Below are 72,089 nucleotides of genomic sequence, written 5' to 3' on the forward strand. Positions count from 1 at the left end.
TCCTCCCCCAGAATTCATGCAAGAAGCAAGACTGGGGCTTCTCCGTCGTCATGTAATGGCCTCAAATGAAAGCCTTGTCACTGGGGCGGGGGCTGGAAGGCACTGGAGCGCAGCAGCTCAGAGAGCATCCGAATTCCCTCCTCTATTGCTGACTGGTTGAAAACTGGGAGGCAACGACCGGCCTCCAGCGGCTCGACTCCCCATTGGCTGCGAAGAGGTGGCAATCAGGGCGGGCCTAGGCGGCTGCGCGGCTTCCAGCTCTATGCTGCCGCCGCGGTCCTGTTGCGCTGTCGCTGCTGCAGCCGCCACCCGGGTCCCTTCGGCCGTGCGTCTGCGTGGGAGCTGCCTCCTCGGCTCGGGTCGCAGACACCATGGTGAGTGTCTCCAGTCGGGTTAGGCTGGGAACCTCACGCTGTGCCCGGCCTGGTTGTCCTAAGGAACCGGCCGAGCCACCCGAGCTTGGCGCGGGGGCAGGAGGATCGCACCGCGGGTCGCGGGAGCAGTCTCGCGGTCTTGCCTGTGTTCTGAGAAGGGATTTGGGAACGCTGGGGGTCGCGACGGGGGCGGTCATTGCCTTTGCTCCTCAGCGGAGGGTCCACCGCTCGGCACCATGCCGCGACTTCCCAGGCTCGGGAAGGGGTCTTGCGGCTGAGGCGCGGGGCATTTTCGGCTCAGACGGACCCCACTGGTGTGTGTGGCTGAGAGCCAATGGCGGGGGGAGCGCCGGGTTCGCGTCCCCTTTGCCACACTTGCCCGGATACCCCCTCCCACCCCCAAACCCCCACCCTCCTGCCTCGGAGCGGTGACAGGTGAGCGGAGGGGTAAGAAGGTGGCACGGCGATGGGGCGGACGGTGGCGGAGAGGATCTGCCTTTTATTGGGGTGGAGGTGTGGCGTCTCTGATGCCTCTCTTCAGCACCGAGTACCCCGAACAGAGCGGAGCCAGGGGCCAGGGGACAAGGTTAAACCAGAGTTGTGGCGGCTGGTGCTGCTGCCTCGCCCCCGAACCCCTTCCCACCTACCGCTGGTCCCTGACACTCAGGTCTCTCCTGTCCCTGCAGTACGGATTTGTGAATCACGCGCTGGAGCTGCTGGTGATCCGCAATTACGGGCCGGAGGTGTGGGAAGACATCAAGTAAGTGACGGGCCCCTCTAGCTTGGGCCCCGCTCTGGCGACGCGCGCTGCGTGTGCGTGCGTGTGTGTGTGCGCGCGCGTGTGCGCGCGCGAGGTGGGGTGGGGTGGGGGGCATCCCGGGGCGGCCCCCGCGATGTCCCCAGCGCCTCACTGCATCCTCCACTTCCTGCCTGGGTCTCAGGCGCGCATCCTTGGAGATGCCTCCGCCTGCCGCTCGCGGCTGCAGCTGCGCTCCCACGCTCCGGAGCCGGGACCTGGGGAGGAGGGGGGGCCGGGGCGGGGCCCTGAGGGCGAACCCGGGGAAGGAGCCCCTGGGGTCACCGCGGCCTCCCGACCCGGCCTGAGCGTGGGAACGCTCTGCCAGCGCCCGGGCGGCGGCTCCGAGCTTCTGCAAGCCGGGAGACTCCCACGCGGAAAGGGGCCCCGGGGACCACTAAGGCCTCCGCGACGTGCAAAGAGCCCGAGGCCTTAGAAACAAACAGGAAACCTTGGGTCGTTTAGAATTTACACACCTCGCAGACACATAAAATAGTTAAGCCTTTTTAATGCGCTAAACGTCGCTTCTCTTGAGATGATTTCTTGAGCTACTGAATCAAGTGCATTTACTCACTTGAAATAAAGTAAAATTGGAATTTTTTTTCTTTCATTTTCTCAAAATCTACCCCTCCCCTTTTTTTGGCTTCTACAAGGCTTCTTTGCAGGAGAGCATCTTAGTTTTAGTCTAGCACTGGCAGGACTTTGGACGTGGACGGAAATACAACAGACATCTGAGACTTAAAGCCTGTTGGAATGATGGGTCCTCTCCGCGGGCAGGTTGAACATTTCGGTCTAAGGAAATTCTCTCTCTTTTTCTTCTCTTACTCTGGCGAAATTTGCATTGAACTTGTATAGATAGCACAACCAACTAGTTATACCAAAACCATATATATGGGTTTTCATAGGGGAACGACAATCTGTCACATTGAAATGGAGGGAGAGGAAGTGATTACCTGAGTGGACTGAGGAGAGCACGTTGTTATTCTTTACTTTCATTTCCTGACCTCACTGATTTCATTTGTTTTATCAAGTAGGTGGTGTTTCAGGCAATTTTTTTTTTTTTTTGCTAAATACATTGCAATTGTTGGCAATCAATTCTAAAAAGTCTTATTATGCAGTTACATGACAATGTTTTCTTTTAAATGTCTGTTTCCATGGAGATGGCCGGATTAAATATTAAGCACTAGAATGCGACTTTCCCTTCCTTGGGTCTGTATGGTTGAGCCTGGTTTCATGTTCCATGAGCCATTTATCTTACCCACAGGACATATCAACATATAATAAAAAGAAGTGGGGATTTGGAAATTATGGATTGAATCAAATGAGCATTCAGGCACTAAAGCTTACTTTGGGATTTGAATCTGTTTGCTTTATTAATACCTTCATAATTTTTATTTTGCTCGTTAGAGTTAAAGAGAAGGCAGATGTCAAAAGCAAGATTTTGGGCAGTGTAATTTAAGTATGGGATTATCTTTAAGCCACTTTGTGAATTTATGAAAACATTCTGTGTATCTCCCACATGTTTTCTCATCTGTAATGTAGAAATCCCCAAATTTCTGGATGAATATGCTATGACAATATATCTGAAATTTTGAGAGCACAATAAAAGATAGTTATTATGGCTAAATAGTTATTATGTGCTTTAACCAAATTTAGAGTGTATGTGCCACCCATTATCAACTTAAATCATGGTTAAATACTAAGATGAAAAATTATACTTTATAGAGAAATGTATCAGAAATTTTCAAAAATTAAATTATCAAATGGTTTGTTTGTATTGGCTAGATTTTCCCCAGAGAAGGTCAAAATACCAAAAAATACTCAAATACCAGTGGTGTGAGAACTTAACTCTGTCAGAGTAGGCTAAGAATGTTGTTACATTCTACTTTTTAAAAACCATATTAATTTTTAATTAAATATCAATCTGGTTTAACTTATTAATTTATCTCTAAGTATTTTTGAATAGTAGTCTTAATCTGTTCAAGTCTTAATAACTCGAATCATTAAAAATCTTTTTTTCTGGTAAAATGAAACAAATCATATGAGTCTTTTTTATTTATACCCCTGCAACAATTATGTACCCCAGCAAGGGGAATACTATTTTAGTTAAACCAGTGTTGGAATGCAGGTGTTAACTTTGATCCTTTTTTGCCTGAGTGTCCCTTCTGTTGGAGCCCTTATTTTCTTGGGTACCATGGACAATCTGGGATAGATCTGGGATAGAGAACATTGCTCAATTTTCTGTGTTGAGAGGGATTAAAGCAGCGCATTGGTTCCCAACCCCTCAGTACCCCTGACGGGTTACTTTGCACTCCTTGGAAAAGCATTCCCTTAGCACAGCAAAGAGATGTTCATTGCATAGGGGCAGGAGAGGAGAATTTGGAGGAGCTAATTTGAAAATGTTCCTTGGAAGATTCTGATGCCTCCTTTCAATTTCTTCCTCTGCTCCAGGAAGGAAGGATCATGACCTTTATGACCAATGGTTCAATATGCAGTATACTTTCTGTTTTAATCTTTTATGAAAAACTAAATGTGTAATATTTTTCTTTTCTTTTTGGTCTCGGTAAGCACCAAATGTCTCTATCTTCCTTTTTTGGTCTGTGAGAAACTATGTAAATTGATATTTATAAAACTTAATATAACACTTTTTTTTTTTTTTTGGTTTAGTAGGAAATGGCCATCCATTCTTCATGAGAAAGGATGCCAAACATTTAATGACAAATAAAATCCTAAGTAACAGATTCCAGGCAACAAATGCTAAGTGGTAGGAGCCAAAAATGCTTCATTGTAAACTCTGTATCCACTTACACTCTTACCAATAATATAACCATTTCACAAATTCCTCCTTTTAAGAAAAAAAAAAATGTCTAGACTAAGCATCAGCAAACATTCTCTTAAAAGTCCAGATAGTAAATAATCCAGGTGCTGCCGGTCAAAAGTCAATATGGAGGATATTATGTAGGTATGGACATAACTGTTAAAATGTGACCATCTAAAATGTAAAAATGATTCTTTGCTCTCAGATCAGACAATCTGGGCAATGGACTGGATTTAATCCATGGGCTGTAGTTTACTATCTCTGATCAAACCACCAATACATATGAAAAAGAAAGAGACCTCTGAATCTACTTAAAATCTTGTTTTGTTGGTTTCTTTTCAGTTTTCAGATGGTCCTTTTAGAAGCCATGGTCGAAAGATGATAAAAAAAATCAGTAATTTCAGAGAAGACATGAAGTCAGGTTATTGATATTAGAAAAACACCTAACTACTTGATTTAATCATGTCTGTCATTCTTCCACCATCCCTGATGAAATTAATCATTGTATCAAATTAATGGATTCAGTTTTAGATTGGTTTAGCTTCCCTGAAACATAAAAATAGATTAAAAAAATTGAAAAAAAAATCTAACATGAATAAAGTTTATAAAAAAAAAACACAGTACCTTCCTAAAAACTAATTATTTTGCCTTGAGTTGAGCAGGCCAAGGAACAAATTAAAAATAGATTTGAAACTCCATAGTTCTGTACAATATGTAGCTTAGCCCTTCTTTGTCTTACTAAAAAGTACGAGATAAATAATTGGATCAAAATTTTAGTATGAGATTTGAAAGTGATATAATCACACTATTAGTTGTGTTTGGAGCACACAACTGTGTGTGCTCCAAACTCTGTGTGTTGGAGCAAATTCCTCTAGAAGGTTGTCAATCATCCTTCTTGAATAAAGAATTCATATATGTTTAGTATGGTTTTATCTGATTTACCAACAACAGGCGGCGTACCTTTTCCTTCATTGATTTATTCCTTTTTTCATTCTCTAGTTAAGCTTATTTTTATTTTTTAAATTTTTTTTCAAAAGATGTTATTTATTAATTTGTCAAAGAGATAGAGAGAGCACAAGCAGGCAGAGTGGCAGGCAGAGGCAGAGAGAAGCAGGTTCCCCACTGAGCAAGGAGCCCGATGCTGGACTAGATCCCAGGACCCTGGGATCATGACCTGAGCTGAAGGCAATAGCTTAACCAACTGAGCTACCCAGGCATCCCTCTAGTTAAGTTTACTTTTAATGAGCATAGTGTAGTTTTAAACCCTGAGGGTAGAAAAGTAAGATATACTCCCTGCCTTTAAATAAAATCTTACCATATTACTAACTCTTTTAAGAGTTGTTAGGATATTTTTGTCTTATTTTTTCTTGTTTTGTTCTGCCTATAACACAGACGTGGAAAGATTACTGCTCATAACTCAAGCATAGAAACAAGCTGATCTTCAGTTTTGAAATTAATGTATCTGTTGAATATGCTAATCACAGATTGTTATGGTTCATATAGGCAAGTGCTTTGCTATAAGCTAGTAATGTGACTTTTCCAAATTCCCTAAATTTTCTGAGCCTCTGGGAGTAAGGAAAACATAATTCCTGTTGTATAGAGTTGTTGTAAAATATTGAAAAATGTCCAAAAATGCTTAACACGGTTTTTGAAAAGTAACTGCTTAATAAATGGTAGCTATTAATTTCACTCTAGAACCAAAATTTTTTGACTTTTTTCTTCCCCAGCTCCTTTGAAAGATTGGACATTCTCCTTTAAGCAATAGTAGCTCATGGAGGTGTAAGAGACTAAATGTTCCTTTATCACTCTAGGATAAGTAGTAACTTCCTGGTCATTTTCATTGATTTTTCTCTTTTGTCCATTCTGTACAACTGGTACCAGTTCTTTGAATTTGAAGTGCCCCTAGACTCTCCTCTTCTTTTATTCTGGCTCCTAGCACTTTCTTTTGTACTTCTCCAACAGCCTCATGACTGGGTTTCTGGGTCTGACTGTCCCACCCACCCTCTCCATTCTGCAGATTATGGGAAAATTGTTACTTTCGTGACGCTGGTTCCACTTTGGAATCAATCTGACATTATGTTTTTCTAGTCCCCTCTCCCCTAATCCCTATTTATTGTTTGAAAATGTAGCAAATGCTCCTCCTATACATTTTATTAAAAAATGAATTAAAACAAGCAAAATAAGGCACTGTGCTTTGCCTTATTTTATTTATTTTATTTTATTTTTAAAAGAGTTTATTGTCTTGTTTTACAGGGAGAGAGATAGCGAGAGAGAAAGAGAGAGAGAAAGAGAGAGCAGACGCACTAGCATGGAGAGCAGTAGGCAGAGGGAGAGCAGGCTCCTACTGAGCAAGGAGCCTGATGGGGGCTAGATCCCAGGACTCTGAAAGACTTTTCCAGGTCAACTTTTTTCCTGCTTTATTGCTATATAATTGACACACAACATTGTGTGGGTTTAAGGTGTAAGATGTGTTGATTAGATACATTTATTAAGTGTGAAGTGATTGCTACCATAGTATTAGCTACCACTTTCATCATGCAGTTACCATTTCCTTTTTGTGGTAAGAACATTTAAGATCTACTCTCTTGCAACATTTAAGTATATGATACAGTGTTATTAGTTATAATGAACTTGTTAATCTTATAACTGGGTATATTAGCCTTTGCACAACAGCTCCCCATTTCGCCTACCCCCATCCCCAGGTAGCTACCACTTCCGTTTCTCTGAGTTTGTCCTTTGTAGATTCCACATATAAGGGAGTGCAATATTGTTTCTTGTTTGTTTGTTTTTGATGATAAAGCTGAGTTTCCAAGAGGTTAAAGGACTGTCCTAGGGATTATATACAGGAAGCTAAAAGGTCAGGACTCCAACCCTGGTCTTCTGGTGCCAAAGGTTAGAAATGCTTCTTTTAAGATAGACATAGGAGCTATTGTAATACACATACAAAAATGAAATCATATTAACGGTCATACCCAGAAACATCCTCAGTCCAAATTAAAGGAATAATATACAGATAAAAATAGGTAGATTGATAAGCTCACTAGCATTTGAAGTTATTCTTAGAGGAAGAAGTAGATGTCTATGTGTAAACCCCTTCATGTATCTGCCAGTGAGCTCTTCACATAGGACTCTCCCTAAACCTGGACCATGCCTGGTGAGCAACATGATACGTAGGTGATAGCATAGGTCATAGCCTGATCTCAAGGTTTTTCTTTGATGATTCGAAGTATCCCCCTGAAATCAAGCTAGGTCTTTGTTTTGAGAATTGAAAAAAAAAATCATAGAAACATTATTTAATTAGGTATTTGAGAGAAGAAGCTTTGCTCATTAATATCAGAGCCAGAGGAAAAATTAGAACATCTGTATTCTTCTTCCTTTCGATCTGTTTGGACATAGCTGTGGGTAATGTTAACGAGACATTGCTACTGTTCACAAAGAACAACATCCTTTCCACTCTCTTGCCTCTCTGCAGGATAAGGGACTTGAGCACATGTTTCTCCTCAGTGTGTTGGAAAGCAATAGTTATGAGTCGATAGCATGTAGACATTAACAGGAAAACACGCCTTAAGAAATCAGTAGAACTGGCCCAATTCAGAGAGTGACAACTCAGAAGACATGAGTACTTGCAGCTTTTCCATCTGCTTCTTTGCCTCATTGTTCATTAAAGAGGAAACTGTGGGAAAATGTTTTTTTTTTTTTGTCCAGTAAAGTGGAGCACCTTTTTAAAAAATTTTCCTGTCAAAAAATACTGAGGTTAAAGAAGTCTCTATTCCAGGTAAAAGGCAAATATTTGGAAGTATTTTTTATACATCTTTGTTATTGTGGTTTTAGATCCATTGTGTATTCTGATCTCCTTGCCATTTTTTGTCAAATCAAGAAATACTAAATTGTTGCTTAATCAAAATGCTTTGTGATCAATTTTCAGATCACTCAAACATGGAGACCTTTCATTTCAGTCCACGTACCCTGCTTTCTCTCAGCACACCAGCCTCGTGGGCCAGTTTTCAGTCCTGAAGACTTTGAATTTTATGTATCAGGAGAACATCTGTGCTTAGCAGATTTTCCTTCTCTTCACCCTCCCCATCCCCCACCCAGAAATGGAAATGTGTCTCAGCTTTGAGATGGAAAAACAAATGTGACTTCCTAAGGGAAATTTTCTCTCACCTCCGAAACTGTAGTTTTTCTTCATAATACCTACCAGGGTTTATAATTACATATTTCTATATTCATTAATGTTTGTTTTGTCTTAGTAGATTCTAGCCTTTGTAACAGTTACCTAGAAAAGAGCCTGGTATATTGTTGCCTTTTTCTTCTTCTCGTTCACTCTCTTTTTCCCCCATGTGTATGTGTGTATATGTTTATATATTATGTGTGTGTGTGTCTATATATAAAATATATTTTAATATATAAAATATCATACATATATTAAAAAATCCTTCACTTTTTTAATTTCCAGGGAGTAGAACACATGCACATTCACAGATTTTTTTTCTGTAACCAGGATTTATTATGTCAGAGTGATGACATTTATAACCACTATTTAACAATATAAACTGTTGAAATGGACTCTTTTTTTTTTTTTTATAGCAAAAGCAGGAGATAGAGCAGTATATAATGGGATCTCCTCTGGAAGAGTCAGAGTTCTTTTGTGTCATTTCCCTATGTGTATGGATATAATAAAATATTGGAAACACTATTGTTGGGGGCACCTGGGTGGCTCAGTTGGTTAAGCAACTGCCTTCAGCTCAGGTTACGATCATGGAGTCTCAGGATCGAGTCCCACATCAGGCTCCCTGCTTGGTGGGCAGTCTGCTTCTCCTTCTGACTTTCTCCCCTCTCATGCTTGCTTTCTTTCTCTCATCTCTCTCTCTCTCTCTTTTTCTCTCTCTCAAATAAATAAATAATCTTAAAAAAAAAAAAGAAAGAAAGAAACACTACTGTTGAATGACCAATTTCATATACCAGAAACCAGCTATTGAACTGGATTCAGGACAAGACTGAATCCTTTAGCAGGTATCTAAAAGCTGGGTAGATAATGGTGCTGTTTGAAGTTAGTGTTATAAACTGTAGATAAGTGTTTGTAATATGTAATACTGAAATTAAATCTAAAAACCTGATGAGAATGATCATCATGTCACTCAGTTTTAAATGTAACAGCTCTTATATACCACACACTTACCATAGAGTTCCTCAGCCACAGTCCCCAGGATTGAAATGTGCTTTATACTCATTGTCTCACTTAATCCTCACAAACACCAGAGAAAATAGAATTGTTTCATTGTCCTCATTTTGTATGTAAGGGAGCTAAAGCTTCATGACTTTAAAACCCTGTTTCAAATCACTCAGCTGTTAATCTAATGATCACAGCAGGAACCTGAACCGAGGTAGGCTTGCAATGATCTTATTATGTGCTTTCCTCTAAAGAGAAGGACCTCTGACCCTTCCCAAGGCAGCCAGTTTACCATGGGCCTGGGCAATTGCATGTGTATTAGCACTACTCATTTTTGTTTTTGTTTCCCTGGGCTTTTCAAGCACACAGACAGGTGATTTTGGCTGTGACATTTTTAGAGGTGGTTTTTATCCACCACCAACTAGCACATATGCTAAAGAAAACCAGAGCCTCAGAAATTTTGAGCAACCTATTTATTTTTAGAAGAACTGTGACTCAGCGGGCACACAAGGTGAGTTCACGATGAAGTGCACACACACAGATCTAAGTGCATTCATTTGTCTGATGAAGCTACTGAAAATGGTTCGCAGGAGATGTTTATGGATGTGTCTCAGAACTCAGGCAGTTACTGATGAGACCCTTGTGGCTGGCCACCTGTATCAAGAAAAAAAAATGCAATTATGTATCTAGAGTGATGTCACTTTGCTTCAGTCTGTGTCACTCTTGACAGCATTTATTGTTACTATTTACCGTACTTGGATGAGTAGACACATTGGCTTAAGGAGGGACCTTTATTAACTGAAAGAGACTCCAAGCAGGAAGCTGGTGTCCCTGCATTTAAAGGGCCAGTCTCTCCCCCTTGCTTCTCCCCTCTGCAGCTGCCTCAATCCAGTTTCTCCTTTGCAGATTCAGACTTAGTGCAAACCCATTACTGAAAATTGAGGGGTCATTAATACTTCACAAGCACTCAGGAAAAAAAAAAAACGTGAATTTTTAACTTTTTAGGTATTATATATAGTTATCTCTGTTTTATAAGCAGGGGCTTTTAATTTTAGTACTGGTTGGAAACAACTCAGCATTTATGATGTCCTTCCAGTACACTGAAATAGACCATCTTGGGGTTTATTGTCAAGATGACATCTACGTTCTGACTTTGAATTAAACTTGTTCTGAGATAATGGTTTCTAAAGACAATTGGTCAGGTTGATTGTTTGATGTGTGCTGACCTTTTCCTCCTGAGATCAGACCCTGTTTTGGGACTTTATTTTTAAGATGCCTGTATTCAGGGTCTACTAACACATACTTTCATACTTCTACAGAAAACCTCTTTACTGAAAAGTCAGAACCTTCTAGTATACTGAACTTTTCTGAAAAGTATATAACAGCAGGAATTCAGTGTCAGAATATGAATTCCATTTTTTGTACATTCACATTTCACAGATAAGCATTATCTCAATTATTGAGTTATGAGAAATGCTAAATGGATATTTATGACGAATCATGTACCTAGTCTTTAAAAATTAAATAGTGGGTGCCTGGGTGGCTCAGTCTGTTAAGCCTTGGCCTTTGGTTCAGGTCATGATCCCAGCGTCCTGGGACTGAGCCCCGTGTCGGGCTCCCCTGTTCGGTGGAGCTTGCTTCTCCTTCTCCCTCTGCTTGCTGCTCCCTCTGTGTGTGACCACTCTCTGTGTCAAATAAATAAGATCTTTAAAATAAATAAAAAATAAAAATTAAATAGTAGTTTGAAAACAAACTGCTCACTTTTGCCAGTCATGTTTGATTGTTTGATTTTTAGTAGGCGGTTTAAGAAACATGTGAGGGAAATGGGTTTAATTAATGCATTCACGCCTTTTAAAACATTTGTCCATTAATTGAGCACGTGTTCTATTCTAGCACTTGGGCTTGGCATCAGTGATTAAGAAAGCAAAATTCAAAAGCCAAAACCACAGAACATCACCGTAAAAATACCTATTGCTCTTCTGGGGAATGGTAATTAGTGTAAATAAATGATGAGTTTAAATCCCAACAAATAGCCATCATTAAAAGTAAGTAGGAAATTGCTACTAGGAAAATTGTTCATGCACTCCTACCTAATTTTTAAACACTTATTGTGGCCACAAATACATGGAGTATGATGGTTTCTTATTCCATCTTTAGGTGAAAGCTTAGTCTTTATTTTTTAAAAGTGCTTAGGGAAGGGCACCTGGGTGGTTCAGTTGGTTAAATGGCTGCCTGCCTTCAGCTCAGGTCATGATCCCAGAGTCCCAGGATTGAGTTTGGCATTGGGCTCCCTGCTTGGCGGGGAGTCTGCTTCTCCCTCTGACCTTCCCTCTCATTCTCTCTCTCTCTCTCTCTCTCTTAAATAAATAAATAAAATCTTAAAAAAATAAAAGTTCTTAGGGGAGACAGGATTTGTTTGTTCTTGGCTACTTGAATTAAGAGAATTTACCATCAAATGAACAAATTAAGTGCACCTTTAGTTTGACTCTTTTGATGCTGAATACAAATTCCCAATATCTGATTGTCATTTCTTTCCTTCTCTTCCTCCTCTTGCCCCTCCTCCTTCCTCTTCTTCAACAACTAGACTATTGCAGGTTGGCTGTATTGGGCATTTAATGGGTGGGAAAACGATTCTAAGCCCGTTAGGTAGACTAAATCTGCCAACCAACAGGACTCCAGGTAAGTACTGCTGTTCCTCTATTTCACAGATGAAGAAACGGAAATATTGAGAGGTGAACTGGCCCAGGCTTAGTGCAACCGCGTATGGAAATAGCTCAGCTGCTGCTTTTGCGTGCTTTGTGAGAAAACACTATGACTTATGGTACAGATGAAACCAGATGGGTTTCTCTCCATCTAGGTTTACTTGTTAACCAAAGAAAGTGCCTTTTTCTTTTTCCCACTTCATCCAACCTCATTTAAGCCACTTTAAAAATAAATCTCTCAATATGTCTTCCCTTCTGCTGACTTCTTTTATCAAATAATGCACCAAGTGCAAGATGTAATGCTTAGCCTAAATACAGTTCTTGAGTATATAGGTAAAGGTAACACAAACTACTGCAAGCGATACTATTTGGAAAGAAGGAAAAGCTGTATTCTTTTGGGTAATCTAAGAGATACTTAACATAGTAAGAAGCAGCAGGATATAATAACACAAACTCGGATATAAGATGATAATAGTTCTCTTGGTTGCCATTTGATATATGAGCACTATTGAATATATTCCAATCCAGTTTACTTCTGGTTTCATATGATATTTGCTGTCATCTGAAAGTTACTGGCAAAAAAAAAAGCATGTCCCAAATTTTTCATTCTTGAGAAAATTTAAGATTGTTTCTCAGAGCAACCTGTGGGGTTTTTTTCACATGTAAACTAAGTATAATTTAAATAACAGGGAATTACATACTTGCTTTGTGTATGCAACAATTTAAACAAAGTTAGTTCTCAGAAGATGTATTCTGAAAATCTAGAAAATTTGGTTAATGTACTTTGGCTGAATTCGGGTAATTTAAGCAGCAAAGAAACTGTCAAGAAGATAAACCTTAAATATTGTTAGAAATGTTCTATCTATATATGTGACACATCCTTTACTTTTGCTTTTAAGAAAAAAAGCTAGAAACTTATGGAGAATGAGGTGAGCTAATGTTACTTGAATTATAGAAATTGTTTATGTAATCTGAATATTAGCTTACTTCCCAGCTTTTCTTTGCTGGTCACCCTCTGTGGTTTTAAGTAGCTAGTGAAAAACAAAACAACAAAAAAAACAAATACCTCCAAGAGGAGTGAAGGAAGAGTGTAATGTCAGAAGGGTGCCTGTTGAAGCTTCCCTCGAAAAATATCTATTTTCAAGATGTATCTGAGAGATGGTTATTACCATAATCTCCGCACCTTTCAGAGGCTAAACCATTTGATAGCATAAAGCCTGAGCAAATATAAATTTGCCCAGAAGCTAGAAGAACAGTAATATTGAGAATTGAGACACACTGAGAAAGCCTTTCTAGTAGCTTCATTGACCATATTGCCTGAAATTAAGTCTTTTGCATGCTACTCCTTTGCACTGTAAATTCTCCTTTCCCCGAAGATGGAAAAAGATGAATGATTTACAGAAGAAAGGAAAATGGGTCCAGAAAGATTAGGTCATGGAGATCAGTTTACCTCCTAAATTCTTGCTGGGAAATTAACTTCTCAAGGAAGACTCTCATCATCCCTATCTTTAATACTGCGTCCTTCCTCTTCTTCCTACATCCCTACTCTCACCCCTTTATCCTCATCGACTTTGTTTTATAGCACTCATCACCTAATGGTAGGTTATAAAATTTGAGTAGATATTCATTGCTCATTGTTTCTGCCAGTTAAAATGTAAGCTCTTTGAAGGCTGGGATCTTTATTTCCTTCACTGATATATTAAAAGTACTTAGTTAAGTGCCTGGGGGCATAATAAGCGCTCAAATATTTGTGGCAAATACCCTTTTTTCTGGGGTGATAGGGAGAGAGTAATTAAAGAGCCACCTAAAATTTTGAAAGATTTCTAAGATAAATGTAAATAAGGAATCGTAAGTATTTTAAATATTCATTAGAATTTAGTGTGACATTTTTCAAAGAAGACAGTTATTTCTTTCCATGTACTGCTGTTTAATTTATATTTCAGCCTTCCTCAAGAGAGCATGTTGGGCTGATCATTTCAGGAAGTAAAGCTTAAAAGATAAGGGAGCTTATTTTACTAAAACAAGAGAGAGGAAAGAAGGAATGCATTGACTCATGGTTAGGGGATTTCTAGGGAAATAGTCATTCTTCTATTTTATGCAGAGGGATGGCGTATTCTATTTGTACCTCGTTTATTTACCTGTTGTTATGGATTGGTGAGTGTTTCTGAGCAGTTGAGTTTATTATAGAAATTTATGTTATCTGATTTATCCCAATTGGAAGAGAGAGAATACCACAAAGTGAGAATATAAATTAATTTATATATACTTTATTATATATTTAATTAAAATGTATCTATATTTTATTAGAATGCCCTAAATTAAAGGCTTCAAAATGCTGATCTGTTGACCAATGCTATTTTGTAATAGAATGTTAGTGACAAAATGAGAAGAATTAGGCTATCCATATCCCGCAAATCATCAATCCCTAAGAATTAATTACATAATTATATAGAAATGCAATTATTAACTACAAAGTTACTCATCACATTGTTTATACTTCCAAAAAAAATTAAAAGCAATCTAAATAGCTACTGAAACTTCAATGTCTATACAATGCAATTTTATGCAAAGTACAGAAATGTATTTAATAAAATGAGATATCCATCAAGTACTAAGTCAAAAAAGGAGATTTTAAGGCAGTATAATTGTGTGTGTCATACTTACAAGTATATTCAAGTATGAACAACTCAAATATAACAGCAGTGGTTATCAGGATAGTGGAGGGTTCTTTAAAAGGTTTCCCTGCCTGTATTTTATATTTTATATTCATATCTTTATACAATTAGAAACTAGAATGTACAAGATACATAATAGCATTTATCAAAAGGTAAGTCAGTGTTTGTACTGTACCTTCATAATTTGGGGGTATTTCACTGAAATCTGGTGTTAAAACTTGAAGTTTGGAAGATGTGCTCTCTTCAATTTATAGCTATGTATGTTCAGCAAATTGAAGACTTCCACATCTTATATACAACTCTTTAATTTTTTGAATACCTGCACATGGGAAGCACTATGATCATTAGTACTAAACACACACACACACACACACACACACACATATACACACATATTCACTCCTCAACAGCTTAGAACATACTTTTGCACACTGTATCTTACAGCGAGGAAGCTGGGTTATATTATGGCTCTTGTTTTTAAAAAGTTCTATTTAAACGTTTTTATATTTAATATAAATTAAACTATAATTATAAATCCACAACTTATAAATTATAAATACAAATGCTAATTAATAGATAATCAATAAATATAATAATAAATACATAATTGGTAAAATACATAATTGATATATATAAATAATTTAACTATAGCAATTGATACATATATAATAAATATATAAGTATATAATCAATATATAAACATACAATTCAAAAATGATTAAAATATAATAATTATCAATTTAATTTGATTATAATAAAATACATTTAATAATTATATTATTAAATATTAATAACGATTTATAAATTAATAAACATATCAATTTATATTTATAAATATAAATTAAATTATAATTAACTTATATTTAAAGGTTATATTATGGCTCTTGTTTTTAAAAAGTGGAGGTTTAAAGCTCATGTGCTTTGTGTGAGTTGTCCAAGTTCATTCAGCTGGTAAATTCTGGCTTCTGAAATTCAGATCTCTGTGCCTACCAAAATCAGGCTTTTTAAAAAGTTTTTTATGGGGCGCCTGAGTGGCTTAGTGGGTTAAAGCCTCTGCCTTCAGCTCAGGTCATGATCTCAGGGTCCTGGGATTGAGCCCCGCATCAGGCGCTTTGCTCAGCAGGGAGCCTGCTTCCCTTCCTCTCTCTGCCTGCCTCTCTGCCTACTTGTGATCTCTCTCTGTCAAAAAAAAAAAAAAAAATTAAAAAAAAATTTTTTACATGCAAGGATATGCACAACTGCAAGCAACTAAATGGTATGCTCTTAAGAACACAGGGAACTTTTTAAGAATATCTCCATCCCCCCTGGACCTAATATATGCCATCATTTGGAATTTTCTCCTTGAGCAGATGTCGGTATTCCAGCTACAGACAGTAGCTGTGAAACACAGCTTCTGCTACAGAGAAAGAGAGAGAAAGAAAGGGATTGTGGCCTGCAGCATTTCATCAGTAGCTGTTCAAGCTACTACTATGTTGCAAGTTCACCTGATGATAGTGGCTGATTTGTCTTTCATTCTCCTGGCAGCCCACAGGGATTTAGATGAATTGGATTGAGAGTCAGATTGATTTCCAAGCTGCACCTGTTTTTGTGAATTTAACATTGGAAAAGACATCTGCCAACTTGTCAGTTCTCTTCTACGGCTGGCAATATTTTGAATAATAGATTTTTCCTTTGGACATTTGTTTGAGAAAAATAATCCGAAATCTTATCAAAATAAAAATATTTCTATGATCATGACAGCTATTAAAAATGCTAAGTATAATTTCCTTCCATGAATACTGTATATATTTTAAGCTACTGTGTTTAATAAGCTAAGGATATGTTAAGAGATGTTATCAGTCTATTTGGCACCTCAAACCTGATATGTTTATAACTTTTTTTTTTTTTTAAACTAGGCTCCATGCTGGCGTGGAGCCCAATGTGGGGTTTGAACTTAGACCCTGAGATCAAGACCTGAGCTGAAATCATGAGTTGGATGCTTACCCAATTGAGTCACCCAGGCGCCCCTAAACCATAAGCCTTAATCTAACCCACCCCTGCTCCAGTCCACTTCTAACAGCCTCTCCCAGTTCAGTCTTTGGTGACAATATCCTTCCAGTTGCTCAGGCTAAAACCTCAGTGTCATCCGTGTGTCCTAGCCTCTTCTCACAACCTGTATCCAATCCATTGACAAATCTTGTTGAATTCGCCTTCAGAACGTACTCAGCTTGGACTACTTTTCCCTCCTTGGGTTGCTTCCACTCTGAATCGAAAGTTACCGACCTGTCTCACCTGAGCGTTGGTGGTTGCCTCCTCACTGGTCTCCTTGCTCTGTCCTAACCCCTTCTGGGGCAGTCTCAGTGCAACAGCAGGATTGATGCCTTTAACCTAGGTCAGTTCCTCTCACTCTCTTGTCGCAAAGGCCCAAACCATCCATCACTTTCAAGTAAATTCCATAGTCATTCTCATGTCCTCCCAGGCCCCTTGTTACCACTCTGACCCCTTCCCTTACACCTACTCTGGCCCCAGCCCTGTCCAGCCATGCTGGCCTCTGCTGCTCCTCCAGTGCCCTGGGCTGCTCCTGCCTAGCCCTTTTCCCCACATGGCTCATGGCTCACTTCTAGAGCTTCCTTCAAGGCTCTACTCAATTGCCAGTATCCCAGTGAGACTTATTGGCTTTTGTACTCAAGCTCTCTACCCGAATACCTGTCTTTATTTTTCTTCAAACTACTTACCATTATATGTTACTTATTAGTTTTATGCCGGGTTTGTCTCCCCTCCTAGGAAGTGTATGTTGCAAGAGGTCAGGTATTTTTGTTTATTTTGCTAAAGGCTGGATCACTAATGCCTGGAACTGTGCCTGGCACATAAAGGAACTCAACAAATATTTGCTGACTATTTCTTTAACTAAAAGTTATTTCTTGGTTATAATACCAGGCATTGTATTGAGCATTAGAGTACTATATACCAGGCATTGTATTGAGCATTAGAGTACTATATAAATGTTAGTCTTGCTAAAATATGCTTAAATATATCATTTTAATTAGGGGAGTTTTAATTGGGAATGTGAAATTATTTCTTCTTAATCATTAGACTTTTAGGCACATGGCATTGATTTAAACAAATTTGCCAGAAATGTCCCATTTTAGGCAAAAAACCACTGCTTATACACAATTTATACAGTAGTTTTATCTACAATAGCTATTCTTTTATTTCAGCATATAAATTAAATTTATTATTTATAAACATATAAGTATATAAATAAGTTTATTATTTATTTCAGCATATAAATTAAGCTATCTCTTGTTTTTGTTTTCCAGAAAAGAGGCACAGTTAGATGAAGAAGGACAGTTTCTTGTCAGAATAATATATGATGATTCTAAAACTTATGATTTGGTTGCTGCTGCAAGCAAAGTTCTCAGTAAGTTGAATGTGTCTTTCCTTCTTTGGCTAAGTTACACAGAGAAGCCCAAAGGAGTACATGAACCGAGATCCCATTATATTGTTAGGTAGGTTGTACACTGCACAATGGTGGAGGGAAGGCTCAGGCTTTCCTGAGTCCTAGTTTTCCTTCATAAGCTCTTTAAAGAGTGGAGAAGCTCTCTGTAGCCCCTCACAGAAAACCATGTGTTGGGGTGGAAAAAAAATTATTGACACTTCATGTAATAATAACTTCAGTTATGGTATCAACAACACAGTAATTACAAAAGTGTAGTATGCAGAAAATACTGTCCCTGAATCTCTCTTGTAATCTTGCATTCCATTAACTATTGGTAAAAGAAGTAAGAAACTGAGATCTACATGAAAATTCCTGCAAAGTAGGCAAAGTTTAAACACAGCTTCATGGAAAAAAAAAAAGTTTTCCTCAGAGTTATTCTCACATGCTTAATTTACAATTAGGCTCCTATTTGGGTAGAATAGAAAGAAGTTTTTAGCTTTGCCAATAATAAGTAGAAGAGCAAATATCTATTACAGGACACAAGAATTACAAAGAAAGAATGGAAAATTGTTAATAATAAAAATATCCTGCATCATTAGTAATCAAAACTGAAACAAATATGAAATTTTATTCACAGAGTTGGTTATTTTTAAAATTAAGCATCTAGTGTATTCAACAGTAGAGTCAAAGAGGAAGTCATACACATTGTTAATCTGATGGTAAATTAAGACAACATTGTAGAGAATAATTTTGCATCATTAGTCAAGTCTCTTTAAAAAATGTGCAAACCCTCTAGGAATTTTTCCTCAAATAATTGTTAGATCTATTTGCATTAAGATTGATGTATGTTTTCATTTTGAGATAACTTACATTATCAAAAACTAGGAAAGTCTATATTTTTGATACAAGTGGATTGTTAAATTAATTGTTGTGTTAATGACATGGAAATTAAAATAAATGTTACAGAAAAAATATAAAGATTTTAGGAAATATTAATGATTGAACATTAAGAAACAAAGCAGGATATTGGGGTACATGTTATATGTAACCAACTTACTAAATATGCATATTTATGTGAAGAAAAGTGTTTTTCACCAAAATACTGTCATGTGCATTCTTGATGATTTTTTTCTGTGTTTTTCAGAAAAAATAAGTTAATACACTAAATATAAGTTTTTTAAAAGTTCAGAATTTGTTGTGATAGCCAAGAAACTGATTGTTTTGCATATAGGTACACATCTGTGCTCTTGACATGTAAATATTTTCTCCTCACAGATTTCATTGTATTGTTCAGGCCAGAAGTTTTTCTTGTGACCAATGACTACTTGCACAAAAATTGAAGATAGTTTAATTTTTAAATTTCGCACCTGTTTTCATTTTTCCCATTAACAATATTCTAGCTGTAATATATTTTATTGTTGTTGTTCTCCCAAACCTATAAACAGATCTCAATGCTGGGGAAATCCTCCAAATGTTCGGGAAGATGTTTTTTGTCTTTTGTCAAGAGTCTGGTTATGATACAATCTTGCGTGTCCTGGGATCTAATGTCAGAGAATTTCTACAGGTAAGCAATTTGAAATCCAATAGTTAAAAGCTCTGAGTTAGTGATTCTCAAACAGAGGCTCTAGAATACTTTTTGCTCTGCCAGCTGGATGACGGTGTCTTGCTGCTGAAATGGAATCACAGTGAATCCCATCAAGTAATTGGGTGGTCTTGAAAGCATTTTAGCATTTTTGTTTCATATTTTTTTCTTGAACTTTTAGTTGCTGACCTTGAATATTCAGGTTGTAAATTAACGTTCTTTGAAAATCTCAACATGGCCTATTGTGATCTGTTTAACTGCCCCCTTTTGCATGGTTTATATGTGCTAGTAGTTGTGTAGTTGTGGTTTTATGTTTTAGATATATAATCTGGTCTTATTTTCTCTTTCAAGGTATTCTTAGTTTGTATAGTGTAATTAAATACTATGGCAGTGTCCATGATGTTCTCTGTTGGGCTCATGTCTTTCAGGTGCTTGACCACCAAAACAAGTTTGAGAAGGATTGCTTCTAGTTACATACTAATTAAGCTACTGTAGCAAGTAGAATAGGAGAGCACTCTCTAAGTCAGTTTCAGGTGAAGTGAAAGAAATAATGTATCCAACTGCCTTTGTCTTCTGTGCTTATTTAAGTTACCTTAAAAGTTGGTACTAGTAAATTACCCATTAGATGAGAGACTATTTTTGGATTGCCTGCCCTATTTTAAGCACAGGCATTTATAAGCCCCTCTTCTTGAAATCTGTTAAGGTTGAAAATTATGTGGTTGTTTGTAAAGAATTATTTCTAAACCAGCCGCTGAAAGCGGCCAGATCTTGCTGGAAAATGATGTCAGTGCAATACTAGCTGAACTCAAGCCCAGTTTTGAGGGAATGTAAACTACTTTCAGTCCAGCTGCATTATTGATTTAACAGCCAAAATAAGAACTGTAGTGTTTAATCAAAATATCTGTTGTTTACATAGTGACATTTTTCTTATAAACTTAAGACAGCATTAAATCAAGATAGAAACTGGTTTGCAATGCCCTGCCATGGATTTATAGAACTACTGGTGTCAAAAGAAAAAAAAAAAAAAAAACTGCCAATTCCAAGAGAAGTCGCTGCCAGGAGATTTTTAAATTAAGCTTTAACAGGCTGTATTTAAATGAGTTATTTTAAATGGATCAAAGTTTGATATTTAAAGTTTATTGGGATTTTGGATTTTTGAATACATATTCTGTCTTTTAATACTTTGGTTGGCTGCTGTCACTTTATTGGGAAAGTTGCAATTTGCAGTTCCTCTGTCTTAACTTTGAGGTTTGTTCTCAGTGGCCACATCTCCATAGCAGAACAGCTATCCAAAGGAGTTTACAAAGATTCATTTTAACCTCTACTCACTGTGATCATCCAGCTCAATTTTTAAGGGCACAATAGGAGAGTAAGCAGCCTCTTGGTGGGTTTCCCTAGGTTCTAAAACTGCATCGTCCTGTAGGATAGCTATTAGCCACTAAGTATATGGTTACTAAGTATTTGAAAGGTGATGGACTGTGGGTAAAATACAGAACAGACTTGAAGGAAGTATAAAAAGGATACAAAATTGCTGATAAATATTTTATATAAATTCTGTTTTGAGATGATAATATTTTGGATGTGCTGAGTTTTATAAAAATATATCATGAACATTAATTTCACCTATTTCTTTTTTTTTTAAACCGTGGCCACTAGAAACTTGAACATTACTTATGTGGCTAATATCTATCTGTGCTTTGCTGTGCTTTGCTTTTATCACCTTCTGTTTCCACTGGATGGTGTTACTCTAAGTAGCCCTAAGTCCTTTTTCCTCCAAGTCAATATGCAACTTTAGTTAATATATCTTTAAATTACATATGATTTGGGGTTTCTTTCACTGTGAGTGTGAATGATCAAGAAACTAGAAAGTTTGAATACTGTGAAGTTTTTGCCAATAGTGGATATTTTTTAATTTCTTTTTTCCCCTGTTTTTCAAATTGCCTATCTTACCAGCAAATTGAATGAATTAAAATACTTAGGTATTTATCTTATGATTAGGCTATTTACATAGAAATTAAATGAATATTTTTTCTGTATAAGTGATGACAGAATAAAGTAACTGATTTTCATAAGTTGTCTTAAGATCCTCATTTCCATATACAAATTTACATTTTGCATTATATAAACTAATAAAATATTGTTTTTCATAGACTTTAATCCTTCACTAAAGAGTAAGATAAACTGGGTCTCATTTTAAAGAGTTTAAAAACCTTTCTTTTTCACCCCCTGATTTTAATAAATCATCAAAGCCTTAAAATCTATTTCCTAAATACTGTATTTTGAGAATTCTATCACTTTTTTTTTGTTTCTTCTACACTTTTGCGTGAACTATTATTCTTGAGAGAGTGGATGGTTTCCCAGCCTCTCTTCGAGCCTCTTCTAATCTCTTCTCCATTCTATAACTCTACTGTTTTTCCTGAAATGCAAATCTGTTTCATTACATCATTTTCTTGCTTAAATCCTTCAGTGATTCCCAATTATTCACTAGAAAAGGTAGAAAGTAATTAAAATGATTGAAACTGCTTACATCCCCTATCCATCCTTCCTCTTCCTCTCCTGCAGCCTGGCCAAACAGAACTTCCTTTAGAATCTTTGTTTTTATTTTGTTCTTCCCTTTGTCTGGAACACTGATACTTTCACCTAAGTAAATCCTGTTTATCCCATTGGTCAAGTGACTTCTTCCAGGAGGACACCACTCCTCTCCAATCGCTCCCCTTTCTGAGTCGGGTAATTAGCACTTCCCGTATTTTCACAGTACACATATTTCCCCAGCCCTCGTATTTCTCACACTCTATTATCATTTCCTGTTTCTTGGGATGGAATGTAAACTTCATGGAGCCAGAGACCATGTATAATCTTCTAATGATGGTATCTCCACAGATACAGTCTGTATCTGGGAATGAATAAATATCATTTTTGAAGATTGAAGAATGAAGATTTGTGGTTTGTATAAAAAGAGGAAGAAAATACATCAACAGCTCAAGATTAATTCTTTTACTAGAGATGACAGCTTATTTTTATTTTATTATTATTATTCTGTTAATGAGACTATATAGATTTTTAAGAAATGAATTATAGTTTGAAATGTATAATAATAGACACACAGTAGACCAATTTCCACCTCGTGTGGACGTGGCAAACTGCTATTTATTAATTAATTTATAAGTTACATTATTTTATCTAGAAACTTTTAAAATCATCATTCTAGTATCTCCACTTGCAGTTCCCAGGCAACAATAAAATAGTTACTGGAATTACAACGTGGAGAACCATTTGACTATGCTTTACGCTGGGCAGCTGTGAGCACTCATCATGATTCCAAGGAGGAATTCCTTGGAAGTTGTCTTTTCTCAGCCTCTCAGTTGGATATGTTATTAAGAATGGTTCTTAGGGCATGTGGATGGCTAAGTAGGTTAAGCATCCGACTCTTGATTTTGGCTCAGGTCATGATCTCACTGTCCCGAGATCAAGCCTTGTGTCAGCTCTGCCCTGGATGTAGGGACTGCTTAAGATTCTCTCTTTCCCTCTCCCTCTGTCCCTTCCCACTCCCCTCTCTCTTGCTCTCTTAAAAAAAAAAAAAAAAAAAAAAGGTAGATAAACCTTCAAATTTATTATCATCCTTTAGTTGATTTAGCAAATGGAAATATGATTTATCAAAGAGATAAAGAAAAACAGGACATTCTGATTTTTAAATTTTGTACATTTTACTTGGATATATTGTCTTACAGATAAGACCACGTTTCTGCAAGAATTTTTCTCCTATTCTGCCATTTTCTTAATTGTAAATAGGAATAAAATGTCCAGTTTTGTGCTATTCTTTTTTTTTTTAGATTTTATTTATTTATTTGACAGCGATCACAGGTAGGCAGGAAGGTAGGGAGAGAGAGAGGGAGAAGCAGGCTCCCTGCTGAGCAGAGAGCCTGATGTGGGGCTCTACCCCAGTACCCTGGGCTCATGACCTGAGCCGAAGGCAGAAGCTTAACCCACTGAGCCACCCAGGCGCCCCTCATGCTTATTGTAGTAGATTTCTATTTGAAGGTTCTAGCATATTGAATAAAATAGTGCAAAAACTATGTAGGGTTTGAAACCTTCATTTAAAAAAAGAAAAGGGCACTTGTGTGGCTCAGTGGGTTAAACTTCTGCCTCTGGCTCGGGTCATGATCTCAGAGTCCTGGGATGGAGCCCTACATCAGTCTGTCTGCTCAGTGGGGAGCCTACTTCCCCTTCTCCTGCCTCTGCCTACTTGTGCTTTCTCTCTCTGTCAAATAAATAAATAAAATCTTTAAAAAAAATAAGAAAGAAAAAAAAAGAGAAAGGAATGTCCGATTTGACAGTATTTCTACCTTAATCCACACTCATCTTACTTCCACTGTCCTAGTTGCATTATTGCTGATTGAGTTTTCCAAAAATCACTGCATTAATATGTCCCATTTCACGTGCTCCGCTGAAATATGATTTTGCCCCTCCCATCACAAAGCAGAATTTGCCTTCCCTTGAATCTTGGTTGACTTTGGTGATTATTTGACCATAGAACATGACAGAAGTAACATTTTGATACTACCTAGGCTTGTTTATAAGAAGTCTTAAAGTTTCCACCTGAGTATCTTGGAATAGTTACTCTTGGGATGCTCACTCCAGGAACCCAGTATCTCGAAGTGAGAAGCTCAAGACACGTGCAGAGGTCATGTGTGGGCTCTCAGACAGTGGTGCTTGCTGAACTCCCAGCAAAGGGCTGACAACTACCACCAGCCCTTTGAGTGACCTGTCCTGGGGAAACAGCCTGGTAGAACATTATGATGACACCAACCCCAGCTTCATGAACAGCAACCCAAGAATTTCCTGAGTCCAGAAAGTTCACAGAATCACTAGGGATAATGATATCTTACTGTTTTAAGCCAATAAGTTTGGGGTGCTTTGACACACAGTAATGCATAATTGGAACAGCAGCCTGAGTATTATTCTTTTCTTCATTTTTTATGTCTGTGTTAGTGTGAACTTGTACACTTATACAAACATGTACAGATGAGTCAAGAGTTTTGAGCCACCATGTCTGCTCAGATTAGAATGATATACAGCGTCAGGGAATGAAACCCAAGTCAATCCACGCAGGACCACCCATTCATTCTCACGGGTGTTATATTACTGTTACATTATATATTCTTTACATCCCAATACTTTTACAGAGGTAAAATGAAATTCAAATGAGCATGGAAAGCTGCCAGAGTGCCTAATGAAAACTAGATGAGCACTGAGCAATCTTAGGGATTAGTAAGGATTTAAATTATGAGTCTGCTTATATACGCATTGGAATCTCAGTTGAATAGCAAGCAAATATTCTGTTACCATTTGTTGGAAACGCTGGTTCCCTTGTACTAATTTTTTGGTGTAGCAGCAGCTTCACTCATTCAGTCATGATGTTCCTCTACTAGCACCTCTGTGCAGCCTGCCGTGAAATTTCCTTCAAATTTAGGCTGACTCAAGGTTATGGCTTTTAATACATGGCGGTGATTTAGCCAGCCCATCAGGAGAGTCTGGGATTGATGACGGATCTAAAATTCTTAAATGTTTGTGTGAAGTGTTATTTTGGGAAATACGAGGATTTTCCTGAACAGCTGTGAAATTCTAATACTTCCCTAAATTATTTATAATATTTCTTGGGCAAAAATGCACTATTCATTTTATTTTTAACTTTTGAATTTCAAAAGGACCTGTTTCTCTCAACATCCAAAATGGTAGTTTCTATAACCTGCAGTTTTAAAATGGACAAGTATGGACTTATGAGGGAAGATGAGTATTTTAAAATTGTAAGACTGTTTTTTCTCTTGAAATAACTGACATATGTTTTCACAGTTTTATAATATATTGCCGATTGCAGTATGTCAATGGGATATTTTTTTAAACATGAATTTAAAAGCTATATAATAAGTAAAATATTTTACACAGGTAATTCTATGACTATTTGCTTTTTTTTTTTTTCTTTAATTAATGTATTTTTCTTGAGAGGATGGTAATGATAATTATATGTAGTTTTTAAACAGTATTACCAGTGAAATAATTTTAGTGATTTTGATACAGTTTCTTTTTAAATAGAGCTTTGCATTATTTCTTCTTAAAAAGATTCTCTGTATCTTTTCAGAGATACTATTTCCCATGGTAGTTCCAAGAGGAAAAGGCAGAAGGAGTGTCATGAAAACTTCCTTCTTGTTCTGATCTTCCATTACTTACTTCTAACTTCTTACTTGTTCTGATCTCATGCTATTCATACCCCAGCCTTGGTGCTTCCTGTTACATGGGTTGGATTTTCCATCTTTATTTAGGTTCTGTTTGTTTCATTCTTGATGTTCAAATTCTAAAATGACTTACTTATTTCTTATGAAACTTGACAAAATATGTTTCAAATATCATGCTGTTTATACACAAATATTGGTGTTCGTCATGTTTTTCCACAAGTATAAGAAGTGAAAAGATAAGAAATGCTTCATCTCATCTTCCCTCCTTAAAAAAGAGAGGTTGGAGGGGCGCCTGGGTGGCTCAGTGGGTTAAGGCCTCTGCCTTCAGCTCAGGTCATGACCCTGGGGTCCTGGGATCCAGCCCTACATCTGGCTCTCTGCTCTGCAGGGAGCCTGCTTCCCCCTCACTCTCTCTGCTTGCCTCTCTGCCTACTCGTGATCTCTGTCAAATAAATAAATAAAATCTTAAAAAAAAAAAAGAGACGTCGGAAATGACTGGTTTTTAAGGATTTCTTCCCATTTGAAATCTCCGTTATGTTCTCCAGTAACACAGGCAACTCCCTTCTTGTTCACTAGGATAAGGCTACTTGGCAACTGAAAAAAATCTCTCTTAAAACGTTCAAGATGAGGACTTACTCCACCCACTTAACATGTGGATCATTTAGAGATTTTTCATTAGATGCCGAGGAAGCAGGGAAATGAGGTAGTTAATTCCTGGAAACTCTGCTTCTGTAATTTATGTATGAACTTATTTTTACTGTGCATATTACGGCGACAACTTTGATTTATTTCGAACCATTCCAAGATCTTTGAAAATATGGAACTTCAAAGTATTTCTCAAAGGAATAATAAATTCTCGTTTGTTTCCTAAATCTGTGGATTGCGCTAAATCCAGAACCCCAGCACAATTTCCCAGGATGCCAGCACTCCTTTTTCTTCTGTAACTAATAAATGCTAGGTTACAAGATGAATTGGACTTATGGATTAGCAGAATTCCCGAGGAGAAAAGTATATTTGTTTTGCTTATAGAAAATGCCGTAAAATGATACCAGAACACAAGAGGCGACATGAAAATCTGACTACCCTTTTTGGCATCTTGAGAGAAAATAGATAAATGGAACTGCTCTCTTATCCCTTTCTTGTTCTCTGACTTCTAAAGCTCAGAAGAATGAAGTCAGAGCAGACTTAAGCTTTGCTTTATTGTTTGCTGGGAATCTGCTGTGCTGAAATACATGTGTTTACTTTTTTTTATGTTTCTTTTATGTACATATACTTCTTTGTAACTGGTCATTCAGGTCTTTTTTTGTATACCTATTCCCATGGTATATTTAGAAATAAGATAGAATAGTAATTTTAAAATGAAATTCTTGTTCCCCATAATACATTGTTACCATCATGTAGATGAAGAATTAACTGTATAGAGATCATATTATAAGAGGTAGACAGTGTTGTCCCTTGGGTTTTTTGAGAATCTTTTTTGCGGTCTTTCTGGTTGCTGCAAACACGTGCAACCTAACTATGAAGAAGGCTCATTTTTTTAGCAACAGAAATGTACTCAAATGAAGTCAACTTAATTTTTAATCATGAAGTCCATTTTTAATAGTAGACAAGCTGTGGTCATCACTTGAATTTTGAAAGAATAAAACCAAGTAAGGAAAGCTGTAACTAAAGAAATCCCGAGAGAATTTTGTATGTTAGATACTATCTAAAGAAAATCAATCTTAGATTAAGTGGTGTTTAAATCTTTTAGGCTCCAGGAAAGCACTTTACTTGTCCATTTAATTAATAGCAAATTCAATAAAGAGGTTTATGTAAAGCTCTGGAGAGTTGGTTACTGCAAAAACTTAAAAGATGTGCCTTGTGACCTGGTACGTTTTGTATTCCATTGCTTTAAAGTGATAAATATAAGCAATATTTAATTATCAATTTTAATGCCTTAGTATTATCAGTATTTTTATTTAAATTAAAATGGGTCCACATTTAAGGGGCAGTGTTTACCTTTGTGTGACTTGTGTGACTCGTGGAAAGTGGTCTTGGGAGATCCTGGCCAATTTCTGGCCTTCATGGGCATCAGCGGGTGCTGCTAATATAAATGGTACCCAGTTGTTACTGTCTCATGCCATCTGTGTAGTTGCATATAGAAATGTGCTAATGATACAATATGACATGAGAGGAAAATATGTGAGTACAGAAGTGAGGTTGGCATATTGATTTATGATATATTTGAACATTTTGCAGAGGAAAAATGTAAAGAAATTAAGATACATATGTCAAGTTCTCATTAGACTCCCTTTTTCTTTGAAATCAGTCACAGCATAGTTCTTGGGCCTGACTACATTAGGACGTTTCCTAAATGCAGCAATAAGCTCAGTTTTTACTTTGTGAGAAATGGAAATAAGTATCACACTTTGTTGGTGATATTTCTTCTCACCAGATTTTCTCTCACATTTTCCTGCAATACTGGTTGTGGTAGAAGGGATCTGGAAGAGTTAGAAAGGAACAGTCTTCACTTCTTCCCTTTCCAGGGAAGAATTTTCATGAGGAAAACTTACAGGAAGAACTAACTTCCTATGACTCAACCACGTAAAATAGTTTTAGGCCTTTCAGTGGTTTGCAGTTTCTAGGAACTGGCTAATACTTAGTGTCCGCCATATTGGATTTTTTTATATGGTAATAGCAACCTCTAGAGGCAATCAGGATGAACTGAAATTTTTAAGAGCAGACCTGATTTAATTGTAACAAGTGTAATTTTCAGGAAGAAAACAAAAGTCTCTAGGCATGAAGGCAATTGAAGAAGAAACCAGACTGTTGAAACATTTTTCTGAATCAGAATGTCAGCCTTTCATGACCTAGCTCAGGCCTTCTCTTCACGTTGAAGTCTTTGGACCCCATTCTTTCAATCTGAGCTATTGGCTCTGATATTTATAACTCAAAAGCCACTCTGCACTTTGGTTTGTGATATGAACCATGAGGGGCTTAACATCAAGGTCCATGTCATGCAGGTTTGTATCTGACTCTCTACCCTGCCCCTAGCTTGCCCCTCATACGGTTCATAATACATAATGCATATGGAATAGCTATAGAATGACTGAATCTTTGAATGGAAGGGACAGAAAACTATAAACCACAGTGCCATTGGTGTCCTGGTGGAGTATTTCTCAGATTTGAGCACCCATGGAGCCATCTTATACTCACATCCTAATATCTTACTGGATTCTTCTGTTTCCCTAAATTGGCTTCTTTGAGGCATTTGGAACCTGAACCATAGTTCAATTTTGGCCTATCTCCAGCACCTCCTTTTTTATGCATTCTTTTATGCTCATGGGATTCGGAATCTAATTTATTTTACCCATTTGTTTTTAGTGATAATGACCAGTTATTGAAAGATTACTATTTGCTTGGTGTATTCGTTTTTATTGCTGCCATGCCAAATTACCACAAATGTAAGTGCCCTAGACAAAACAAATGTATTCTATTTTCTAAATTTATTAATTATTTTTATTAACATGTAATGTATTATTTGCCCCAGGGGTACAGGTCTGTGAATTGTCAGGCATATTGCATTTTTTTAAGGTCAGAGTCCATTCAGGTCTCACTAGACTATAATGGAGGTGACAGCAGGACCATGTTCCTTTATGTAGTCTCTAGGGCATAATTGTTTCCTTGTTCATTCAGATGTTGGCAGTTCAATTCCCTGCTGTTATTGGGCTGAGGACAATGTCATGTTTTCAATCAAAGTATCCTTAATTCTAAAGCTACCTCACTCTTAATTCTTATAACCTGCTGTGCTGTGCATATCCTACTACATTTATGTAACACACACACGCTAACGCATTATGAGTTGTTTATTTGAAAAACCATGTTGGACCAAACGAAACATACAGTTTGCACCATTTCTCCTGGTGATCTTTATATAAATAACTTTTGTGTATTGGTGAGTAATACAGGATGCTGGGGAATTTGTTAGGTTCTATGCTAATGGCAAAGCTGTAAGCACAGAAAATATTTATTGGTAAATGTATTGTTTTCCAAGATTCTGTTCCAAAAGATAATTATTTCGCAGGTCAGCTGTGAGCCTCTATCTTGATTGGGGGCTACTGATGAATATGAAACAATCCTGCTATTTAAATTTATAAAATGCTTTTAATTCTAAAATATTACTTCACAAAATAATATGCTTGTTTCATATGCTTATCACTGATACAGGTTTTTGCATTAATACTTTTTAGGATTGTGGTGTAAACAGAGGGTAATATGTGATCACTTTGGGCATCCATATTGTTTATTATAACATGCATATACAACTTTCCCAAGCTCCTATAAATCTGTATATCTTTGTTTTAGCCCATAATTATGTTTTTCTTGTTTTGGGCATTCTGTTTACATACAACTTATTTGTCCTTCTTTCAAGTGTATTAACTGTTAATAGCCATAGATGTTTGTCTTAATCATACCACTTTAGTTTTAAGTTCTCTGTGGCTCTTACTTTACAGTTGTTTCGTTGCACAGGGGAAGGTTGTGCTATGTGAATGTTCAAACAGTCATTCTGCCAACCAACCTCAGACTCAAGCCCTGTTTCCTTATCTTGTTTTCTCAATGTCGGCTGCCATTGTGGAGGCATCATTTATTCATTGTATTTCCTCTTTATTGCAGAACCTTGATGCTCTGCATGACCACCTCGCTACTATCTACCCAGGTATGCGTGCCCCTTCCTTTAGGTGCACCGATGCAGAAAAGGGCAAAGGACTCATTCTGCACTACTACTCAGAGAGAGAAGGTCTTCAGGATATTGTCATCGGAATCATCAAAACAGTAGCTCAGCAGATACATGGCACCGAAATAGACATGAAGGTAATGGTCAGTGAGGGAGACTCTTCTGAACACATCTGACATGGGATAGTGAACATGATAGTCCATGAATTTACCTTTAGTTATCACTGCTGATGGAATTCATCAGGGTATATTTTAGCCCTACCAGTGCCGTACCAGCAATATAGAAATATTTGGTCTTAGAAGTCATTCTACAGGATATTTTTTTTTCTTGTGGTGGCAGATAGCTCTTCCCAATTATACATTGCTTAAGGCAAAATGAAACCTAGTTTGCATCTCCTGTGAGCACGTACCAGCTGGGCAGCAGAAGGCTATGTGACTGGCTAAGCTGTAGTCTTTAGCATACAAAAAAAAAAAAAAACAAAAAACCATAATGTGGACGGTCAGATTCTTTGTAGATTTTTTTTTTTTTTTTGGTCTGTTCCCCAAATAGAGTTGGAATCTCTCATTTGATCTAAAAAATTTGCTTTTTTTTTTTTTTTAATTAGATTACAGGGTGAAAGAAGCCAGGTCTTCTACTTTGAAAATTGTGTTGCTATGGATAATATATGCTCTTAGCTCCGTACAATAGAGAACCATTGTTTGACTCTTTGTAACCCACAGTCTCTCCTAGTCTTTTTTTTGTGTGTGCTTTTTGTGTGCTCAGCACCTTCAGCCTTGAAAGCCATCTTTCAGTTGCCCCAGGTTTGAGAAAATTCGGGAGGGGGATATCCTATTTCTGCTCTTTTTCTTTATGGATATTTCCTAGATGCCAGAGTTATGTTCTAGCACAGATGTGAAGCTCAAACTTTAAGTAGCATATTAGGCCAAATAAAAATTGTAGCATTTAAATTGATGATTTTGGAAAGGCATCCCAGGCCATTCATCTAGTGATGTCATGGTAGGCTTTGTGCTTTTCTTTCTTTAGGAGTTGGTATCGATGGGGCACTTGTTGGTGATTCCGAGGTCCAGTCTTAGTTTTTCTATAACTAGAGACTGGGACTCTATATAATGTGACATTATCAAATCCAGAGACATTTAAAAGTGAAATTAAAACTTTGGGCAAAGAATCAAAATTTATCCATGATTAGGAGTCTCACTGGAATTTAGTCAAAATACTAGAATATGCCTTTCATTTCTAATCCTGGCACCAAGCTAACATTGCATCTCTACTAAGTGAGCCTTCATCAGGGGCTTTATTCCCACTGTGTCTAACTACTCTTGTTTTTGTTTTTGTTTTGTTTTGTTTTGTTTTATTTAGGCAAGTTGAGCAAGAGACAAACACATAGAAACTTCAGGAAAGAAACACAAAACATACTTGGATACTGCCGTTGCTATGGTTAGCATATCTGTTATGGAAGGTGGACAGCCATTAGCATACTCTATATAAAATTCAAGTTTTTACTTAGTTACATGGTTTAATTACATAGCTTTATACGTTATTTAGGTTGCCTTATGGCCTTTATTGATTCAAGTACTCCACCACAGAATTCTGAAATGTTTTCATTTTTAGTTATGTTTTGTATATTTAATTTTTGTCAAAGGCACTGTTTTAATTTCCCAAAGTATTCTTATGTCAATTCTGTAAGCTTAACAGGTCTGGAGCTACCAGACAATTTAACTACTTAAGGAATATTATACCATGTCAAGAAGTAATATACCAAGGACACGTTAAAAACATGATCGGAGAGCAACTCATTTTGACAATTTAATCAAAGCAAAAGAGCAGAAATGAGGAATTAATTAGTAAATTTAGGTTGTATATAATTCAGTTTCTGTATCTAAAATGGAATCAGAGCAGAACACCAAAGTTAGGCTTGAATTTTTAGACTGACTCTTACTTCATTTATGGAACTTTAGAGAAATCAACCTTAGAGGGGCAGAATGTTGAAATCATAAATAAGACTAATATTTAGCCAGTGTAGTTGATTAGTATGACACTGAGAGTAGGAATGTTCTGATTCCAGCAGGAAACTGCATTTGAGAGAATATATACAATGGCGTCCATGTTAACTGTGATTCGTTCTGTAGTCTCAGAGTGTGCTGCGTTGAACTCCTGAACAGAAAGTGAAAAGGAGCAACATTCTGCTTTCAGTTAGCTATAAATGAAAAACCGTTGCCCCAGCTACTTCCCATTTGGATCTGGCCACAGTTGAGATATAGTATTTCCCCTTATAAGGGGATGCATTTTTTGTAGTTTCTTAAGCTCAAAACAAAAACAAAACCCAAAAACCCTCTATACCTTAATAATGTATTTGCCTATGAATAATATCTTTATTTATTTATTTATTTATTTTAAGATTTTACTTATCCATTTGTCAGAGAGGGAGAGAGAGAGAGGGTGCACAAGCGGGGGAGCAGCAGAAGGAGAAGCTGAGCACGGAGCCCAATATGGGATCATGACCTGAGCTGAAGGCAGATATTTAACCGACTGAGCCACCCAGAGATCCCCAATATTTTAGGAATGTAGTTATTTTTTTTAAACTATAGAACTTTACTCATTCTTATGGTTACTTCCTTAGAATGACTTCCTAGGTTTGAAATTAAATCAGAGAATGTATAATTTTGGGGGGATTACTTATATATTATCAATCTACCCTTCAGAAAGTTTAATCAAGATCCCCTCCCACTAGTGGTATTTGAGATGATTCTTTTTCTGGTCTTACCCAATTTGGTATTTTGTATAATTGCCAACTGATGGATGAAAATGACATTGCATGCAATTTTTTTTTTTTGTGATTTTTTTTTATTTTTTATTTTCAGCATTAACAGTATTCATTATTTTTGCACCACACCCAGTGCTCCATGCAATCCGTGCCCTCTCTAATACCCACCACCTGGTACCCCAACCTCCCACCCCCTGCACCACTTCAAACCCCTCAGATTGTTTTTCAGAGTCCATAGTCTCTCCTGGTTCACCTCCCCTTCCAATTTCCCCCAACTCCCTTCTCCTCTCTAACTCCCCATGTCCTCCATGCTATTTGTTATGCTCCACAAATAAGTGAAACCATATGATAATTGACTCTCTCTGCTTGACTGATTTCACTCAGCATAATCTCTTCCAGTCCTGTCCATGTTGCTACAAAAGTTGGGGATTCATCCTTTCTGTTGGAGGCATAATACTCCATAGTGTATATGGACCACATCTTCCTTATCCATTTGTACGTTGAAGGGCATCTTGGTTCTTTCCACAGTTTGGCAATGTCCTCTCAATTGATGCAGAAAAAGCATTTGACAAAATCCAGCATCCGTTCCTGATTAAAACGCTTCAAAGTATAGGGATAGAAGGAACATTCCTGAACTTCATAAAATCTATCTATGAAAGTCTTTCTTTCTTTTTTTAAAAGACTTTATGTTATTTACTTATTTGAGAGAGAGAAAAAAAGAGAGCGACAACAAAGCACAAAAGAGTATGAGCATGGGGATCAGTGGAGGGAGAGAGAGAAGCAGACTCCCTACCAAGCAGGGAGCCCAATGTGGGACTCAATGTCAGGGCTCCAGGATCATGACCTGAGCCAAAGGCAGATGCCCAGCTGAACCACCCAGGCACCCCTGATTTTCTTTTTCAACATTCTTTGGCTATTCGGGTCTTCTCTGGTTCCATACAAATTTTAGGATTTTTTTTCCAGTTCTGTGAAAAAAGTTGGTGGTATTTTGATAGGGATTTCATTGAATGTGTAGATTTCTCTGGGTAGCATAAACATTTTAACAATATTCATCCTTTCAATTCATGAGCATGGAATGTTTTCCCATATTTTTGTGTCTTCCTTGATTTCTCTCATAAGAGATCTACAGTTTCCAGAGTACAGATCATTTACCTCTTTGAATAGATTTATTCCCAGGTATCTTATGTATTTTACGGATTTTGGTGCAATTGTAAATGGAACTGATTCCTTCATTTCTCTTTCTTTGTTCTCACTGTCAGAGTATAGAAATGCAAGCTGCTTTTGTACATTGATTTTATATCCTGACACATTGTTGAATTTTCTGTATGTGTTCTAGCAATTTTGGGGTGGAGTCTTTTGAATTTTCTACAGAGTATCACTTCATCTGTGAAGAGTAAAAGTTAAATTTCTTCTTTGCCTACTTAGATGCCTTTTTATTTCTTTTTGTTTTTTTTTTTTTAATTTTTTATTTTTTATAAACATATATTTTTATCCCCAGGGGTACAGGTCTGTGAATCACCAGGTTTACACACTTCACAGCACTCACCAAATCAAATACCCTCCCCAAAGTCCATAATCCCACCCCCTTCTCCCAAACCCCCTCCCCCCGGCAACCCTCAGTTTGTTTTGTGAGATTAAGAGTCACTTATGGTTTGTCTCCCTCCCAATCCCATCTTGTTTCATTTCTTCTTCTTCTACCCACTTAAGCCTCCATGTTGCATCACCACTTCCTCATATCAGGGAGATCATATGATAGTTGTCTTTCTCTGCTTGGCTTATTTCGCTAAGCATGATACGCTCTAGTTCCATCCATGTTGTTGCAAATGGCAAGATTTCATTTCTTTTGATGGCTGCATAGTATTCCATTGTGTATATATACCACATCTTCTTGATCCATTCATCTGTTGATGGACATCTAGGTTCTTTCCATAGTTTGGCTATTGTGGACATTGCTGCTATAAACATTCGGGTGCATGTGTCCCTTTGGATCACTACATTTGTATCTTTAGGGTAAATACCCAATAGTGCAATTGCTGGGTCATAGGGCAGTTCTATTTTCAACATTTTGAGGAACCTCCATGCTGTTTTCCAGAGTGGCTGCACCAGCTTGCATTCCCACCAACAGTGTAGGACGGTTCCCCTTTCTCCGCATCCTCGCCAGCATCTGTCATTTCCTGACTTGTTGATTTTAGCCATTCTGACTGGTGTGAGGTGATATCTCATTGTGGTTAGATTTTATTGTTTATTTATTTAGTGGGAGCAGGGGGAGGGGCAGAAGGAGACGGAATCTCAAGCAGACTCCTCGCTGAGTTCAGAGCCCACCATGGGGCTTGATTTCATGATCCAGAGATCATGACCTGAGCCAAAAGCAAGTCAGGTGCTTAACCAGCTGAACCACCCAGGCGCCCTGATATTGCATATATTTTATTTATTTATTTTTTTTTTTTTTAAAGATTTTATTTATTTATTTGACAGAGAGAGATCACAAGTAGGCAGAGAGGCAGGCAGAGAGAGAGAGAGAGGAGGAAGCAGGCTCCCTGCCGAGCAGAGAGCCCGATGCGGGACTCGATCCCAGGACCCTGAGATCATGACCTGAGCCGAAGGCAGCGGCTTAACCCACTGAGCCACCCAGGCGCCCTATTGCATATATTTTAAAATATGTATCTCCATTGTTTCATTTCCCTCTGTGAATATCATTTTTTATCATATTAAATAGAGCCACTTTGTATGGTTGGTAGTTCATTTACTGAACCAAGTGTACTGGCTGAGTGGGCTGAGCCTATAAGACAAAGGTGGTACTTTTCTCCTCATTCTATCCAGGAGGCTGTCTGGGTTACTTAAAGGACCTATACCAGATTTTCAGTTTCATTACAAATAATCATTCAGTCTTTAATTCACATTGAACAAGACAATGTCCATAAATAGTGTCCTATTTAAGACATACATAGCATTTCCGTATATTCATATTTTCTAATTAACCATTCTTATAGCCAGTGTCTTGAGTGTTCAGATATTTTCACCAAACTGAAATTCAGATAATCAACACCATCTCTCCCCTTTGGAATCCAGGTTATTCAGCAAAGAAATGAAGAATGTGATCATACTCAGTTTTTAATTGAAGAAAAAGAGTCAAAAGAAGAAGACTTCTATGAAGATCTTGATAGATTTGAAGAAAATGGTACCCAGGAATCACGCATCAGTCCCTATACCTTCTGCAAAGCTTTTCCTTTTCACATAATATTTGACCGGGACCTAGTGGTTACTCAGTGCGGCAATGCCATCTACAGAGTGCTTCCCCAGGTAAAAGGACCTCAAACTGCCTTAAGGCCTGAGACAAAAGGCTGTGAAGGCGCCGTTGTTCCACACGGCCATTTATTCATTCAACGCACTGAGTGTGTTGCATGTAATGTGCAGGACATCATACATCATAAATTTGTCACCTGTGAGCTAAGTATATTTCAGCATATGCAACTTTCCCTAGGAACTACTTACTTATTTTTCTGTTTCAGTCACTTACAGGGACAGTGGGAAAATTATATGGGAATGCTTTTTTTTTTTTTAAATGAGAAAATGGGTGATTTTCTGGTAACAAGCATCTTTCACTTATTTATTCATTGAATGACTATATGCTGACTGAAAATACCTTTCAAAGTCAGTCTTTGACATTTGCAGGGAAGAGAGAGGAATTGTACAAACACTAAAGAGGGAAGTGATAGATTCTCCTGGGGTTGAGCAGAGCCTCGAAGGAAAACAGTTGGGGTGCATTTAACTTGGGTTATTCAGACCATTTGAAAAATCCTTTCTATTTTTCCCTCTCACCTAACTAACTCTGAAGTTGTATCCAACACATTGGAGATACTTCCCACTTGTAGTTAAAGAGCCTTACTAATGGTGGATTAGCCCAGACGGGCTCTGTTGTAGACTTACCCATCCAGAAGTAGGGTAGTATGCAGCATGGGCTCCTGTGCCGGGCCTGCCTCCCTTTCACTGTATGAATGTGAGCCCGTTTACCTCGCCTTTCTCTGCCTATTTCCCCTTCATTACGGTGTGAGGAGACAGAGTGCATAAAGAACTTTTGGTCCAGTGTCTAAGCAATTATTAACTGTTACCCATTACTATTATTAGCTGTCTCTTAATAAAGGATGAGTGTTTTCTGGTGGTTTTTCTACTTAAATTTCATCATAACCCACAGGCATTTGATACCTCACACTACCTTTTAAGAAGTCACATTTCTATTATTTCTTCTTCCAAAATGCTTCTCTTACTTATAGAAGCCTGTATTGGGATATGAGTACTCTGAAGCCATATTCGGTTTTGTGTTCATGCAACGATATGATGCCCGTTTGATTGCTGAGTGACATAGGTCAAGACAGGAGCCCATGGTTGAGGCAATTCCTATACCATATGATTATGGTTTTCTATTTTTAAGTCTTATTGAGCTGGCTTAATCTAATCTCAAATTGTAAGAATTATTTCAGCTAATCCTGTGTTCTTTCCCTTTCATCTACATCTTAGCTCCAGCCTGGGAACTGCAGCCTGTTGTCTGTCTTCTCTCTCGTTCGTCCTCATATTGACATTAGTTTTCATGGGATCCTTTCACACATCAATACGGTTTTCGTCCTGAGAAGTAAGGTAATCAAGATACTTCTTTCAGTGTGAGTGAGTAAGGGATGTTTCAAATTAGACATGGCCCCGAGGGAAAGTTAGCTACTTTACCATTCTGTGATATGGAGGAACTATAGACAGATCCCCAAGAAACGTCAGAGGGAGTACTATTTCTTTTTTGTTTGTTTGTTTTGTTTTTTAAGATTTTATTTATTTATTTGACAGACAGAGATCACAAGTAGGCAGAGAGGCAGGCAGAGAGAGAGGAGGAAGCAGGCTCCCCGCAGAGCAGAGAGCCTGATGTGGGGCTCGATCCCAGGACCCTGGGATCATGACCTGAGCCGAAGGCAGAGGCTTTAACCCACTGAGCCACCCAAGTGCCCCCAGAGAGAGTACTATTTCAAAGGCAATGTTACTGATTCTTGGTTTGCCTGAGGGGCAGTGGGACTCTTATCAACGGATCAGAATTAACAAAAATAAGTTTTGAGACTGTCTCATTGGGACAACTCAGTTTCACGTAATAAAACAAATATCTTTTACTTCCTTAAACTACCATGTGCTATTTTAGAAATCAAAACTGATAAAGAATGTTCTTTTAAACTTCAACCAAAGTCCTGATTTAATTCTTCCTTAAATTGTCCATTATTCTTCATGCCATTTTTGTGGGAAAATAAAAGTGATAACATATTCATCCAGTTGATTATTTAGGTAGCACCCAGATCTCATAGTTTCTGTTCTTCAGACTGGTGCAGCCAAAGTGTCTTGGAGTAAACATCCTGTCCTTCCTGTGGCCCTCGCAAAGGCCTTACCCACACATGTTTGACGTATTTGGAACTATTCCCTGTTACTCTGTGAATGAAGGCATAGGGAATGGAGGCTCTTGGGTTGTTCTTTGCTGGAACTTAATATTATATGTTGTAGCCATCCTGGAGAATCAGAAGTATGACTCATGGAAGCTTTCAACAAGTATGCCAACAGTAGTACAGCTGTTGTCTTTTTGGGTTCAAATGAGCCAGTCAACTCGCTTTTCTGCCCTGTTTGCCAGGTAGCCAACTTTGCTTAATACCTGGTACCATTTTGGTGAAATGTCCTTCCTCATCTACATGGTGCATTTACTCTCCTTTATGGTTTGGTAGGAAGTGAAGCATGCCTGTCCTTATTTTTTTACTGAACTGTAAGGAAAAAAGGTACTAGTTAATGGTTATGTCTTGCCTTTTCAAGGAAGGATTGTTGGATGTCGAGAAATTAGAATGTGAGGATGAGCTGACTGGGACTGAGATCAGCTGCTTACGTCTGAAGGGTCAAATGATCTACTTACCTGAAGCAGATAGCATACTTTTTCTGTGTTCACCAAGGTAATCATTTTTTTTTTGATTAATTATAATGGATATAAATACCTATCTTTAGCTAACAAAAATTCGGTAACATTTTATTTAATCATTTTATTTAATCATTTACACTACGTGATCGAAGTGTAATTAGATTTTACAATCCTTGTTTATATACCTCTCTATAACAAGGATAATTTCATTTAACACTTGTAATAAGCTTGGAAGAAATCATGTATTCTTTTTTATTTGCCCTGTCTTAATCAGCTTGCTGAGCGTTTATGCCATTGGATCATGGAAAAATCCAATCTGCAGGTTGCTAATTCTATAGCTTTATACCTTCCAAAGGAGTGTCACATAGAAAAACAATTCTGTAGAGCATCTGATATGATGGTGTGAATACATGGATGTATTTGGCACCGAGAAATTACTTTTTAAAAATATTTCTGGATTTGAACAATTTTATATAAAAAATATATAGCAACTTTAATCAGGATTCACTATTCAAAATATATTACACTGAAACTTATGTAAATTATGTTATTTATAATAACCATCAGAGGAAAATAAAACTGTAGGATGCTGTGTTTCCAGTTTGACAAAACATTTTACTAAAAGATGCATGGGAACTCACAATAAGAAAACTATATCTACATTTACTTAGAAAAATAGAAAAAGGTAACAGACTTGTTAGGTGATATTTTATGTATTTGTAGCTCTGCATAACTGAAAGCTATGCACGTTATTTAGTTAATACATTCAGTTAAGTATGTTTTGGTGAGCTATTGGCTAAAAATTTAAAGTTCATCATGGTCACTTTTCATTTAAATATACTGCCTTAAAATCTCTGAAAAACATAAGGAACTTTGTAGAACTTCAATAAGCTATTAAAGACTATGTAAGACTAAGGACTTTTTTCCTGAGAATATGCATCATGAAAATAAAAGAGGCAAAAATTAGAGAACATAAATTTTTTATATTTTTTAGTCACCCACATTGATTTACTATATTTCATTGGCTGTCCCTAAGTTTTTTTCTTCTGTCTCTTTTCCAGTTGAACTTTAATAGAATGACAACTTTTCAGTAGGGACAGTTTCTATTCATGGAGATAAAGTTCTCTCGGGGAACAGAAGCAGACAATTTGGAGTCTTTTTGTTAATTGCCATATGCAGAAATACGCATAGTGACACATTCACGGTTTGTCATGTGGTACCTGTCCATGTGTATAGAAAGGTTTGTTTTCACATTAAGTGAGATCACCTAAAAGCAGTTTTACTTGTAAAGTAAATAATTTCAAGACAATTAGTTTAACTTTAGAAAAAATATGTTAATAGTTCATTAAAATAATAAGTAAATTTATAGAAAAGTGAGACATAATTTGATTGTTTTCTATCTCAATATGTACATTTTCAGCCATTTTCATTTTAAGCTTATAATCTTTTTATTTTCTCTGCTCATGGTCTTGTCTACCATTTGTCAGATGATCTGGCCTCTTTTCAGATGGGTCTATTCTGAAAGTGAGCTTTAACATACATATGCATTTTAACACAATCGAAAGAGACCATGTGCTTCATTAGTAAACTTTTCGATCATTTTATTTCTCTATATTAACATGCTAATTTTTGCTTTCATTTGTGGACATTTCTGCTGAGAATATGTAAGAAGAAGACATTTTATCAGTCCAAAATTCTTCAGTAAAGTCAATACTTTTTATATCATTTTAGAGAAATTCTTATTGGGAATGCCCAGAAGTAATTACTTTATATTTAAATAATTGAAACCAATAATGTAAACTTAAGACATTTTAACCAAAAAATAAGGTTTTACAAAGCAGTTGCTTACCAGATCATAGCTGAATCAGTAAATATTAGTATGCTATTCTAAAAATAACAGGTAAAAAAATAAATTAGATTAGAGAGATGCATAAAATCTAGCAGGATTAAATAATGTTTCAAAAATGAGAAATATTTTCAAAGGAAACAAGAGTAGTAGAAATTAGAACCAGAAGGGAGAGTAGCACAAATAATACATGTCAAAGAGTTATAAATACATAATATACATGTGGAAGATAGGTCATAAATTTGATTGTAAACTTTTAATCATTGCGTCTAAGACGGAAAATTAACCAGTTACATAAGGCCAAAATGAACTGGTTTCTCAAGAGAGGCATTATTATCCCTGTAGCAGAGGGTAAAAGGACATTTTTCTTCATCTTTTTATAATGAGAGGGAAATGCGATAGCAGTGAATAACAGTCTCGTGTTAAATACCCGATCAGGTCACACCGGACAGGTTTCTACCTTATCTTGCCGTTTACGCCGATGGCACCAAACGTGTGATTTGGCAAAATGTATATCAAGTTCATCACTGCTTTTTGATAGATTTTTAATATATAAAAGAATGAAGTCATAACCTTCATGTGACTCCCCCAATTTTCTTGTCTGTAGCCTCACCTGTTGAATGGGTAGGAGGAACTGAATGGTAGAAGGTGACAGGATTATACTCCTTGACAGTTACCAGGCTCGGGATTATCATGTAGACAAGTTGGCACTGATTTTGCCTCCTTTCCCTCTATAACAGTGTGATGAATCTGGACGATCTGACACGGAGAGGTCTGTATCTGAGTGACATCCCTCTGCACGATGCCACACGCGACCTCGTTCTTTTGGGAGAACAATTCAGGGAGGAATACAAACTGACCCAGGAACTGGAAATCCTCACAGACAGGCTGCAGCTCACATTAAGAGCCTTGGAAGATGAAAAGAAAAAGACAGATACGTAAGAATGAAGCCTCGTGGTGAAGGAAGGGCTTTATATAGTGTGACTCCACTACAGTTAAGTCTGATCAGCACACCAGAGAGGCATGGAACCCGCGGTAGCTCCCAAGTAGTAAATAAAACCTTCTGTGTCACTTAAAAAAGAAATTATGCACACAGAAATAAGTCAGTCTTAATGGTAGTGGGAATATGTCTTCAGTTTTTACGTTGAAAGAACAGATGCCAAAATATCTCTCTTGGAAAATCAGTACAATAATTCAAACGCATCTTTAAATTGGATCTCTCCATTCATTCATTCCTTCACATGAGAACTATGTACTGAGCAACCTCTGTGTGCCGGGGGCTGGGTGGGTTCTGAGGGTTATGAGAAACACTGTCCTTAGAATAGGCCTTTGTCTTTTAAAGGACTCTCAGAGTCTAGGTTATTTTAGGGCTTGGCAGATAGGAATTTGACAGATTATGATGTCATCTGTAATCACAACCATTATATCTGTAATGAGATATGTTAACAAAAATAACAAAATCTGGGGTGCCTGGATGGTTCAGTCAGTTTAGCGTCAGACTCTTGGTTTTGGCTCAGGCCATGATGTCAGGGTTGTGAGATTGAGTCCCGTTTCAGGCTCTGTGGTCAGTGGGGAGTCTGCTTGTAAGATTCTCTTTCTTTTTGCTCCTCACCCGCCACATGTTCTCTCTCTCTCTCAAATAAATAAATCTTAAAAAAAAAAAAAAAGACAAAATCGAAAACTCCTATTTTTCTGTGAATGGTGTATTAAGTTGTGAAATACTGGACAAATAGCATTAAAGGTAATACTTCCTTAAGTATCAATAACTTCAAAAAATATATGATATAATTAAAAGTTAAGGAATATAATTGTGCCTTTTGTGTGTGCTTCTGAATAAGATAAATAGAATTTTAATAAATTAAAATGCTATACTGGGGGTGCCTGGGTGGCTCAGTGGGTTAAAGCCTCTGCCTTAGGCTCAGGTCATGATCCCAGGGTCCTGGGATCGAGCCCCACATCGGGCTCTCTGCTCCGCGGGGAGCCTGCTTCCTCCTCTCTCTCTGCCTACTTGTGATCTCTGTCAAATAAATAAATAAGATCTTTAAAGGAAATAAAAATAAAATAAAATGCTATATTGGCATCTTTATAGGAACTTTTAGACTCAAAATGGATACATAAAAGCCCATGAATTTTGTGATCTGATCATTTCATGCCAATAGTTTTCCATGTCATGGGAGAAAAGAAAAAACTTAAAAAAAAAGGTAAATATTTTTCAGGGGCGCCTTTTCAGTGGGAAAGCCTCTGCCTTCAGCTCAGGTTTGAAGGGTCGTGGGCAGCCCCGTGTGCATACTACGGGGGTCTCATTTGCTACTTGTGATTTTATCTGTCAAAAGGCAATAAAATCACTGGAGTTTCATAAGAGAGTGTTTACTACTTGGTCTCATTTGTGTGTTCATTTTTAATGTTCATTTATAATGTGGCAACTGTCTTGGAAAGTTGGACTGATCTGTCTTACTTCCTATAAGAGCTATTTCATTCTCGAGCACCCATATATATAGATAACAGCATCAGTTTCTGTACTTTTCTTTCCATTAATACATGTGTAGCTGCCCTTGGATGAATGCTGTGCCCACATACAAACACACCAGTTAACTATTTATTGATAGTATGGATGACATAGAGAATGCCATTCAAAGTCCATCTTTATCCTTAGCTGCTTAATTCACTTGTCTTGACCCTTGTATGAGGAAACTGAAAGCTATGTGTAGTTTCTTTGAGACCTCTTCACTTCCCTTGTGACCCTAAGTGAACTCCTTAGTCTACCAGGTATTTTGCAAATTTCAGGAAGTCCCTAGGGCAGGTAGCTCAATTTCCTCCTGCTGCTTGAAAACCAATTCAAACTGTATCCTTTACTGGTGAGTGGTACAACTTCATCCCTGAAAATAACATATTTTATGAAGCCTGTACGATTAAATTTAGCATGGTATGCCCTCTGGCTCTAGGGAAGAAAAAGGCAGAGAAGGCTCATTTGTTCTGCTGGGTCCTCATGCCAAGCGACATCGATCACCCTAGTTTCTGCTTCTCTCCTGTCATCCATCAGCCCTCATCCCCTTCCTCTGTGTTTACCACACTTGCCTCTCAGCGTAATCCCTAAAGTCATCAAAGTAATCTCCATATTGCCTGTAGAAATACAATCCGTTTCTTGCCTAGTTCAGTCTTCATCTGTTTTATCAGAGTCTTATGGAAGAGTGAGTCATGAATGAGACTGAGGAGAAATCTACTGTTTATTTATTTTTAAGATTTTTATTTATTTATTTGACACAGAGAGAGAGTAAGGGAGAGAGAGAGAGAGCACAAGCAGGGGTAGGGGCAGAGGGAGAGGGAGAAGCAGACTCCCCACTGAGCAGGGATCCCAAAGTGAGACTCCATCCCAGGACCCTGGAATCATGACCTGAGTGGAAGGCAGGTGCTTAACAGACTGAGCCACTGAGGTGCCCAGAAATCTACTTCTTTTAATATTATTTACACAATTTCAGGTAGATTTCTTATTCCTAAGAGATAAATGTGCCCCTGGTATTTTGCTACTCAGACAGTGTTTTAAGTGCTAGTGATAACAGCTTTCAAACTGTGAACCATAATGGTGGGTCAGAATTCAGTACCACAGATGAAAACTTTGTCCTATTACCAGTCTTCCACTTTGCCTGTTTATTTGTTTGACTTATTTTCATTTGGCATGAACTGGTTTGGATTTGCAGTTGTTGTATGTGATGAAAACAAATAAATTACAGTATCTTCGATACCTCCCTTACATATATGGCCAGTAATGGGTGTCCTATTACCACTCCAGAATTTTACTGTACATACGATATCAAAGCTCTAGGAGGTGGACAGTAGAAGCACTAAGGCTCTTCCCATCATTTCTTACTGTGGCTTTTTCCCCACGCCGCTGAACTGAACAGGTTGCTATATTCTGTCCTCCCTCCGTCTGTTGCCAATGAGCTGAGACACAAGCGTCCGGTGCCTGCCAAAAGATACGACAACGTGACCATCCTCTTCAGCGGCATCGTGGGCTTCAATGCTTTCTGTAGCAAGCACGCATCTGGAGAAGGGGCCATGAAGATTGTTAACCTCCTTAATGACCTCTACACCAGATTTGACACATTGACTGACTCTCGGAAAAATCCATTTGTTTATAAGGCAAGTCCAGGTCATATCCTAATGTGGGACTCTTTGGAGTCTGAATTCCAAGGCCCTACACTCAGAGACATCACAAGCACCTTCTCTGATTCTAGCCATATAGCCATGCAGCAGCCAGCCTCCGTGTATTTACTGTTTACAATTTTCTTAAATAATTACCTCTTGTTATAAAACTTTCTCTTCCTAGTAAACAAAAGGAAGAGTGCTGATGATCCCCTAGTGAAAATGAAATGTTCAGCAGCTCATTGGCACTTACGTTAATGAATCTGTGCAGGTTGTTTATGACACATAACATAAATTTAACATTTGTTGTATGCTCTGCAGGAGACATTTTTACTGAAATATATAAATGCTTAGCATGGGAAAGAAGTTGGAGACCAGGAGAAGGGTACTGGGGACTCAGATCTGCTTTTAGATAACACGGACTTGAAGATAAACATTTATAAGATATTTCTGCTCTTTGTTTCAATTGAAAACAAATATAATTTTGAAAAAATGAAGTCAGGACATTATTGCTTCATAAAAGTAAGGATGTTAGCCAAACCATCTCCAGGCATCTGGAGTAATAGGAGTGCCACAAAGACTATGGATTTTATAGTGGTTTTCTGAGGTACAATGTAACGCTTTGTGAGCACATTAAACATAAATGGTTAATGAACATGATAAATCACTGGGCTTTGGGTAGTGGCCCTTGTGCCATAAACCATCATTATTTTAGGGAGTTAATGGCAATTAATTGTCCATTGAATTGTAAGGGTATTTGGGGTGAGAAACCCGGAATTACTAGGGAGAGAATAATGCTGTGTCTGGACCTGCCTGTAATCAAAGACCTCAAGTGCCATGTGTGTAAATCTGAAATAATTATAAGGTTTCATCTTGTTGGAGTCGAATGCATTAGAATTTTAAAAGAATACAGAGAAGGAGAGTTTAAAGTTAGCAGTAGCCTTGAAAAAACATTGTTTATATATAAGGGTAGCAAATGAAATGGTAATGTTTATTCTAACCAAGGAACATGTGAATTATATGTGCTGTGCTAGGTGGAAACAGTTGGTGACAAGTATATGACTGTGAGTGGTTTACCAGAGCCATGCATCCACCATGCACGGTCCATCTGCCACCTGGCCTTGGACATGATGGAAATTGCTGGTCAGGTTCAAGTGGATGGCGAATCTGTTCAGGTTAGTGAATATAACGCATATAATAGTAGGAGGAGAACTTTGTGGACAACTGACCTATTCTTTACCAGGCAGTCACTAATTATACATAGATTATAATCTTTTCTTATATCCCATATTTTCATAAAGATGGGAAATCTGTCCACCTATTTGAAAATACCTAGTCTATTACATGTAGTAAAATCATGAGGGTGAGATAAAACTTCCTGTCCTTTCTGGCTTATTTTTAAATACCTCTTTCCTGTGTCTCATCTGAGTTGCCAGAATCATATCTTTGAAATCTTCAGACTTTAGAAAATGAATGTTCCTCCTGGAAGACAGATATCTGTGAAGGTTTTTTGTTTTTATAAATACACTTGGAGTTCTTTTATTTTATAAATATGCTATAATACACGTGGGGTTCTTCTAGAGAATTCTCAAGATTTTTATATGATGGTTCTACATTCTGTAATGTAAAGAAATAAAAAGTTAGTGTTTTGGTGATTGAACTTATGGAAACAAAGTTTGGATTTCTGCAGATAACAATAGGGATACACACTGGAGAGGTCGTTACCGGTGTGATAGGACAGAGGATGCCGCGGTACTGCCTTTTTGGAAACACCGTTAACCTAACAAGCAGAACAGAAACCACTGGCGAAAAAGGAAAAATAAATGTGTCTGAATATACCTATAGGTAAGAAAACATGTCTTAGTTTTGACTGACTTGCAAGAAAAAAGTCTCTTAACGTGTGGCTTAACTCTCAGTGGTTTTATTCTTTTTAAACAGTCATCACTTGTGCTCTTAGGACTGTTTATTTCTTATTTGAGAAAATTGGGTCATTACTCCCACTTCTAATGGTTCCACACCACCTTGGGAATTCCCTTGTATGATCGTTGTCACTAAGACCTTGTGTTACCTTTAAGTATACAACTGTAGTGTGGGTCACTACACTACACTACACTACACTTTTAATTTCGGTTCATACCACTTTCTCTATACAACCATACTCCATACGACTCTCTCTTCCCTGTCCCCTGTCTTTTAGATGTCTTATGACACCGGAAAACTCAGATCCACAGTTCCATTTGGAGCACCGAGGCCCCGTGTCCATGAAGGGCAAAAAAGAGCCAATGCAAGTTTGGTTTCTTTCCAGAAAAAATACAGGAACAGAGGTATGACTAATCAGCATGCAATTCCTTTTTTAAAGACAGAATATAAATACAGAGCGCTAAAAATAAGTGAATAAGTAAATAAACAAAATAGAGAGAGAGCTAGATTATAATCACTGGGAATAGGTCTCATTTGAAAAGAACTCTTGCTAACAAAAATGAACTCCCCAGTGAAGCAGCGGAAATACCGAAACATTAATGAGCCAGTTAGAACAATAATAACTTCCCTAAGTTTACTTTACTTTATACTTTATGCAACGTTGCCAGCTTTTGTCTTCTAATGAAATGAAAACCAAAAGCACCAAAAGGGGAAGACCTGTTTTTGTTTGCTTATTTTTATTCTTCTGCCATAATCTGATTTAAACACGGCTGAGATGAGCGGGCTGTGGGGGGGTTCCCATCCTCTTCCCATAGCTCCCTGTACCATTCTGAGATCACCAGACGGGCAGAGTCAGGACCACAATGTGTAGGTGGTTCCTACATCACGAAGCTTCGGATCCTTCTGAGGGCCAAGCTGTCTCCCCGTGGAATGTCTGGCAATCTTTAGACGTTCTAGTCCCATGGCATTTTTCCTAGAAAGAAGAGCGATTTGTAACCTTCTCGAACCTGAATGACTGCGTAGGGCAGCCTCAGGTTGGTGCTCCTGCTAGGGTCGCATTCTAGCTCGAAGGCCCGCTAAGCCGTCCTCAGACAATGGCCCTCCGCCCCGACTCCCACTGGGCTGCGCACACCAAGGTCGTGCCCACTCTGTTGCCAAGCAGAGCGCTTTGTTAGAAGCGAGTTGGATACTTTGTTACCCTGTTGATGTACTGGTTCTTTAGAGGGGGAGAGGGAGACTCACTGAGTATATTTCCTTTTTCCCGTAGGCATGCATCCCCCTAAAAATGCTGGTAGAGTGTAAGTCCTAAAAGGAATGGAATGCCAAACTTTAAAATATTTATCTTCATCTTCTTTCTGGTCTTTTTACCTTAAATAGTTTACTTGCGGTGTTGGCATGTTTACAGATATTCTTCTGATAAATTAAATTCTACCTCAAGTGTTTCTCATTTGAGGTGGGTGGCCCTGTTTCCCCCAGAATGAGGGCGGGAGGCAGCAAACAGATCTGAATGCAGATCACATTTTCATATGACGAAAAAAAGAATATTTGGGGGGATACTACCTGCTTTATTATCACCGAAAATGAATCCCTATTTATTCCACTCTTGAAAGGAAACAACTCGGGATGACGACTGAATGTTGGACCATGGGATGAAGAGGACCGCAGAAGGGCTCCCGTGGTCCCCAGTCACATGCCTCGCCTAGGAGCCATTATTCCTGTGGATACATATTTCGCTTTGTCCTTTGCAGTTATCCCAAGCCTTTCTCCTTGGTATAGCTTTCATGATTCACTACTCAACGTTAGCTCTGCTTTTGATTATTTTCAAGGTTTAGTATATTACCTGAAGTTTGGCTTTAGATGTGAATGATGTGAGCTTCCTGTGTCTTAAGATCTACCACTGAACATGGTAATTTGCAAGTGGTAGGCACCCAATAAATATTTGTTGATTTAATTAAATGACACTGAACAGTATTTGGTCATGTGTATATATCATATCATGGCTTACCAAATCTGTTTAGTGTTCCATGTATATGTCTATGTATGTTTTAATGACTATAACAACATAAAACAAAGTTTATATTGTGCCAGTGTACATCATTATAGAAATCATTTTCTAAAGGAGTGAGTTCTAAGTTTTAGGGAAAAAAATGCCATTTATTTTCAGATTCCCAAAATAAGAATTAATATACCACACTAAGAAAATAGTGACTATTTTGAATTGTACTCATTTTCCTTCAAAAATAGAGGGCGCACATTCCTGTTCCAAAATATTTGGTTGTTTACTCAAATCATATATAATGTGGGCATTGTAATTCCTCTAAAACTCTATGTTTGTAGTATATCCCTTATATTAAATCTCATTAACCACTTGCAGCTGTTACAAAAAGCTGTACTATTTCACACTGAACAATTACCTTAACTTGGGATAAATGTTAGGCTCTCTAACCACATCCAAGAATAAAATTGGAGACACCACTGGGATACTCCTGAAAGAGCCATTTCTGGCCTTTTATTTCCAGAAATGAGCTTCCTTTTCTTAGCTTGGAAGAATGTGATTATATCCAAGCCATCATGTTCAGAAATGTTACTTTAATTTTGGCATCAAATGCATTCCTGTTGGAATAATTGGCCTATTGTTCTTAAGTATCTCTGATAATTTATTAATATCTACCTTTATAAAATATAGTGCAACTACTTTTGTGTAAAAATGTTTGTTTTGAAATTTAGCATTTCATATCAGCACATCTATATATGTATAAATGTTCCATGTTCATGTGTAAGAGAATCTGCAATAAATTATTTTTTCCACTTGTCTCTAGACAGTTTGTATTTCAACAAAACTGTTATTGATGTTATTGTTGGCCATATTATTACTGCCATTTTTATAAGTACATTTATAATTTTCCCAATTCTGCTTTTTATTATTTTTTACAAAGATTTTATTTATTTATTTGACAGAGAGAGAGAGATCACAAGCAGGCAGAGAGGCAGGCAGAGAGAGAAGGGAAAGCAGGCTCCCCGCTGAGCAGAAAGCCAGATGCAGGGCTCCACCCCAGGACCCTGGAATGATGACCTGAGCTGAAGGCAGAGGATTAACCAATGAGCCAACCCAGTGCCCCGATTCTGCACTTTAAATTAATTTTGATTCACTGTGGTTATACAGTTGAATGGCTCCTCTTAGCTTTATCCTCAAACACTGCTTATCTTTAGTACCAACAAGGTGGGAGAAGCAAGACTAAACCTGGAGGGGCAGATCCACAGATCAATAGGAAATGACAGCAGCCCTTGAGTATCTCTGTCTTTTAGGAGTGAAAAACACATATACCAATAATTAAAATATGTGACATTTGCAGTGATAAAACACAGTTAAGAACTAGCAAGGCTCTAGGCCAAGTCTAGCAGCCTACCTCAGGATCTCCAGCCTCTCCCCGCCAGTCTTCAGTGGCAGCATGAATTCTGTGCGCTGAGTTGGCTTTGCAAGTTCTCTTCCTAATTTCTAAATTCCTTGAAGTCTCCTTGTTGCACTGACCCTGATGACCATTTTGTATTTATTTGCTTTCACTTTTTAAAAAAATTATTGTTTCTGGTCAATTACTTCACACACATTTTTTGGTAAGAATTTTAAACATAAAGAAAAGGTCAAAGAACTTGTACAGGGTACCACCATTCACTTGCCACCTGGATTCTAGAGTTATTAAAAATTTCCTAAATTTTTGTCAATTCCCTTTAATCCATTTTCTAGATCTTTTATTTATTTTGTAGAGCTATAAACCACATACTATAAAACTCACTTTTTAGAAGTGTACAATTTAGTGGTTTTGGTATATTCACCCAGTTGTATAACCATCTAATTCCAGAATACTATCATTATGCCCAAAAGACGAACTGTAACCATTAGCAGTCCATACCAAATTGATCTCTTCCCCCAAAACCCTGGCAAGACTAATCTATTTTCTGTCTCTATTGGCTCACTTTGGGCATTTCATATAAACAGAATCATACAGATGTGGTCTTTGTATCTGGCTTCTTTCACTGAGTATGTTTTTAAGGTTTGTCTATGTTGAACCATAAATCAGTATGTCGTTACTTGTTATGTTTGAATAATATTCTGTTGTATAGACATACCATGTTTTGTTTACCCATTCGTAAACTGGTGGGCATTTGAGTTGTTTCCACTTTTGGTTAATATGAATAATGATCTTGTGATCATCTGTGTACAAGCTTTTGTGTGCCTATGTGTTTTCAGTTCTCTTATATATATATCTAAGAGTTTAATTTCTGGGTCATACAGAACTCTAGGTTTAACTTTGTGAGGAACTGCTCAACAGTTTTCCAAGGTGGCTGCACCAATTTTCTTACCCACCAGCAGTGTAGGAAGCCTGTAACTTCTCTACATCTTCCACAACACTTGCCATATTGTCCATCTTTTTTATCTAAGCCATTCTGGTGGGTGTGAAGGGCCATCCATTGTGGTTTTGATTGGTATCTTCCTAAGAACTAATCATGTTGAACATCTTTTCATGTGCCATTGGGTGGTGGGTGGTCCTGCTAGGCCACCCATGGGGTCCGCAATGACCACCTGACCTTCGCCCTTTCCTTGAAGATCCAGAGCTGGAGGGGGAGCATCCAGCTGTCTGCTGGAATGCCCAGGATCCACACCCCCAACTCCATCCATCTCCAGGCTCCGACCACTACTAAGCTCTTCTCTGATGCTGGTTCCCACCGTGGACCTCCCATAGCTCCAAAGGGACCCAGCAGCTCTCGTGGTGCCTGGGACTGGAGACTGATGCATGAGGGGTCCAGAGAGGTGCAGGAGCAATGGTGACGGTGTGGGAAGTAGAGCTGAAGTGCACTGTGCTTTGGTGAGGTGTGATAGTTTATCACGACTATGGTCAGGGGGGAAAGCATGGATGATTACTATGATACCACATGGGTGAGAAACTTGGCAGTGGTCGAAGTCAGAAGACCTGTGAACCTCTTTGAACCACGGTACCATCATCTGTATACAGGAATGATCTCCCCATGAATTTTTTCAGAGTAAATGAATGGGTGAGAGGGTGTTGGCATTTTGTTTTCTCTCACCACTTTATGGACATTTTTCCTCTTCTCGTGTCTATTCTGCAAAATATAAGCTGAATAACATTACCAATGAAAGATATTTGGCTGTTGAAAAAAAACCAAATTATTTGCCCCTTTATAAATTGGGTTATTTGTTTTTTAATTGTGGAGTTGTAGTTTTTATATTGTGTACACTAAACTTAATCAGATCACAATTTACAAATATTTTCACCAAATATGTGGGTTTTTTCACTTTCTTGGTAGTGAACTTTGAAGCTCAAATTTTTTAATTTTGATGTAGTTAAATTTCTCTGTTTTTCTTTGGTTGCTTATTCTTTAGATGTCTCTAAGAAACCATTGTCTGATCCAATATCACAGAAATTTACAACTGTGCTTTCTACTAAGAGCTTTATAGTTTAACTCTTACATTTAGGTATTTGGTACCTCCTGAGTCAGTTTTTGCATGTAGTGGCTAGAGGGGGTCCAATGTCCTTTTCTGCTGGTGGAGGTTCACTTACCCAGCATCATTTGTTGAAAAGACCATTCTTCTCTCATTGAATTGTCTTGGCACCCTTCTTGAAAATAAAATTGGCCATAGTAAGGGTTTATTTTCTGAATCTCAATTCTCTCTCATTGACTTAGATCTATCCTTATGCTAGTACCACACAGTGTTGTTCACTGAAGCTTTGTAGTGAGTTTTGAGACTGGAAAATACAAATGTTCTAACTGTTCTCTAGCAGCCAGTTAAGCATTGACTTTCCTTGATTTCTTCCTCGTGTCCTTGAATAATCTCACTTGTTCAATCTGTGATGACTAATGATCATGACTAACAGTAGTGGCACCTTTACTTTGTGCAAGGTTTTATTCTTGCCCCTTTATCTGGCTTATTTTGTCAACATCCTCACAACCTAAATAAGTATGTTTTATTTTTTAATGTGCCGCTGTGTTTTGTTTGCTACCATTTCACTTTGATTGTTACATCCATTTTTATAGAGAAGAATAGTCTGTAGTTGTACATGTTTTGATGCCTGTATTTGTCAGGTTGGGAGACCTGATCATACACTCGATCTTAGCCAAAAGGCCGAGAAGCGATGGGAGAACTGATTATATATTTCCTCTTATAAGAAATTTGAAAGTTTGCTCAATTTTTTTCTGGGATAGTTTAACTAATATTTTCATTACCTGATCCTTTAAAAGTTGGAAACAATTTCCCAGGAAGATCTCCAGATTCAGCGCCTTTGTTTTATCTTTGTTTGGGGAAACTCTCTATTGCTTACTCTGTCACTTCTCTGGGAACTGATCTCTTAACTTTTTAACTTATTAGACTTAATATTAGTTTTTATTAAAAAAAAACTACCCATTCAGATTTTTAAAAGTATTTTAACAGGCATACAAAGTAAGCTTTTATGATATTTAAATTTTTTCTCACTTTCGAGGATTATTTTGCCTCAAATAGTGTTTGTTTTCTTCATTTGTCCCTTAGTCCTGTTAATTAGTGACTTTTTTTCTGTTTTCATAGAACTGGCTTTTGGATTGCTTCGTTTTACTATTTTCCAACTTTAAAATTTTTCTTTTAATCATTTATTTCTTCTTTCTGTTGTATTTAATTCAGGGGTATTTTTTGTTTCACTTTTTTGAGTTATATGTTTGTCTTAAAAATTGAATGCTATAGGAGCACCTGGATGGCTCAGTTGGTTAAGCGCCTGCCTTTGGCTCAGGTCCTGATCCTAGGATCCTGGGATCGATTCCCCCATCAGGCTCCCTGCTCAGTGAGGAGTCTGCTTCTCTGTCTTCCCTCGCCCCTGCTTCCTGCTTGTGCTCTCTTTCCCACATGCACACTCTCTTTGTCTCTCTCAAATAAGTAAATAAAATCTTTAAAAAAACAAAATTGAATGCTATAAAATGTCCTCTGATCAAAACATTTGGACCAAGTATTCTGATATGCCATGTTTTAGCTATCATGGTTTTTTTTCACTAATATTGTGTTTTAATTTTCCAGTTTTATTTGGTATTTTCCTTTTGTTCCAGGACTCCTATAATCATATGTTTTTAATTTTCACTTTTTTTTTGTATTTTCTCTTTTCTTTGCCCCAACTCTTCTGTCCTGATCAGTGTGGATCCTATTCCTAGCACCTTCTTTCCTGCAGAGGTAGTTGTCCTGGGAAAGAGAATGTGTAGGTCATTCTCCGTTACCGTCCGTCGCATCCCAGCCTCATCAGACCTTGCCCTTGTCTCCTCACACTCACTCAATAACTGGTTTCTATCGACTGCTGTTCCAGTTTTGGTTGCTGTTGTCTCAGATTGGTCAACTGAGGGGTGCCTGGGTGGCTCAGTGGGTTAAAGCCTCTGCCTTCAGATTGGTCAACTGAGCTTTCTAGTACGTATGAATTTGTGATATCAGATCCTCCGATGTGGAGCACCAGGTCCTTCCTCCTATTTCGTCCCTCAGAGATAATAACCCTGTCTGATGATTTTAGCTACCAGTGGCTCTCAATCCATAGGTTTGAGGTACATTTGGGTGGCAATTAAGTAATTTTGTACTGGTTTAGGCATCTGTGGGTTTTGTACTTTGCAATGTGAATTGTTATGCCTGTTTTTAAGGGACATTCAGGAAGAGTCCAAAAACTGCTGTGAACTGCCATCTTCCCAGAATCCAACATATATTTATTGAGTGTTTACTTGTGGCAAGCACTGCTGTAGGTGTTGGGGATGTATCCATGAACAAACATCCCAGCGTTCAAAGCACTTAAATTCCAGTTTTGGCATCTTGAATATTTTTAAAAATCTGCTTTATTCCCCCTACACTCCTTACTTCAAGTATTTATCATCGCTAAGCTAAACAATTACAAGATCTTTCTAAGTTTTCCTACTTCCTGTCTCTTCCCTCTCCGTTCGCCACTGTGCTGTGAGAGTGGTCTTTCTCAAATCAAAACTGCCCTTTGCCTAAGATCACTTAATTGCTATCCATTTGTCCAGACCCCCTCGGAGAGCATACACAATTGTCACCTTTACCAGCCTTATCTGTTAGTCGCTGCTTTTGTAATTTTCCAGTTTGCTCTTTCTGGAATGCTCTGTACCCATACTCTACTGGCAAATTTCCAATTCTCTTTGGCAGTTCAGTGTTCTCTCATTGGAGATTTCCTGGGCAAATTTAGTTCTTCCTTACCTTATTATTTCACAGTACTTACCATGGTTAGCACATTGTGTATATGTCTGTTTCTATATTGGGCTTTGAGCTATTTAAGGTTAAAATAGTTCCTCCTTTCCTAGATTTATCCCTTGAACCCACCACAAAATGGACACTCAATACTTGTTGAGTGAAGGAAGGAAGAGAGCAGTCTTTTTGAGTCGTGGGGCTGAAAATCAGAATTGAAGGGAAGGAGAAATGGGAACCGGACAAAAGAGGAAACCAAAAAGACTTCAAAAAATGGCTTTACTCAATTTGTGCTTGAAGAAAACCATATTGTCATTGGTGCGGGGGCTGATTTAGAGAGAGGAGAATCAGGATTGAGGGTGGTAGGGAGCCTCTCCTACTTTGCTTTTGGGCCTGCCTTAATGTGGTGGCAGAACAGAAGGTTTATTGAAGACAGATCAAAGTTCAGTGAAACAAACCTAGTGAAAACCACCAAAAAAAAAAAAAAAAAAAAAAAAAAAAAAGAGCCAAATGCTATGAAAATGTTATGACAGTTTGAACTGAAGATATAAGTACATGTTTTAGTGTGGAGATTCCTTAAGAAATTATACAATAGAGTTTCCTTATGACCCTGCCATTGCACTACTGGGTATTTACTTCAAAGATACAGATGTAGTGAAAAGAAGGGCCATCTGCACCCCAATGTTCATAGCAGCAATGACCATGGTCGCCAACCTGTGGAAAGAACCAAGGTGCCCTTTAACCGATAAATGGATAAAGAAGATGTGGTCCATACATACAATGGAATATTATGCCTCCATCAGAAAGGATGAATACCCAACTTTTGTATCAACATGGGTGGGACTGGAGATTATGCTGAGTGAAATAAGCCAAGCTGAGAGAGCCAATTTTATGTTCACTTACTTGTGGAGCATAAGGAATAATAGGGAGAACGTGAGGAGATGGAGAGGAGAAGTGAGTTTGGGGAAATTGGTGGGGGAGATGAACCATGAGAGACTGTGGACTCTGAAAAACAAACTGAGGGTTTTGGAGGGGAGGGGTGGGGGGGGGTTGGGTGAGCCTGGTAGTGGGTATTGTGGAGGGCACGTATCGCATGGAGCACTGGGTATGGTGCATAAACAATGAATTCTGGAAGACTGAAAAGAAATTAAAAAAAAAAGAAGATATAAGTACATGTTTTAAAATGTTCACAGTAGAATGCCAGTTTATATATACACACAAATGTATCTTTCAGAACTAATTCATCGTTTTATTTGGGTTGAATACAAAATGATTCACCAAATGACATGTTCTGTTTTCTTTGTCATTGAAGTGTGTGATATTGTAATTGATGATAAGAATATATATCTCTCATCTCTGAATTTCCTAAGTGATCAGAGTGATGCAGTTGTCTTTTTTACATTGAAGAGCTGACTTTGAGGTCACACCTACAGATGGAGGCTGGTTGCCAGTGGAACCAACCACTGATTAAAGGTCTTCCATTTCAGTACCACATGTGAGCTCCAAACTCCAGGGAGTACAGAAGGGCTGGAGGTTGAATCGAATTGCCAAATGGCTAATGATTTAATCAGTCATACCTATGTAATGAAGCCGCCATAAAAACCCAAGAGGACTGGGTTCAGAGAGCTCCTGGGTTGGTGAAAACATGGAGATAAAGGGTGAGTGGAGTCCTGGGAGAGGGCAGGGAAGCTGCTCCCCCTGCCCCACCTTGTCCTATTCATCTCTTCCATTTGACTGTTCCTGAGTTACAGCTTTTTATTATAAACTGGTAATCTAGTAAGTAAATGTTTCTTTGAGTTTGCATGCCACTCTAGTAAATTAATAAACCCAAATAGGGGATTGTGAGAATCTTATATCAGAAACACAAGTGACAACCTAGATTTGCAATTGTCCTCTGATGTGGGGACAATCTTGTAGGACTGAGCTCGTCCTGTGGATTCTGGTGAGGTCTCTGAGTAGGTGGTATCAGAGTGGAGTTGAAATGTAAGACACCCAGTTGACTTCCTGAGACTTGCTTGGTGGCATGAGAAAATATAAAAACAAACCCAAAACCTATATTGTAAGTGAGTGCAGAAATTTTTTTGGGGGGGGGGTGCAGAATTCTTAAAGGGGAAAAGTCACTTATTTATCTGCTTACCTGTAAGTAGGTTTCTCTTTTTGCTGTCCTCACTGATGACTCTTAGAAACTCTAGAGGGCAGCAGAGAATGCTCTTTAGAATGTGAGTCTGGAAAACCTGGGAGGGACACAGTATATCTCTCAGAAGGGGAATTCACCACATGGGCTCCAAACTGAAGGTCACTTCCTGCATGCAGCTTTGAGTCGATCCCTTCCACCCATCCCCCCTCCCCTAGGTTTGAAGGAATGTCATGAAAATAATTATTTCTATCTTATGTTAACCATTTGTGTAGCATGAAACCTATTCACACTTATCTTGTTCCAAGATTTCACCCAAATACTTCACCCAAATTCTGTAGGAAGCTGTCCAAATCTATTAAAACAGGCAATTGTGACAGAAGCTATAATTTTGTACAGAATTATTATAGATAAACTGAGTTATATTTGTCTCATGTTAAAAGCTGTCAAATACAAGTAAGAGAGTACTATTTATTTATAGGAAGAATATTAGAAAAATTCTTTTGCATTAATTAAAAGCATATTTAGAAGGTTCTTCCTTGCTACTTTTACCATATGGAGAGAGGAAACAGCATAGGGTAGATTTAAACAAAACAAAACAAAAAACCACCACCAAAAAAAAAAAAAAAAAAATTAGAGCCAAAAGGACAGAAAGTTGAGATTATGCTGAGTTAAATAAGTCAAGCAAAAAGAGTTAATTATCATATGGTTTCACTTACTTGTGGAGCATAAGGAATAACATGAAGGACACTGGGAAATGGAAAGGAAAAGTGAGTTGGAGTAAATCGGAGGTAAGTCAAACCATGAGAGACTATGGGCTCTGAGAAACAAACAGGATATTGGAGGGGTGAGTGGTTGGGAGAGCCTAGTGGTGGGTATGGAGGGCATGTATTGCATGGAGCACTGGGTGTGATGCATAAACAATGAACCTTGGAACATGAAAAAAATAAAATAAAATTAAGATGTTAAGAAAAGAAAAATGTCAGGAATCTGAGTCCAGTTCTCACAAGCCCTGTGGTCTTGATAAATCATTTAACTTCTCAAGATTCACTTGACTAATCTCTAAAAAAGGAGTTGGACAAGGTGATATCTAAAGTTAATTCTTACTTTAAAATTCCACTGTTTCTTCAGTAAAAATTCCAGTGTAGTGATGCTATATGATTTTGGCCTGGTCCTTTCAGAAATACTTATATAATCTGTACTTAACTGTACTCACTTTAATGGTATAAGAACATTGAGTAGATCAATTGAGGGATTTTAAATGTAACTTCTAAGAAATAAACAGATCCAAGGCAAAAACCTGGTGTGGGCTTTTGGCTGCAAGCTAAAATCAGGATGACTAGATCCCAATTAGTTTATGAAAGTCTTAATGTGTTTCTGTTAACATTTGGCCTTTTATTATTTACTTAATTATGTTACATAAGTTCAAATTCTTTACTAAAGAGTTGTGTTTTTGATTCTCTAAAAATGTACCTCGATTTCAAGCTGTCATCCTTTGAATAGAAAATTACCTCTTAAAGACAGGAAACATCTATGTTATATGTAAGATTTTTAAGATTGTTACTAGTGAAATTTATTGCCCATTTTGTATTAACTTATGAAATATTTCCCTTAAAAAAAGCTCTATAACTGAAATACGGAAATAATCTATGTCCATCAATGGATGAATGGATAAAGAAAATGTTATAGATACATATAAAATGGGATATTATTCAGCCTTTAAAAAGGAGAAATCCTACCATTTGTGACAATAGAGATAGACTCTGAAGGCATTAAGGTCATTTTGATAAGTGAAATAAGACAGACACAGAAAGGCAAATAATGCATATTTCAGCTGATGTATAGAATCTAAGGAAGGTGAATTCCTAGAAACAGGGAATAGAAGGATGGTTACCAAGGAATAGGGATTAGAGGAAATGGGGAGACGTTGTTTACAGGTACAAACCTGGGGCACCTAAGTGGCTGAGTCAGCTAAGCATCCCACTTGATTTTGGCTTAGGTCATGATCTGAGGATCTTGGGATCCAGCTTTGTGTCAAGCTATGCACTCAGTGAGGAATCTGCTTGAGATTCTCTCTCTCTCTCTCTCTCTCTCTGCCTTTCTCCCTCCTAGCTTGTTCTCTTCCTCTCTCTAAAATAACAAAAACAAAACAAAACAAAACAAAACAAAAAACAAAGGTACAAACTTAAGACGAATAAGTTCTGGAGACCCAATATACAGCATAATGACTACAGTTAGCAATAATGATGTATCATATACTTGAAATTTGCCAAGATTGTAAGGTTGCTGTGCATGTGCACATGCACGCACACACACACACACGCGTGTGCACGCGCACACACACACGGTAAATACTAGAAGTGATAGGTATACTGATCGGCTCAATTATGGTAATCATTTCATAATATATACAAACATACATCAAAACTTCATATTGCTCACTTAAACATACACAATTTTAACTTATTCCTCTGTAAAGCTGGGGAAAAATGATTTTGTCAACTTAAACAATAAATTAAAAAATTCATAAACACTTGCCCTTTTGTGGTTTTCCACATCACATGAAGAAACCTCAATATGATTTATATATAACACAATACAGCACCACAATCTGGCATTGTAGTTCAAATGTATTAGGACAAATAACATAACCAAAGGGATTTAGGTTATTTTTGTGTCAAAGTCATTACAGTGTACGCCACAGGCTGAGCCAACTCCTGGGCAATTGCCACTCTGGGGAGTGGCCCTGGGGCTTCTCAAGGAGTTGAGTCTGTATCCTGGAATCTGGGACAAGGGGAAGGCAGGGCCTGAAGAAAACATCAGTCTCAGGAAGTATGTAGAAATCAAATTTAGGATCTGACAAGAAAGCCTAGAGTCTTAGTGATAGAAGCCAGTAATCTAGATAGTTCAAAGTGGAAAAGATTTGGGAGATAAGTGTTTTTGGAGTTGAAAGCCTTTTAAAAGCATGGTGCCATTGTGCATGTGCAATGTTATTCATGAACACATATGTTTAATTATTTTATAGCCTCAATTTTAAATATAGAGCTTCATATAAAATAATAGAGTGGTGGTTATAATTCCTTGATGCATTAGTATAATGATTTCTTCCTCCAAAGCTCCATATTTTTTAGTTTGTTTGGAAATTGCAAGGGTGGTCTCTATGAGCAGAGTCAAAAAGAAATATGACGTGAATTTGAGCTACATCAGATATGTGAAATTTTAAACTAAAAAATATCTGGTAGCCACACATTAAAAAAGTAGAAAGAAACAGGTGCAATTGATCTTAAACATCTGTTTTATTTAACCCAATATATAAAAAATATATTATCATTTCAACATGTAATCCATATAAGATATTATTCATGAAACATTTTACATTCTTTATTTCATCTTAAAACTTTGAAATCCAGTGTCTCTTTTATACTTGTAATACATCTCAATTCAGACTAGTGTTCAAAGATAAATAGGTGTATTAAATAAGAGTTTATTTGAATAAAAATCCATTTATAGTAGAACAAAAGTGCCCTTCATAAGGCAGCACCATACTGCGAGTGGTTAGGAGGACTACACTGACAGGAGACTTTTCTGGAGAACAGGTGAAAGTCAAATAAGGAAATTATTGATTGGCTATAGTTTAAAGACTACATAGGTCCTTGTGATTGGTTGTCTGAGGGTTTCAATTTCACAATCTTGAGGCATTTACAGGCTTAGATCTTGGGTTGTTAGTTTCCATGACATTCCAGTCACAACAGTCTAATGGCCTCATTTAATTAATTTAACACCAGCTCCTTCTCAAGTTCTCAGTGGTCAGTGAAGCCAATGGTCATTATCGGACAGTTGAGGTCTAACTACACAGAATGCTGACTAGATCGTCTACAAAAAGTGAATAGTCTTCTGAAATATTTGATTGTTTTGTTTCTTCCTTGCCAGCACATTGAATCATACTTTGTTATTTATACAAACAGAACGAGATTGCTGCTATAAACATTTGGGTACTTGTGCCCTTTAGATCACTACATTTATATCTTTAGGATAAATACCCAGTAGTGCAGTTGCTGGGTCGTAGAGTAGCTCTATTTTCAAATTTTTGAGCAACCTCCATATTGTCTTCCAGAGTGGCTGCACCAGCTTGCATTCCCACCAACAGTGTAGGAGGGTTTCCCTTTCTCCCCATCCTCACCAATATCTGTCATTTCCTGACTTGTTGATTTTAGCCATTCTGACCCGTGTGAGATGGTATTTCATTGTGGTTTTGATTTGTATTTCCCTGATGCTGAGTGATATTGAACATTTTTTCATGTGTCATATTCACCATTTGGATGTCTTCTTTGTAGAAAAGTCTGTTCATGTCTTCTGCCCATTTCTTGATTGGATTATTTGTTCTTTGGGTGTTGAGTTTGATAAGTTCTTTATAGATTTTGGACACTAGCCCTTTATCTGATACATCATTTGCAAATACCTTCTCCCATTCCATCAGTTGTCTTTTGGTTTTGTTGACTATTTCTGTCCATCAACAGATGAATGGATAAAGAAGATGCGGTATATATACAATGAAATACTGTGCAGCCATCCAAAAACTGAAATCTTACCATTTGCAACGATGTAGATGGAACTAGAGGGTATTATGCTAAGCAAAATAAGTCAATCAGAGAAAGACAATCATCATATGATCTCTCTGATATGAGGAATTTGAGAGGCAGGGTGGGGAATCGTGGGGGGCAGGGAGGGAAAAAATGAAACAAGATGGGATTGGGAGGGAGACAAATCATAAGAGACTCTTAATCTCAGAAAACAAACTGAGGGCTGCTGAGGGGTGGTGGAGGGAGGGATAAGGTGGGTGGGTTATGGATGTTGGGAGGGTATGTGCTGTGGTGAGTGCTGTGAATTGTGTAAAACTGATGATTCACAGACCTGTACCCCCGAAGCAAATAATACATTATATGTTAATTAAAAAAAAAAAAAACAGAACAAGAAAAATAGCTGAATAGTTGAAAGTGAAAGCAGTCATGGGATAAAGAAAAAAGTACATATATATATAAAGTATATATACATTATATACACACATTTATAGTATGCAGTTTTGAATAGAGCCTTATTTTTCTAAAGGATTTATTTATTTATTTGAGAGAAGCAAGTGAGAGTGAGAGAGCATGAGCTGGGGAGGGAGGGGCAGAGGGAGAGGGAGAAGCAGAGTCCCTGCTGAGTGGAGAGTGAATGTGGGGACTGGACCCCAGGACCCTGAGATCAGGACCTGAGCTGAAGTCAGATGCTTCACTGACTGGTTCCTCCAGGCACCACAAATAGAGCCTTTGTTTTGAGCTTCAACACTCTATGTATTACAATATAATCTAAAAGGTGATAAGAAGAGTAATAAAGGAAAATGAATTCTAGCTGAGAGATTCTTAGAAAAATATTTAAGGAAAGAAATTGGACCTTTTTATAAGTTGCTAACTGTAGCAACTTAATGTTTTAATATTCTAAAGATTGTAAAGAACCTTACATTTTCACTTGACAATTCTCTTGAAAGTTTTGCAAGAAGCAATTACAAAGCACTAAGCAGCACCTATTGTTTTCTGACAAAGCTAAGGCTACAAAGACCTAGTTTCTCACTCAGTTCCCACCCACATTCCATTTCTCCTTTTCATTTGTATTCATGTTAAATGTTGCTCTTTACCTGTTGACTGAGCCTATTTTTACATTTGACAAGAATATTACCAAAGTACTGACTGAAAATGAATTATGCAAAAGCTAACTACTAGCTGTTTTGCACACTTGTGCAAATGAACATGAACATTTTTCCTTCTCTTGTACTCAATAAAATGTCCCCAAAATGTAGGATCTCTTCAGACTTTAGTGGGAGAGAAGATGCCTACTATACTGAACACATGCTCTTCTCTCTTGTGCTAAAACGTTGTTCCTTATACATTTTTGAGGTTCAAAACTTTATATAAAGCTTATGTATTATATATATATATATATATATATATATATATATATATATATATTGCATTTGTTAACATATAAATCCCTTTTAAAAGTTCTTTTTTAAAAATAGGGGTGCCTGGGTGGCTCAGTGGGTTAAAGCCTCTTGCCTTTGGCTCAGGTCATGATCCCAGGGTCCTGGGATTGAGCCCCACATCAGGCTCTCTGCTCAGAAGGGAGGCTACTTCCTCCCCTCTCCCTGCCTGCCTCTCTGCCTATTTGTCATCTCTATCTGTCAAATAAAATCTTTAAAAAAAATAGTGTTAAAGCTATAATAAATATTACAAACCTCTTTCAGTCTACATTTCTTTTTTTTTTTTTTAATTTTAAGATATTTTATTTATTTATTTGAGAAGGGAGCTTGAGGTGGGGGGAGGGGCAGAGGGAGAAGGAGACACAGACTCCCTGCTGAGCAGGGAGCCAGATGTGAGGCTCCATGCTGGGTTCAGTCCCAGAACCCCAGGAACATGGCCTGAGCAGAAGGCAGGCACTTAACCAATTGTGCCACCAAAGCGCCCCTACATTTCTTTAAATGTTGTACCATACTGTAACAGTTATTTGAACTTGGCAAGAAAAAGATGTGATCGGAGGTGATCAGCATCTCTGCTGCCCTTCAAGCTCATAATAAAACCTATAGTACCGATGACAGTCAGGGAGCAATATACTGTCCCTGCAAACCGCCATGAGCCCAATACTCTTTGGAACATTTTGCATTTGCATTAAACTTTTGTTTAATCCTTACAGTAAGAATTGGTCTATCACTGTTGGTGATATCTTTGGTCTATCACCTTCATTTTATTTTATTTTATTTTATATTTTTAATTTTTCAAACTGTATCTAGCTTTATTGAAGACACTTTTCGTGAACAATCGTGGTATTTCAGGCAGGACATGGGCAGACTGTTGTTAACAGTATACAACGATTTCCCAACTCTCTTCTTCAATGGATTCCCGAAATCACCAAGCCACCATAAAACCCAGGGAAGTCTTCATGTGATCCTCTGAACGTCAGAGTGAGGGTTGGCAGTTCATGTTCAGCATGTTGTTTAACAGCTTTCCATAAGCCAGCCCTGACTTTCAGGAAATGAAATGGAAATGGCAGAATCACCAATCCAAAGATCCACAAGCTGAAAAACGAACTCTGTGGACGGATGCCCTCTCCACAGGGACATTGCAAAGTCCATATTGCCTGACATACTGGGAACTGCGTTTTGGCATCAGGTTCCAAAAAGTCTCTGGGTTTAAGGGAGTCAAGTCTAGGGCGAAGCAGAGAAGAAGAAGAGATCATAAATAGTGAACTTTGTTTTTTTGTTTTGTTTTGTTTTTTCACAGTACAAAGTATCTGTAACATTGTGGCTAATGTGTGTCAACATCAAGGAATAACCTCCTCTCGGGAACCAAGAGGAAGTTTCTCAAAACTAAAAGAGAAAGGCCTCTCCCCCCACTTCCATCAGTCTAGCTTCAGGGATACCTTATTAGTGACATGTGCCTTTCCCCCCAAACAACAATGAAATGTTCTGTATGCTAACAATATAGCTTAAAAAAAAAAAAAAGTAAAACAAAATCCTACATTTTTATAAAGCTTGATAAAAAAGAAGCAGTATTTCAAACTGTACATTCACCAGAAAGGCACGGTTATCAAAGTGCATACAGTTCACGTGGCACGCCAGCACGCTCAGCTTTCCGCTCTGCTGTGTGGGGCACCCCTGTGTTCTGCAAGGTTATTCCCATCCTTGCCAGCAGCAGCTTTCCCCTCTGTTCCTTCTCTCCTTTCTTGGGAGGGACCTTTTTAGGTTTGGGCTCTGGTTTTGGAGGAGCAGGATGAGCCGATAACCGTGCAAATCTTCTCTTGTTCCTCACCTTGGCTTTTTATCTCCTCCAGCATCTCCTTCAGCCTTCTCTTGTGCATGGCTGCGACCGCAGCCAGATCTAGGCCTTGGCCTTTGGCCGCCCTGGGCTCTTGCCTCTGCTTCACACTCATGTTCATCTGTTTTACTTAAAAGGAAATGGAGTCCACGAAGTTTGGGTAACTTGCCAAAAGTCACACAGAGTGAGTGGAAGAGCTAGTAATTACACATGGCAACTAGATACCAGAACCCATTTCCAGATCAGCATGTCTGATGGCTATCAAATCAGAGGGAGACAAAGCAGCTGGCCACAGGTGAGTTTCTGCTGAGAGTTTAACATTAGATTGCTATCCGTCAGGCGATGAAGTTCGCGTTGGACAAGTGAGCACAGACTGTGAGGGAGCTACCACAGGTGGTTATAGCCTTAAACCCTAGGGCTAACACTGAATGACAGGATTTGGAAGCCTGGGGAACAGGCAGGGGACGAAAGCAGGACCAGAGAAGGGACACGTGATAAAACTCAGAGAAGGTCACAAAGCAACAGTCATAAGGACAGAGCAAGAGGATCCAGTGGTACACAGTAGGTACGTCTAAGAATAAGAGGCTTATGTTCAACCTGAAAACCAGATTTACCCTAGAGTTTTCAGGTTGTGGGACTATTTAATTCCAGTAATATGCTCTGATGGGCGGTCGAAGTCAGGATAGAAAGTCCTTTACTTTCCTTGCAGGAAGGCGTTTCCTAAGAGCGTGGGCTCCTTGGATGGGGCGGCAAGCCTCTGTGAATGGTCGCCAACCTCACCCTCACGCTCCTCGCCTCCGTCTACTAGCATTTTCATTGTTTTTGTAGGGGTTGCTGACCCAAAGAACTTTTATTAGTTTTCTTTCTTAAGCCTTCTAGCAAGATCTCTCAGAAATACAGAAGAAATTGTCCTGATTTCCCCTATCCTAATTTCGGTCTCTGCTTCCATGGTACTCGGGCATGACCCACTGCCATCCTTCAATCTGCCAAAATTTTGATGACTTGCTTTCTTGTCAAATAGACTTGAAAGGATGCATGTCCAAGTCAGCATATCCACTCCAGTCACTGCAGCCCGGCTAGAGTTTTTGCCCTGAAGGTGGAGCTCGGGATTGTCATCTGTCCTTCTTCCAAATACAGAAAAATCTATGGGAGAGGAAGTATGATATTCGTGTGATTTCTAAAGCATCTGTTTTTTTCTGCTTAGCAGTTTGTTCTTTGAGGGACTATGAGTTTACTTATTCAAACAGCCTTCTCTTCGCATACAGATTTTACAGTCTGTTCTTATTCCGTTCACCTTGATGTCCCCATAAACATTTCCACTTTTCCTCACTAGCACAAGGGTGTGTGTGAAGGTATTAACTAGATTTAAAATAGTTATTATCTATGGATCTAAAAGAATCTGAGTCACACTTAGATATAAAGATTTGAATTTTAGAGTCTTGAAAATTTAAGAGGACTCCAAAACTACATATTTTTTTACTTTTTTTTCCTTCCTTAAATAGGGCCTAAATGAATCGCAGCCTTATTTGTTTGTCTCTGTAACTCCATATTAATAGACACCTGGTTGTAAGAGGTGAAATGGAAAGAGAGGCCATCGTTACTTGATCTGTGTGCTTCAAGTAAGAGAAAATGCCACCTGGTCCTGTGCTCACTGCTGTCAAAGTCTGGCTTTCAGCCTTAAAATTCATCCTTGCCACTCAGCAAAGGGCTCATGGAAGTAAACACAAAATGCTCACTGCTGATTCAAAGACTTACTCGACTTTTGTTGTTCTATATTTCCCTCTGTTTTAAAGGTATTTTAAATTAGTTAATATTTGCATTGTAACATAAATATATATATATATATTTTGAAAGATTTTATTTATTTATTTGGGCACATGCATAAAGTGGGGGTAGAGGGAGAGGGAGAGAGAGAAGCAGGCTCCCTGCTGAACAAGGAGACTGACATAGGGACTGAATCTCAGGACCCTGGATCGTGACTTGAGCCGAAAGGCAGATGCTTAACTAACTGAGCTACCCAGGCGTCCGCATAAATCTATATATAACAAGGAGAGCAAAGGACAAAAAAATGAAGACTTAACAAGTACCTAAAACTTTTAAATATATGAGCTCCCAATGGACAATTTACTAACAGATTAGCACTTTAATTAGCTTTTGTATATATAAAAGATTTCATTGTATTCGACCTTTTCTTTTTGTCAAAAACAAGCAAAAAACCCAAGATTATGCTGATCTTCATTCTAGAACTAAAGCGTCTATTGGGTTTTCTCAGAAATGTAATCGCTCATGGTTTTTTCTTGAAATTTTTAAATGAGATGCACTGGGTTTGCCAATTTACTTGCCTTTTTACCCTGGTAATTTTTTTCGGGTGTTTGCCATAAGCAACAACTACTTTAAACCAAAAGATAAGGTAATTATTATCTTCCTGGTTCTCACTTAGGAATTTAGGAATTACACATTATTTACATGGGATTGTATATCTTCATCTTCATTTTAATAACTGAATTTAAATAGATTTTTATTGGGGCGCCTGGATGGCTCAGTGGGTTAAAGCCTCTGCCTTTGGCTCAGGTCATGATCCTAGGGTCCTGGGATCGAGCCCCGCATCGGGCTCTCTGCTCGGTGGGGAGCCTGCTTCCTCCTCTTTCTCTCTCTGCCTACTTGTGATCTCTCTCTGTCAAATAAACAAATAAAATCTTAAAAAAAAAATAGATTTTTATTATTATCTACTATATTGTGTTAATCATTCAAAAATCATCAAATTGTGAAAGTATCATTTATAAAATATTACTCCTTATTAAATTAAGCATGAGTTAAGCTAAATAACAACAAAAACAAAAATATTAACATTTTAACATAATGGGTTAACATTATTTCCATAACAGAAAAGTACCATTTCCCAAGCATAAATTATTTACGGGGCCAAACTTGACTGAAAACAAGTATCTCCCTGACACTGACATATGAAATCTTTATTCATTCTTCTGGTGTTGTAACAGGTTCCAAGTGTAGAAAGGACCTGATTTCTTCAGTGATTCATATTATGATTCATATTCATATTATGATTCATATTATGATTCTGAGCAACAAAGTAAATAATAATATTGTTAGATTATAACCAAGGGTAAAAAACAAATTTCCTGAATCCACAGTGATACAAATAAATGACTGAATAAAATAATAAATAAATAAGGGAGAAGAAATAACTCTTCCTCCCAGAATAATTTCAATAGAAGTAATTATTAACGGATTAGCTATTTAGGGAGAGAAGGGAAGGATCTAGAGAGTCTGAGTAGTAGAACTAAAGTGAAATCAAATTAGCCAGCAGGTACCTGGAACTGAACTATTTTATATTTTTGGCTAGAAGATTCCCTTCCCTATAAAAAGTAGTTTGAACATTTAAAAATAACTCACTGTGTTACACTCTACTTAGTTTAATAAAAAATTTTTCTTTTTCAGAAAATGTGCTCAGGAAACACCATTATACATCTATTCACAGCATTTTCGCCCGTTTATATTTTTTGTATTAGAAAATTACATAATTTGGGGCTCCTGGGTGGCTCAGTGGATTAAGCCTCTGCCTTTGGCTCAGGTCATGATCCCAGAGTGCTGGTATCAAGCCCCGCATCGGGCTCTCTGATCAGCAGGGAGCCTGCTTCCTCCCCTCTCTCTCTCTCTGCCTGCCTCTCTGCCTAATTGTGATCTCTGTTTGTCAAATAAACAGATAAAATTTGTTTAAAAAATTACATAATTTTGTACCTTGCCTTTTCACTCTATGTCATAAGCAATCATTTTTCTTTGTCTTTTTAAAAATTTTCATTAAGTGGATATACAATGTTTGCATTAAATTTCATCTTGTGGATCTACAATTATTTTCTCAACTGGATTAGCACAGCCAGGTATCAGCACTCAGAAGCTGGAGACAGATTGAGTAGTGAGATCCAGCCCATTTTTCTGGGCTATGTTGGTTATCTACCCAGTGCAGCCCTAAGTGCAGTGACATGGGGCCTGCTTGTTCATTCAGCACATACTCACTGAGCTCCCACAGAGTCAGACTCTAGTCTAAGAGCAAGGAATAGATCGATGGAAAATGGCCAAAGTTCCTTGTCACCTGGGAGACTGTGTTCTGGGTGAGGGACACAGGCAATAATAGACTATTTAATATAATAATATTAAATAATTACTAATATAAAAGAAAACTGAAAGAAGATGATGTGTTCTATGGGAAAAATAAATAACAAGAATAAAGAGGATCAGGAATACAGGAATGGGGCTGAAGATGCTTGCAATTTAAAAATGAGAAATAAGCAAGCAAATACTTGATGATATGAGGTAATTATTGCAAATTTTTCAAGGAAGAACAGCCCAGTCCTTCACTTATGGCAGGTTCAAGTGACATGCATCCCAGAACCCAGAAGGATAATATACCCAATCAGACTTTGGCTCTGCCCGTTTCTCTTACTGCATGTCCTTCCCCCAACTAGCTCTCTCTCTCTCTCTCTCTCTCCCTGGCAAATAAATAAATAAAATCTTTAAAATAGCAATGACACATAAGGTGTTCTTACTTTCCAGAAATGTGTCATATCTTAGTCTTTACAGAGTGTTCCCATAGAGGTATTCCCCTAGCCTGAATCTAGCATCCTTGGCCACTGCCCCTTTAAAAAAAAAAAAATGCACTTTATTTATTTATATTTAGCAGTTATAGGTTTACAGAAAAACTGAGTGGAAGGTACAGAGTTCCCATATTCACCTCATCCCACCGCTCCCTGTCTCCCCTATTGCTGATATTTTGCATCGACTGGTATACTTGTTACAACTGATGACTCAATACTAATGTATTATTATTAACTAAAGTCTGTAGTTTACTTAGGGCTCACTCTTCGTTTGGCACATTCTATGGATTTTGACAAATATCTAGTAACATGTGTCCTTCATTACAGTATCATACAGAATAGTCTCATTGTCTTAAAAATTTCTTGTGCATAACCTACTTACCCTTCTCTCCCTCCCCTGAGCTCTTGTCAACCACTGATTTTTCTTCTTACTGTTTTCAGAGTTTTGCCTTTTGTAGAAAGTCATATGGTTGGAATCATACAGTATGTTGTCTTTTCAGATTGGCTTCTTTTACCTAACAAAATGTATTTGAGGTTTCTCCCATGTCTTTTCATGGCTTGATAGCTCATTTTTTTATGCCACTGAATTTTTAATACACCATGAAACATATAATGTTTCATTATAGTCACAATATTAGCAAATCCTTCCTGATTAAGGATAAAGCCTCTTTTTCAGAATGGTTAGCAAGTATTATGCCCCTACAGTTTAGAAATATCTGTAGTCTGTCATATCTATACATTTTCTTTCCAGTCCAGGCAACCTCTAGTAAGGCCTAAACCATTTGGTCATAAATCCTGTTTCTTGGGTATCTAGTCCCTCTTAAAATGGTGAGACCATAATTGGCTAAGCCACATAAGTGTTACGGCCACTTTCTCCTTGTATTTTATGCACCTCAGTGAACAGTGCCCCTAGAGAATGGGACTTTAAAATATTCAGATTCTACGTGCATAAAGATTCTGAAGATTCTGTGGGTGAATCATCAGTGATTTATGGCAATACAAAAGCAGGAATAAGATAAAAATAACTTGAAAAACAAACCCCAAGAGACGATTCCAAGCTACTCATTTTCTAGGCAGGTCACCAAGGGATGCCCACTGATAGCTTTTCTTCAGATTCCTCAAATAGTATTATTGGGTCAACTTTATAGTTTGGCCTCAGGTCACTTTTCTATCTCAGCGGAAAACAAAATGAGCATGGATCATGGCCCACCATCATACCTGAGAGAATTAAGAGTATCGGGATTTTCCTTCTGAGATGCCCTCAGGAACAGAATGACTGTATTCTTTCCCCACATTATTTGTCCTTCATGGGCTGCCTTTCCATCTTCCACAGTTTCTACCTATCCTTTTTTTTTTTTAAACCTGTCTTAATGAAGACTTGGCCTCTTTAGGTGAGAGTTTCAGATTCAGCCATACCATCGCCTCACAGGCGAGTAGCAGAGATAGCCTTCCTAGACTGTTCCCATTTATCTATTTCCCAGAAAATGTACCATTAGAAAGGTAAAATCATGGGACTGTCGCTACCACAGGCAGTGAGCTAGAACTTCCAATTAGTCCCAAGAGCCCATAATGTGGAATCAGTCCTTTTGTCGCCGTAGGGATATTTATACTTCCCAGAGCACCTGGATGGCTCAGTCAGTTAAGCATCAGCCTTCAGCTTGGGTCATGATCCTGGGGTCCTAGGATCGAGTCCCACATAGGGCTCCCTGCTTGCCAGGTAGTCTGCTTCTCCCTCTCCCTCTGCCCCTCCCCACCACTTGTTCTCTCTCTCAAATAAATAAATAAATAAAATTTTTAAAAAAGGAATATTCCCACTTTCAGGATAATTGACATTGTGGTGTTGATTGTTTGCACGGTGGCTTTTCCTTCCTCCAGAGCATACAGGTACACTCCTTGACCTGGTACAAACAGATCCAGTCAAATAAGGAAAATATTCTTGAGGTGAGAAAGTTGGATAGTACGTGTTTGCATCATTCTCCAATGTTTATTCTCATTCCCATATTCTTGAAAAAGAATCCTTTTCAGAGGTGTTCCTCCTCCACTGTCTCTCATATTCAGATACAGTGTGCATTTACCCATGAGCCAGATCAGATTTCCTATGTCTATCACACTCTCCCCATTTATTTATTTATAAACATATCATGTATTATTAGCCCCAGGGCTACAGGACTGTGAATCGCCAGGTTTACACATTTCACAGCACTCACCATA

The 72,089-nt window shown here is 37.9% G+C and overlaps 1 protein-coding gene across 2 annotated transcripts; it reads left to right on the plus strand.

The window, feature by feature from the left end:
• Nucleotides 1-229: 229 nt before the first annotated feature.
• On the plus strand, nt 230-49,890 carry GUCY1B1 (guanylate cyclase 1 soluble subunit beta 1). Of its 2 annotated transcripts, none has more exons than XM_004772038.3 (14): nt 230-374; nt 1,061-1,134; nt 17,835-17,935; nt 19,399-19,517; nt 30,419-30,616; nt 36,310-36,540; nt 37,756-37,872; nt 39,067-39,200; nt 41,753-41,950; nt 44,912-45,149; nt 46,187-46,327; nt 46,843-46,997; nt 47,350-47,476; nt 48,683-49,890. In XM_004772038.3, the coding sequence occupies exons 1-14, from the start codon at nt 372-374 to the stop codon at nt 48,704-48,706; spliced, it is 1,860 nt and encodes a 619-aa protein (XP_004772095.1). In that variant the 5' UTR covers nt 230-371; the 3' UTR covers nt 48,707-49,890. The 2 variants fall into 2 exon arrangements, with proteins under 2 accessions (XP_004772095.1, XP_004772096.1); XM_004772039.3 differs by lacking the exon at nt 230-374 and adding an exon at nt 9,521-9,669.
• Nucleotides 49,891-72,089: the final 22,199 nt, after the last annotated feature.

The sequence above is a fragment of the Mustela putorius genome, unplaced genomic scaffold, assembly GCF_011764305.1.
Source record: "Mustela putorius furo isolate JIRA1106 unplaced genomic scaffold, ASM1176430v1.1 tig00000056_pilon_pilon_pilon, whole genome shotgun sequence".
In the NCBI taxonomy this organism is placed as follows: Eukaryota; Metazoa; Chordata; class Mammalia; order Carnivora; family Mustelidae; genus Mustela; species Mustela putorius.

Bases quoted from the DNA above. Each gene is read 5' to 3' on its own strand.
- GUCY1B1 (XM_004772038.3), top strand. The intron at 36,541-37,755 runs GTAAAAGGACCT...TCTACATCTTAG, and splicing joins TCTACAGAGTGCTTCCCCAG to CTCCAGCCTGGGAACTGCAG. The intron at 47,477-48,682 runs GTATGACTAATC...CACTCTTGAAAG, and splicing joins GAAAAAATACAGGAACAGAG to GAAACAACTCGGGATGACGA.